Genomic DNA, 72,089 nt, shown 5'->3' with positions numbered 1-72,089 from the left:
ATACTGTGTAAGGGACCCTCACAATGTGATGAATGACCCCCCAGTGGCCCCCTCACATACCTATCATTGCAGGGGAGCTGGTGGTCCTGTCATTCACTAACCGCAGCTCCCTGCGCTCCTTCTCTCCTCCGGCCCGCTGCAGCAGTGAGCCAGGCCTGGAGGAGAGAAGGAGATGTGCAGTGATGGAGCTAGAACTGACTGGGCCCCACAGCAAAATTTAGTACGCCCCCCTCCCCCCCAATGTGTGTTCACATTACGTTTTTCCTATCGGTTTGATGTATACACATGTGCAGCACTCCACGTTTTTGTATCCTGCAGAGTCAAGTAAAAAATGCATACGTTAACGTATATGTTTTTTTACCATGTAACTGTATGGTGAACGGACGCCACTGTACGGCATCAGTCTGAGGCATCTGTCAATGCATACATTTTCAGTATGCATTAAATGGATGGCAAAAATGTGATGTGAACCCAGCCCTAGTGTCAGAATAAGCCCCAGTACACAGCGGAGCAGCATGGAGGAGAGGGGAGGACGCCATGTACTGACAGAGCGCTACCTGGTCCTGGTGGTCGGGGATGAGGACTGTGCTTCCCAAGGATCATTTTCTACTGGAAAATACAGGGCACAGTATAGTACACTAGAATCTATATAATATAAAGATATTAGCCCCACCCCCCGAATAATCATACGATTAGGGGGTCATTTATTATATAGAAATACGTCTATATTAGGCGTATTTCTGACACAGATGTGGCGCAAAGGTCCTTAACACCGCAATCTGTATCTTTTCCCGCTCATGCCAGGTCTAAAAAAAGTGGTGTGGGCAGAAAGGGATACAGTTATGGCCATCCAGTTATTGGATACCACCGCCATATAGTGATAACACCGCCATATAGTGATAACACCGCCATATAGTGATAACACCGCCATACAAAGATAAAACCACCATACAGTGACCGGATAAAAGGGTATAAGAGGGCATAGTACAGGGAATGACTATGGGCACTGCACAGAGTGTGGTAAGAGGGCACAATGCAGGGTATAAAGGGGCACAGTACGGGGTGGGGGGCACAGTCACATGACCCTGTGATGTTAGAAGGTCCTTATGGTGAATGCGGTTCAGATGCCACCATAATGAGAGGCAGAGGAGTGAGACAGGGGCCCGGGGCCCTGGATGGACAGGAGGGGTGGACACAGCAAGTAGGTTGAAGGGGCTCTGAGGGGGATTCATACAAGTAGTGGCAGGAGGTCTGTGCAGGGCAGCAATAGGAGACAGGAGGGTGGGACAGGAGCTCTGGATACATGAGGGAGGAAAGGAGACAGCAGGGGCTACATGAGGGTGATATAGGACAGGATATGGGGGGGGGGGGGGCAGGTGTCATGGAGACAATCAGCTTAACCACCTCCGGACCGCCTAACGCAGGATCGCGTTCCGGAGGTGGCAGCCCTGCGCAGAGTCACGCATATATGCGTCATCTCGCGATGGGCGAGATTTCCTGTGAAAGCGCGCACACAGGCGCGCGCGCTCACAGGAACGGAAGGTAAGAGAGTTGATCTCCAGCCTGCCAGCGGCGATCGTTCGCTGGCAGGCTGGAGATGTGTTTTTTTTAACCCCTAACAGGTATATTAGACGCTGTTTTGATAACAGCGTCTAATATACCTGCTACCTGGTCCTCTGGTGGTCCCATTTGTTTGGATCGACCACCAGAGGACACAGGTAGCTCAGTAAAGTCCCACCAAGCACCACTACACTACACTACACCCCCCCCCCCCGTCACTTATTACCCCTTATTAGCCCCTGATCACCCCTGATCACCCCATATAGACTCCCTGATCACCCCCCTGTCATTGATCACCCCCCTGTCATTGATTACCCCCCTGCAAAGCTCCATTCAGATGTCCGCATGATTTTTACGGATCCACTGATAGATGGATCGGATCCGCAAAACGCATCCGGACGTCTGAATGAAGCCTTACAGGGGCGTGATCAATGACTGTGGTTATCACCCCATATAGACTCCCTGATCACCCCCCCTGTCATTGATTACACCCCTGTCATTGATCAACCCCCTGTAAAGCTCCATTCAGACGTCCGCATGATTTTTACGGATGCACTGATAGATGGATCCGATCCGCAAAACGCATCCGGACGTCTGAATGAAGCCTTACAGGGGCATGATCAATGACTGTGGTGATCACCCCATATAGACTCCCTGATCACCCCCCTGTAAAGCTCCATTCAGATGTCCGCATGATTTTTACGGATGCACTGATAGATGGATCCGATCCGCAAAACGCATCCGGACGTCTGAATGAAGCCTTACAGGGGCATGATCAATGACTGTGGTGATCACCCCATATAGACTCCCTGATCACCCCCCTGTCATTGATTACCCCCCTGTAAAGCTCCATTCAGATGTCCGCATGATTTTTACGGATGCACTGATAGATGGATCGGATCCGCAAAACGCATCCGGACGTCTGAATGAAGCCTTACAGGGGAGTGATCAATGACTGTGGTGATCACCCCATATAGACTCCCTGATCACCCCCCTGTCATTGATTACCCCCCTGTAAAGCTCCATTCAGATGTCCGCATGATTTTTACGGATGCACTGATAGATGGATCGGATCCGCAAAACGCATCCGGACGTCTGAATGAAGCCTTACAGGGGCGTGATCAATGACTGTGGTGATCACCCCATATAGACTCCCTGATCACCCCCCTGTCATTGATCAACCCCCTGTCATTGATTACCCCCCTGTAAAGCTCCATTCAGACGTCCGCATGATTTTTACGGATCCACTGATAGATGGATCGGATCCGCAAAACGCATCCGGACGTCTGAATGAAGCCTTACAGGGGCGTGATCAATGACTGTGGTGATCACCCCATATAGACTCCCTGATCACCCCCCCTGTCATTGATCAACCCCCTGTCATTGATCAACCCCCCTGTCATTGATCAACCCCCCTGTCATTGATCACCCCCCTGTCATTGATCACCCCTCTGTAAGGCTCCATTCAGATATTTTTTTGGCCCAAGTTAGCAGAATTTTTTTTTTTTTTTCTTACAAAGTCTCATATTCCACTAACTTGTGTCAAAAAATAAAATCTCACATGAACTCACCATACCCCTCACGGAATCCAAATGCGTAAAATTTTTTAGACATTTATATTCCAGACTTCTTCTCACGCTTTAGGGCCCCTAGAATGCCAGGGCAGTATAAATACCCCACATGTGACCCCATTTCGGAAAGAAGACACCCCCAGGTATTCCGTGAGGGGCATATTGAGTCCATGAAAGATTGAAATTTTTGTCCCAAGTTAGCGGAACGGGAGACTTTGTGAGAAAAAAATTAAAAATATCAATTTCCGCTAACTTGTGCCAAAAAATAATAATTTCTATGAACTCGCCATGCCCCTCATTGAATACCTTGGGGTGTCTTCTTTCCAAAATGGGGTCACATGTGGGGTATTTATACTGCCCTGGCATTCTAGGGGCCCCAAAGCGTGAGAAGAAGTCTGGTATCCAAATGTCTAAAAATGCCCTCCTAAAAGGAATTTGGGCACCTTTGCGCATCTAGGCTGCAAAAAAGTGTCACACATCTGGTATCGCCGTACTCAGGAGAAGTTGGGGAATGTGTTTTGGGGTGTCATTTTACATATACCCATGCTGGGTGAGAGAAATATCTTGGTCAAATGCCAACTTTGTATAAAAAAAGGGAAAAGTTGTCTTTTGCCAAGATATTTCTCTCACCCAGCATGGGTATATGTAAAATGACACCCCAAAACACATTCCCCAACTTCTCCTGAATACGGCGATACCACATGTGTGACACTTTTTTGCAGCCTAGGTGGGCAAAGGGGCCCATATTCCAAAGAGCACCTTTAGGATTTCACAGGTCATTTACCTACTTACCACACATTAGGGCCCCTGGAAAATGCCAGGGCAGTATAACTACCCCACAAGTGACCCCATTTTGGAAAGAAGACACCCCAAGGTATTCCGTGAGGGGCATGGCGAGTTCCTAGAATTTTTTATTTTTTGTCACAAGTTAGTGGAAAATGCTTTTTTTTTTTTTTTTTTTTGTTTTTTTCATACAAAGTCTCATATTCCACTAACTTGTGACAAAAAATAAAAAGTTCCATAAACTCACTATGCCCATCAGCGAATACCTTGGGGTCTCTTCTTTCCAAAATGGGGTCACTTGTGGGGTAGTTATACTGCCCTGGCATTCTAGGGGCCCAAATGTGTGGTAAGGAGTTTGAAATCAAATTCTGTAAAAAATGGCTGGTGAAATCCGAAAGGTGCTCTTTGGAATGTGGGCCCCTTTGCCCACCTAGGCTGCAAAATAGTGTCACACATGTGGTATCTCCGTATTCAGGAGAAGTTGGGGAATGTGTTTTGGGGTGTCATTTTACATATACCCATGCTGGGTGAGAGAAATATCTTGGCAAAAGACAACTTTGTATAAAAAAATGGTAAAAGTTGTCTTTTGCCAAGATATTTCTCTCACCCAGCATGGGAATATGTAAAATGACACCCCAAAACACATTCCCCAACTTCTCCTGAATACGGAGATACCACATGTGTGACACTTTTTTGCAGCCTAGGTCGGCAAAGGGGCCCATATTCCAAAGAGCACCTTTCGGATTTCACTGGTAATTTTTTTCAGAATTTAATTTCAAACTCCTTACCACACATTTGGGCCCCTAAAATGCCAGGGCAGTATAACTACCCCACAAGTGACCCCATTTTGGAAAGAAGACACCCCAAGGTATTCGCTGATGGGCATAGTGAGTTCATGGAAGTTTTTTTTTTTGTCACAAGTTAGTGGAATATGAGACTTTGTATGAAAAAAAAAAAAAAAATCATCATTTTCCACTAACTTGTGACAAAAAATAAAAACTTCCATGAACTCACTATGCCCATCAGCGAATACCTTGGGATGTCTTCTTTCCAAAATGGGGTCACTTGTGGGGTAGTTATACTGCCCTGGCATTCTAGGGGCCCAAATGTGTGGTAAGGAGTTTGAAATCAAATTCTGTAAAAAATGGCTAGTGAAATCCGAAAGGTGCTCTTTGGAATATGGGCCCCTTTGCCCACCTAGGCTGCAAAAAAGTGTCACACATGTGGTATCTCCGTATTCAGGAGAAGTTGGGGAATGTGTTTTGGGGTGTCATTTCACATATACCCATGCTGGATGAGAGAAATATCTTGGCAAAAGACAACTTTGTATAAAAAAAATGGTAAAAGTTGTCTTTTGCCAAGATATTTCTCTCACCCAGCATGGGTATATGTAAAATGACACCCCAAAACACATTCCCCAACTTCTCCTGAATACGGAGATACCAGATGTGTGACACTTTTTTGCAGCCTAGGTGGGCAAAGGAAGTTTTTATTTTTTGTCACAAGTTTGTGGAATATGAGACTTTGTATGAAAAAAAAAATAAAAAAAAAAATCATCATTTTCCACTAACTTGTGACAAAAAATAAAAAATTCTAGGAACTCGCCATGCCCCTCACGGAATACCTTGGGGTGTCTTCTTTCCAAAATGGGGTCACTTGTGGGGTAGTTATACTGCCCTGGTATTCTAGGGGCCCAAATGTGTGGTAAGGAGTTTGAAATCAAATTCAGGAAAAAATGAGGAGTGAAATCCGAAAGGTGCTCTTTGGAATATGGGCCCCTTTGCCCACCTAGGCTGCAAAAAAGTGTCACACATCTGGTATCCCCGTACTCAGGAGAAGTTGAGGAATGTGTTTTGGGGTGTCTTTTTACATATACCCATGCTGGGTGAGATAAATATCTTGGTCAAATGACAACTTTGTATAAAAAAATGGGAAAAGTTGTCTTTTGCCAAGATATTTCTCTCACCCTGCATGGGTATATATAAAATGACACCCCAAAACACATTCCCCACCTTCTCCTGAGTACGGAGATACCAGATGTTTGACACTTTTTTGCAGCCTAGGTGGGCAAAGGGGCCCATATTCCAAAGAGCACCTTTCGGATTTCACAGGTCATTTTTTACAGAATTTGATTTCAAACTCCTTACCACACATTTGGGCCCCTAGAATGCCAGGGCAGTATAACTACCCCACAAGTGACCCCATTTTGGAAAGAAGAGACCCCAAGGTATTCGCTGATGGGCATAGTGAGTTCATAGAACTTTTTATTTTTTGTCACAAGTTAGTGGAATATGAGACTTTGTAAGAAAAAAAAAAAAAAAAATCATAATTTTCCGCTAACTTGTGACAAAAAATAAAAAGTTCTATGAACTCACTATGCCCATCAGCGAATACCTTAGGGTGTGTACTTTCAGAAATGGGGTCATTTGTGGGGTGTTTGTACTGTCTGGGCATTGTAGAACCTCAGGAAACATGACAGGTGCTCAGAAAGTCAGAGCTGCTTCAAAAAGTGGAAATTCACATTTTTGTACCATAGTTTGTAAACGCTATAACTTTTACCCAAACCATTTTTTTTTTACCCAAACATTTTTTTTTTATCAAAGACATGTAGAACTATAAATTTAGAGCAAAATTTCTATATGGATGTCGTTTTTTTTGCAAAATTTTACAACTGAAAGTGAAAAATGTCATTTTTTTGCAAAAAAATCGTTAAATTTCGATTAATAACAAAAAAAGTAAAAATGTCAGCAGCAATGAAATACCACCAAATGAAAGCTCTATTAGTGAGAAGAAAAGGAGGTAAAATTCATTTGGGTGGTAAGTTGCATGACCGAGCAATAAACGGTGAAAGTAGTGTAGGTCAGAAGTGTAAAAAGTGGCCTGGTCTTTCAGGGTGTTTAAGCACTGGGGGCTGAAGTGGTTAATAAAACAGTAACACAACTAAATAGAATGAAGCAGCAGTGTCCCCCCCTTTCCTTCTGTCCCACAGAGAAGAGACAGTCACAGTGCAGACTCACTCACAGACTGTGTTCACACTTCTCTGCTCCAGCTCCAGCCGTGCGGTCTCTCTCCAGTCTCCTCAGGCAGCGTGTGTCCTGTGTAGAGGGGGCGTGTCCTGTGTAGAGGGGGCGTGTCCTGAGTCTCTGCAGCTCAGAGGGCCCACCAGAGGGGTACTGCGTATGTGAAATGACAGCAGTGAGAGCTCCCATCTGTATTGATGGAAGTGCTCATAGCAGCTCAGTGGGCCCCCCCAGGAGCATTGGGCCCCGGCACTTGCCCGGGGATGCCGGTTATGACGCCGGCCCTGCCCATAATGTGCCAGTATAAAATACCCCTATATAGTGCCCCCCGTAAATGCCCCATAGTGCTCCTCTCCCCCTTCCTCCTAGTGCCCCCCATAATGTACCAGTATAAAATGCCCCAATAGATGCCCTCAGTGTCCCCCATAATTTGCAAGTATAAAATACCCCTTCATAGTGCCCCCTGTAGATGACCCCATAGTACTCCTCTCCCCCCTTCCCCATAGTACCCACCATTATGTGTCCCAGTATAAAATGCTACTGTACAGAGCTCCCCATATAAAATACCCCTTCTTTGTGGTCTCAGTAGATGCCCCTTTAGTGCCCACCAATAATGTGATAATGTGCCAGTAAGAAGTGCCCCCAATCATGTGCCAGTAAAATGTGCCTCCATAGATGTCCCCCAATCATGTGCCAGTAATAAGAGCCCCCCATCATGTGCCAGTAATAAGAGCCCCCCCATCATGTGCCAGTAATAAGCACCCCCCCATCATGTGCCAGTAATAAGAGCCCCCCCATCATGTGCCAGTAATAAGAGCACCCCATCATGTACCAGTAATAAGAGCCCCCCCATCATGTGCCAACAACAAGAGGCCCCAATAAAAAGAGCCCCCATCATGTGCCAGTAATAAAATCCCCCATCATGTGCCAGTAATAAAGGCCCCCCATCATGTGCCAGTAATAAGCACCCCCCCATCATGTGCCAGTAATAAGAGCCCCCCCATTATGTGCCAGTAATAAGAGCCCCCCATCATGTGCCAGTAATAAGAGCCCCCCATCATGTGCCAGTAATAAGAGCCCCCCATCATGTGCCAGTAATAAGCACCCCCATCATGTGCCAGTAAAAAGAGCCCCCATCATGTGCCAGAAATAAAAGCCCCCATCATGTGCCAGTAATAAGCATCCCCCCATCATGTGCCAGTAATAAGCACCCACCCATCATGTACCAGTAATAAGCAGCCCCTCAATGTGCCAGTAACAAGAGCTGCCCCCCCCAATGTGCCAGTAACAAGATCCGACCCCCCTAATGTTCCAGTAACAAAAGCCGCCCCCCCAATGTGCCAGTAACAAGAGGCCCCCCATGTGCCAGTAACAAGAGGCCCCCCCCAATGTGCCAGTAACAAGAATTCCCCCCAATGTGCCAGTAACAAGAGGCCCCCCCAATGTTCCAGTAACAAGAGGCCCCCCCAATGTGCCAGTAAAACTATTGTACATATAAAAAAAAAAATAAACACTTATACTTACCTCCTTGGCAGCGATGCAGGCCTCTTCCGGCCTGTGTCCCGCGCTGTACGGCTCAGGCGGCGTGATGACATCATCGCGCCGCCCTCTGATAGGCTACCGGCCTAGTGCCTGCAGCCGATCAGAGGAAGGGGAAGGGACACGCCTCTCCCTCCCCTGCCCCACAGCACAGGCATCTGTATCACTGTCCTGAGGACGGCGATACAGATGACTATGGAGATGACCGCTTCCACAATGGAAGCGTTCATCTCCCTGTGCCCCGCCGCCGCCTCCCACTTCTGAGCAATTTCCCCGTTGCCCCCCCTGGATCCGCCATTGCCCACACCGGACCTCCCAACATGGTCAACTATGTTCATAACTCTCCGTGTGTTTCCGATTATTTGTCTACCGTTGATAAATCCAGATTGGTCACAATCTATTAACGAAGGTAGAATGGGTGCCAGGCGAGCAGCTAGGGCTTTGGCGTAGATTTTTAGGTCAATATTTAATAGCGAAATGGGCCTAAAGTTCTGCGAGTGTCTGGTGATTTCCCTGTTTTCTGAATGGTGACTATGACTGCTGAGAGCATCTCCGATGGGAAGGAGCCGCTAGAAACAGAGAAACCTTTCTGTAATGCTTCCTGCCTAAAGGGAAGGAGGATATCTGAAAAGGTCTTATAATAACTATTAGAAAGACCATCAGGTCCCGGGGCTTTCTGGTTGGGGAGGTATTTTATAATTTTCTGGAGCTCATTAGTAGAGAGGATTGCTTAACAGGTCTAATTGTTCAGCTGAGATATGAGGTAGGTTAAGGTCTTTCAGGAATGCCAAAAGATGCATCTTGAGAGGAGTTTAGGTTATAAAGGGAGGAATAGTATTCCATAAAGCTCTCCGCAATACCTTGGGGGTCTATGATCAATGAGTTGTCTTTAGAGGAACGTAAGTAGGGAATCCTGGATTTAATCCTCTGAGCTTTTATCCTCTGAGCCAATAATCTCCCTACTTTGTTATTTTGGGAATAATATTTAGCTTTAACCTTTTGTAGGTTGTGTTCAAACCTGTACAGGAGACAATCTTTAGGTTGAAGTTTGAGGTCTTTCAAATGATCTGAGAGCCCAGGTTAAGCTTTATTCTTGGTCTCCGCTTCCTTTATAGAGGTTAGTAGCTCAGAAATTCTTTTATCTCTGACTTTCTTAGCAGTGTGGCTCAGTTTAATAAAATTCCCTCTAATGAACGCCTTATGGGCGTTCCACAATGATAATGGGCATGATACTGATCCTACATTATGTTGGAAAAATTCCCGTAGGGCAGTCTCGAAGTCAGCTTTATATGTCAGGTGAGATAAAAGAAAAGTATTACAGCGCCAAAGGGAAGGGGGCGTGGAGTCGCATAAGATTCTTGTACTGTCAGCGTATTGGCTGCATGGTCAGACCACTTGATTAGTCCTATGGTGGATTCTGAGGCAATTAGGATTAGTGATCTGGAAATCAAAAACAGGTCAATACAGGAATAAGAATGGTGCGCATTGGAAAAATATGTATAGTCCCTTTCCTGTGGAAGGTGAATGCGGCAGATATCAAACAATTCTTCTGAATGTGCCCATTGCTGAAGGGTAGTGTTCTTATATCTAGAAGAGTGGGAGGTGTCGAGTTCTGAAATAGGAGGCAAGTTTTAATCCCCACATAGAATCAAATGGCCTTGTTTAACTTTATCTACTTTTCTATAGGAGTTTTTACAGAAAGCTGACTTGAAGCGTATTGGGAGCATATAACGCTACAATAGTATAGTGGACATTATTGATGAGGCAGACTAGAATAATAAATCGACCCGCTTCGTCAATGATGCACTTAATTTGAGTGACCGCAACGGTATCCCTGAAGGCCAAAAGTACTCCCCTTTGTTTTTTAACATAATGTGATTGAATAATAACCGGAAACTTGGGCACATAAAACATCCCCTTTAAGCTCTAATGCCTCCTGCCATAGAAATGCTCTTTTTGGAGGGTTATTAAGACCTTTAACATTCAAAGAAATAAACCTAAGAACCATTGGAAAGATTAAGAAAGCTTAACCTGATACATTTCAGTGTCACATTAGGGATGATTTGGGCCTTCCAAGGAAAGGAGATGTTTTCACAATATCTTTGGATTGGTTCATGCAGCTGAGAGTGAAGAACGTCAAACTGAAAAACAAAATGATAAAGGCAAAGAAAAAACAAATAACAATTATAACTAAGCAGCGCAAGTAGCTTCTGCAGAATTTTGGGTAAAGGCTACAATAAATTGTCAAGGCACGAATTTCTGATCATCAGAGATATAATGCTATAAACACCCAACCGTCCGAGTGAAATATCACACAGCCCTGAGTGCTTGGTGCCTCTTCCAGATTCCACCACCTGCCAATCCTGAGGAACATGTTGGGGGTTCTTGGGGGCCCCATTCAGAAAGTTTGCTATGTCAATGTTCCATGATGATAAGAGGGCTTTCCCCGACTCTACAGAGCTGATGACAATGAGGGATCCATCTTTGTTTATCAGAAGCTTGACTGGGAATCCCCAGTGGCAAGAGATTTTATGATCCCGCAGGGCTAGGGTAACTGGGGCCACCTGACGGCGTTGTTTTAATGTGATAGCAGATAAATCAGCATATAACTTGATAGACTGATATGGAGTCGGGAGAGTTCCCTTCTTCCTGGAAGCTTCTAGAACTTGTTATTTTACGTGAAAGAAGTGAATCCTTGAAAGGACCTCCGTAGGTACTGTAGTGGGAAGATGATTTGGACGCGGCACTCTATGAGCCCTATAAATAATCAACTCTTGAGCTGAAAGAGAAGGCAGGAGAGCCTGGAGGAGTGCACAAAGATATTGTTTGAGTTCCGTATTGGTGATATCCTCTGAGATACCCCGGAATTTGATATTATTCCTACGGGATCTGTCTTCCAAGTCATTAATTTTGGCTTTAATTCTCTCTAAATTCTCCAATAGATCATTGTGGGCATCCACTAGGTTGTTATGGGAGGACGCAAATTCCCCCATCTTGTTTTCTATATGGGAGACTCTGGGGATCAGACCCTGTATGGTAGATTTGATTGGGCTTGGCCATGACTGTAAGTCTGCATGAAGCGATTTGCTCACCTCCAGGAACCTATCTTTAATTAAAGTGCCTGAGGCAGGTTGGTTGGAGGCCTGGAATTGATCCAGATTAGGGGCTGAATACATGGGTTCTGAGGGAGTGTAGTGTTCACTCACCAACTGAGGGTACACAGAGGGCTTCTGGAGTCACGGTTTCTGTTTCTCAGGACTACCTGTGGAGGGCGAAGATGGCGTCTGCCACGTGGGTGAGCACTCTGCATGGCTGAGATCTTGTCTGTCCGCTTGCTGCTTGTCATGTTCAAGAGGCTTCTGCTTCCTCTTTACTGTAGCTGGCAGAGGTGAGGGCACTTCAGGGCTCCATTCTGTGTCTGGGTCTGCTGTAGGAGACACCGCTCCGCCTGGTAAGTTGTTCGGAGGTGAGAACGAGCCGTGGGAGCTTTGCAGGGATGCCGGGGAAGAAGGAGCAGATTCCTCTATCTGCCGATCCGGTCAAGATAGAAATCAATTTTGCCCTGCTGTTGTCTAAGTCGCTTCCCTCTGGTCATCATGTGGATCGGAGGTAATGCAGCCCGTTTAAGATTACTTATGTGCAGGCTGTGAGAGATTTGAAGTCGCTGGGTGCAGGAGCTCTGGGATCAAGCGGCCATTAACCTTGGCTGCTTAGCCACGCCCCCTTTTAACATATCTTTACCATTGCCAAATCGGATCCGTCATTAACTCCATTGATAGTCAATGGGGGACGGATCTGTTTTCTATTGTGGCAGAGAAAACGGATCCGTCCCCATTGACTTGCATTGTGGGTAATGCCGGATCTGTCTTGCTGCGCATCCCAGGACGGAAAGCAAACTACAACATGTTGGAGTTTGCTCTCCGGTCTGTGAACGCAACTAAATGGAGAGGAATGCATTTTGGAGTATTCCGTTTTGTTCAGTTTTTGTCCCCATTGACAATAAATGGGGACAAAACGGAAGCGTTTTTTTTCCGGTATTGAGCCCCTATGACGAAACTCAATACCGGAAAACTTAAGCGCTAGTGTGAAAGTACCCTAACACTCTACTACAAAATTCAATTGTATTACCTAAGTCTATTTACTAAAAGGGCTTGCATAATTATTAGCTATTACATTTGTCTGTTAGATTGCTATTAGGAATGGTGTGTCCAACATTTGTTTTGATTGCCTCTTGTTAGCGATCAGACCGAGAATCGGCCTGTGTAAAGGGCCCTTAAATCTGTCCAGGAACTTCTAGCCAGCCCCCCACAATGTTGTACAATGTCCTTCTCTTCAGTCTGATGAGCCAGTCTCACTGCTTCATCTGTACACACACAATCCACTTCCACTCTGTACTATACAGTGGGGAAAAAAAACACAGCATTGGTTGTGGAAGTCATTTTTTCCCCTTTTTTAATACTCTGGATGGATTTTTTGTGTTTATAGGCACTATTTTGTGGTGCATATAATGTACTGATTGATTTTAAGTAATTATTTATGGAGGATATGAGGAAAAAACTATTCTGATACCTTTTACTTTAAAATTAATTGTATTAATTTTCCATTAACAAAGTTTAATCGAAGAGAATAAAAGGACAACCATAAAAAAGCTTTAAGGGGTTCTCCAGGAATTAAGAAAATAAAAATACTTCAATATTACTTTATTATAAATATATTCTCAAATACCTTTCATTATTTATAATTGCTCGTTTTGTCTGGGGAGCAATCAACGCTGTCCCTTTAGTTCACACAAAACCTGTCCTGATCACACATGAGGACAAGTTACTTTACAACACTGAGGTAAAGAGCAGCCTCCTCCTCTCTACTTGTAAGGGATTATGATCCTGAATACAGATGAAAAGAACTTTAGCTGAATCTCTGGGGAATTTAGTTAATGAGGAGACATGAAGTACACAGAGGACAGACAGGAAAGACTATAGTAATGTGGGGCTGTGGTAATGGAGACTACATACAAGTGCTGCTGCTCATTAACCACACCTCACCCTCCTCTCATGTCTCCTCATCATATCCATTCCCACAGAGATTTACCTGTATTCAGGATCAAAATTCCTGACAAGCAGAGCAGAGAGGAGGATGAGGCAGCACTATGGCTCATTGTGGGGAATTTGTCCTCCTGTGTGATTAGGACAGGTTATGTGTGTACTGATAGGACGGTGGCCATTTTATTTCTCCTAATGATTGCTCCCTAGACAAAGCAAGCCATTTTAAGTAATGAAAGATATTTGTGAATATATTTATTATAAAATAATATTTATTTTCATTTTTTTTTATTCCTGGAGAACCCCTTTAAAGGGGTTATCTGACTCTTTTAAACTGATGACCTATTTTTTAGATAGAAACAAAAGTGCAGGAGCAGCACTCAACGGTCCGTCCTTGTAGGGAGTTGCAACAGCCCCGCACCAGCCGCGGATCCAATCAGCCAGAAAATACGTAAAAAACAAACAGCGGTGGCAGCATCTCCCATCATTCCATCTTTATTAGAGCTTCACAGCATACAAAAAATCAGCAACGTTTCGGCTGTACAACAGCCTTTGTCAAGCATATTTTTTAGATAGGTCATTGGTGAGGGAATGACACCTGGGGCCCCTGCCAATAAGCTGTTTTAGAAGGCCCCTTCCCTATTGTGAGCACTGCAGCCTTCTTGCAGCTTACCCTAGGCCAGTGACATCACAACCGCCGGTCAGTCATTAGTTTCAAGGAGTCGGATAACCCCTTTAAAAATAGTAAGGCTACATTCACACTAACGTATTTTGTTTCCACGTCCGTTCCAATTTTTTTGCGGATTGGATGAGGACCCATTCATTTCAATGCGTCCGCAAAAAATGCGGACAGCACACCTTGTGCTGTCCGCATTCGCATGTCTGTTCCGTAGCCCTGCAAAAATAATAGAGCATGTCCATCCGTATTTTTTGTGAATCAGTGTTTTGTGGACCACAAAACACATACGGTAGTGTGAATGTGGATATACAGCAAACCTTTACATGCCACAGTGTTTAATTCTACCTCTGTAGTAAGAGCACAATGTATGGTGTTTGTGGAGAGCAAAAAGAGGAAGATGAAGGAGAAATTACTGTACGCAGATCCTGAAGTGTAATACTCTTGGGTAGGTCCACTAGACACTGTCATCATTTGAAGCACATCCTGAAATGCAATGTGATGGAAGGCCATGAACTACATAAGCGATATTTGAGGGGATTATACATATCAACGCATGAGAACCTTGTAGGCAGATTCCACTGAGATTGTGTTTATGGAGCAACATTCCATGACCCATCTGATGCTGCCCTGTCCTCATGCCAGTCCTTTACATTTGTTAACATAACCATAAGTAGTGTTGTGGGCAACATTGTGAGAAGGTGGAGGCATATGATTGATTCATTCATAACATGTAAGAGGAAGGATCCAAGTGTCTTTAACCCATTCCCAACATCTGGTGTACGTGTACGTCAGATGATTAATTTTAAAGATGGCCACTGCCAGTGTCTGTGATCAGAGAGAACTCCAATCACTGACTTTTAACCCCTTAGATTCCATGGTCAATTGCGATCATAGCATCCGAATGGTCATTTTCTCTGTGAAGGCTCCTAAGTTTGCCATAGTAAGGTTCTTATTAAGTCAATAGACTACAGTGGTAAGCCATTGCAGTTTATGCTAGAAACATGTTCAAATAAAGAAAAAAAAGTTGTAAAAAAAATTCAAATCAACCCCTTTTTTCCAATTAAACAAAAATATAGAACTGGTAACAACAGGGCTAAAAATGTCCAAATTATTAATATATAAAAGTATCCCATAAAGTGAATGCTATTTTTTGGTTGCTTTGCATCCCACAAATATTGAATAAAAGTGATCCACAAGTCATAGATACATACACCAAAATAGTATCAGTATAAACTATAGTTTTATAGTTTGGTGAGCAAAAAAAGAGCTCCGTAGAAGGGAAAATGATAATCTTCCTAGATACTTTGTAAATCCCACCATTGTAAGGAGTGACACTATTTATGTTACTTCTGTAGTGCTGACATTCCGCAGAGATGGATAAAGTTTTTATATCAGTCCCTGTGATAAGGAAAATATCTTGAAAACAAAATTGTCTCACAGTGGACGTTTGTTTATAAGTGTGTTACTGTAAAAATAAAAATCTTTCTGAATTATAAAAAAAAAAAAGTTTTATTGTTGTTGGAGGGGGTGAGCAGGTAATGGAAGCATCAATACAAGTTTAGACAGCATAACAAAGCAAGATCTAAGACATCATGTTCATGTCAGATGAGTAAGTGATACATGAATCCCATTCTATTATTACATGTCCAAAAAGGACATTTAAAAGTAACAGTTCACACACACACTCGAAATGACAGGTATGGAACCAGGGACCTAATGTCATAAAAAGACAGAACTAATAGAACTAAAAGTGTGTAAAAACGCAGTGCATGCTGTCATTGATTATGGTGTGGTTGAAAGGGCTCTGATAATAATCCTACATAGGGATCAGAAAGAGGGTAGTTAAAGGGGTATTCCGGTTATATGAAGTTATCCCCTAGCCACAAGATAGGGCATAACTATTCTCCTATGGTTGGGACCTCCGCTGATCACGAGAATGGGGACCCCGTACCACATGGAGCCCTGGAAATGAATGGAGCAGCCGGTTGGGCATGTGCGAAACAGAGCTGCACCATTCATTTCTATGGGAGTTCTGGAGATAGCCGAGTATAGTGCGCATGCGTGCAGCCACTCCATTCATTTCTATGGGAGTTCTGGAGATAGCCGAGTATAGTGCGCATGCGTGCAGCCACTCCATTCATTTCTATGGGAGTTCTGGAGATAGCTGAGCATTGACTGGGTATTGTGGATGTGCTAGTGACCATCTAGCAACCCATGTCCTCAGCTCTATACCCAAATTCCCAGTGACAGGTTGCCGTTAACACCTCAGATGCCGAGTTCAATAGTGCTCATGGCATCTGTGGAGTTAAGCAGATGTAGAAGGCTCCCTCTGCCTTCCAATTAGAGCCCCCGCAGTGAAATCACAGGGCTTTGATCGTTTACCATGACAGCCTGGCGCTGTCACGGTGGGGAGTGGGGGAAACCCCCCACCGTACAATGTAAGACGGATAACTGATAGAAACTAGGCCAGGAAGCAAGGAAAAGGGAAGCAGGTCACCTCCTATTGCGTCCCTAATCCTCTCCCTAACTCCTAACCGTATGAGCGAACCCTGATGGTGGGACGGCTCATACCCTGGATACCTAATATCCTGAGTCACCCTGGAAATCCCTCACATAGGAGCAGGGGAAAGGAGAGACCATTCACACCAAGAGGATCGGCAGGTAAGAACAACAAGACAACCCACACAGGAATCCAGCGTAGCAACTCTGCCAGAGCCAACCATGCTCACACAGTGCATGGCAGCCACAAGCAGCACTGCATACAGGCATCAACATAAGGGCAAACGTCAAACATACATGTAGGGACAAACACCAACAACAGCCCAGACATGTAACAACCATGAAGACGTACAACACACCCTGAACATAAACCCACACCTAACAAATAACAAGAGAGGTAGGGAATCAGGAGCAAACATAAGGAAAGACAATTTATGTCCAATAAGGTGGCCCTCAAGGACTGGGCAGAATCACCCAGGCAAGGAGCAGAGCTCCATCACCAAACAAGGCTGTAGAACAACTGCCCCCAGCCTGCAAGCCACAGGTATATATAACAAGCTTGTGGCCACATCCAGGACACACCATAATCCCCACTAGCTAGAAGATTAACCCCTAGCACACCAAACAGCAGGGAGGCACCCCTTAGGGACCGGGCTCATTTTCACCTTAAAGACCAGGCCATTTTTTGCAAATCTGACCAGTGTCACTTTATGTGGTGATAACTTTAAAACGCTTTGACTTGTCCAGGTCATTCTGAGATAGTTTTTTCGTCACATATTGCACTTCATGACACTGGTAAAATTCATTTTTATTTATAAAAAAATACCAAATTTACAAAAAATTTGAAAAAATTTGCTAATTTTTACGTTTCAATTTCTCTACTTCTATAATATATAGTAATACCTCCAAAAATAGTTATTACTTTACATTCCCCATATGTCTACTTCATGTTTGGATCATTTTGGGAATGATATAAAATTTTTGGGGGATGTTACAAAGCTTAGAAGTTTAGAGACAAATCTTGAAATTTTCAGAAATTTTCAAAAACCCACTTTTTACGCTGGGTTCACACCAGAGCATACTGAACGTACTCCCTGTATGCGAGATTGTACGGGCGTTTACAATCGCGCCGCGGAGACAAGCAAATGCCCATTGTCGCGCGTTCCCGGAAGTCTATGTACGCGAACGCGCGACACTAAGCCCCAAAGAAGCTCCTGAACTTCTTGGGGCGTCGGGCGTTTTACAGCGCGATCATACGCGCTGTAAAACGCCCAGGTGAGAACCATGCCGATAGGGAAGCATTGGTTTCTCCTTGTTGAGCGTTTTACAGTGCGTAGGAACGCACTGTAAAACGCTTAGGTCTGAACCGGTTCTGAAGGACCAGTTCAGGTCTGAAGTCACTTTGTGAGACTTACATAATAGAAACCACCCAAAAATGACCCCATTCTAGAAACTACACCCCTCAAGGTATTCAAAACTGAGTTTACAAACTTTGTTAACCCTTAATGGAAAATAGAGATACAATTTCAAAATTTCACTTTTTTGGCAGATTTTCCTTTTTAATATTTTTTTTCCAGTTACAAAGCAAGGGTTAACAGCCAAACAAAACTCAATATTTATGGCCCTGATTCTGTAGTTTACAGAAACACACCATATGTGGTCGTAAACTGCTGTACGGGCACACGGCAGGGCGCAGAAGGAAAGGAATGCCATACGGTTTTTGGAAGGCAGATTTTGCTGGACTGTTTTTTTGACACCATGTCCCATTTGAAGCCACCCTGATGCACCCCTAGAGTAGAAACTCCTAAAAAGTGACCCCATTTAAGAAACTACGGGATAGGGTGGCAGTTTCGTTGGTTCTAGTTTAGGTTTACATATGATTTTTGGTTGCTCTATATTACACTTTTTGTAAGGCAAGGTAACAAGAAATAGCTGTTTTGGCACCGTTTTTTTTTTTTGTTATTTACAACATTCATCTGACAGGTTAGATCATGTGGTATTTTTATAGAGCAGGTTGTCACGGACGTGGCGATACCTAATATGTATACTATTTTTTTATTTATGTAAGTTTTACACAATGATTTCCTTTTTGAAACAAAAAAAAAATCATGTTTTAGTGTCTCCATAGTCTGAGAGCCATAGTTTTTTCAGTTTTTCGGCGATTATCTTGGGTAGGGTATGATTTTTGCGGGATCAGATGACGGTTTGATTGGCATTATTTTGGGGTGCGTATGACTTTTTGATCGCTTGCTATTACACTTTTTGTGATGTAAGGTCTCAAAAAATAACTTTTTTTCACTTTATTTTTTGTCCCACTTTGGGACTTCAACTTTTGGGGTCTGATCCCCTTTACAATGCATTCCAATACTTCCAACAACAATATGACCGTGACAGGGGCCTTCTGAAGGTTTCCACGCCTTTCATGGTAAACTGTCTGCAAAGCCATGTACGAGGTACGCCTCAGGAGGCAGAGTGGCAGAATCCTATAAAAGATAGTTCTCTATTATACAGGTGAAACTCGAAATATTTGAATATTGGGCAAAGTTCATTTATTTCAGTAATGCAACTTAAAAGGTGAAACTAACATATGAGATAGACTCATTACATGCAAAGTGAGATATTTCCAGCCTTTATTTGTTATAATTTGGATGATTATGGCTTACAGCTTATGAAACCCCAAAGTCACAATTTTGAGGTACCCTTTGCTCAGGTGGTATGGATTAATTAGCTGACTAGAGTGTGACACTTTGAGCCTAGAATATTGAACCTTTTCACAAAATTATAATTTGAACCTGCATTAATGCAATTCCTTTTAATTTGCATTACTGAAATAAATGGACTTTTGCACGATATTCTAATTTTTCGAGTTTCTCCTGTAGTATATGGGACAAGAGATTACAAACTCCCAGGTTCTAGTCCCCTAATGGGGTTAAAAGTTAATATATGAAAAGTAACAAAAAAGTTTTAAAAAAACTAAAATCATCCCCTTTCCAAATTTTACATATAAAAATAAACAATAAAAAATGTCGATGCAAAGAAAATTTTGATTTTTTTTCCATAGATTTTTTCCATTTCTTTAAAAGTATTAAAACAAAATAAAAACGATACAAATCTGGTATTGCCGTAATCGGATTGACCTGCAGAATAAGGAAGTCATGTCATTTTTAGAGCACAGTGAACACTGTAATATCAATAGAATCACAGAAATATAGTGGCCAATATGGGGGAACTGCTCAGACCCCAAACACTGTAGAGTGTTTCTCATTGGGGGAGCAGTCCCACCGCATGTGGACCGCAGCAAACGACCATCCCCAGCAAAAAATGCGTACAATGGAGGATGTCGGCGCGGTCCACATGTACCACAAAGGCATCCTACACAAAACGGAGCATTGTGCGGATGAAAACTAAGATTTAGTCTTACCAGTAAATGGTTTTCCAGGAGTCCAACATGACAGCACCCACTGGAGGATGTCCTATTGGATCTCTGCAGGGACAGGAAGCGAGAGAGGTTAAAAGGCCCCTCCCCACCCCTCCTACCAGTGTTTTTCCAAATTACTACACCAGATAGGATCCAAATTTTTATTTGAACTTCCATGTTAACAACACATCGGAATCTATAACCGGATCCAAAACAATAACAGCAAATAGGAAGGGGGGGGGGGGTATTTACGGGTGCTGTCATGTCGGACTCCTGGAAAACCATTTACCGGTAAGACTAAATCTTAGTTTCCAGGACGTCCCTCCATGACAGCACCCACTGGAGAACTACCAGCTTAATACCTAGGGGGGGACCACTGCCTGGAGGACCAAACTTTACTCATTTATTATTACAGCACTGCAAAAGCTAAATGGTTACATCCAGCCAACTTGCTACAAAAGTACTAAATGGTCAATTCACAGGAACAACTCAGCATCCCAAGTGTGCACAACAGGTCCAAAGCAAAACCAAGGTGCGTGGAGGTCCAAACACTTCATTCAGGTGATAAGCCAATTAACTAACCCATCAATCTTTTTCCAACTCACTGTTCAAAGAACTGTTCAAAAAATCCATTTAATATATGGTCCCCAGATAGGGGACGTTTCAGATATTAAACTGATAAGAAAAGATTTATTTATTTATTTTTCTTTATTTTATACAAAACTCAGAAAACACCTCCCATGTTAAGTGATAAAGTCACAAATGTCCAACAAGAGTAAATGTGGTAAGAAGGAGCTGAGAGATTCCAAGTCCAGCTGTCGTTCCTCCACACGGCCCGTCTCATAAAACCGGCCGGGGCTGCTGGGTGAGCAGGAGACCAAATCTCTTCTTGATGGAGAAGCGATGTCGGGAATACTTTTATACAAAACTCAGAAAACACCTCCCATGTTAAGTGATACAGTCACAAATATCCAACAAGAGTGAATGTGGTAAGAAGGAGCTGAGAGATTCCAAGTCCAGCTGTCGTTCCTCCGCACGGCCCGCCTCATAAAACCGGCCGGGGCTGCTGGGTGAGCAGGAGACCAAATCTCTTCTTGATGGAGAAGCGATGTCGGGAATACTTGTCATCGGGAGAGAAGCGGGCTGGATGGGCTGAAGAGGTCAGCTGTCCACTGGGAGCCACTTTCTTCATGGTGTACACCCGATCTCCCTGCTCATCCAGGTAATACTGCAGGAACATGTCTGCCGCGTACAGTATAAGAACAGATACTACACTTGATCTTAGCCAAAAGGGGCCTCGACAACGGGGCCGCTTATCGCCATTGCAAAGCACTTCTCAAGGCAACAGCCTACGGGCCCCAGCCCCAGACACAGTCCGGGAGGCTTCCTTCTCTCACAAACCAGGGAAAACGTGCGTCCTACGCTCAGAAGTCACCAGCATGCTCCTCTTTGTGTTCGCCATCTGCATAGCTCCACCCCCACCCGCCACTTTTGCACACGCCTTTTCTTCGCACGCAATTCCTGGTGCTATAGCATGCCAAGCAGAAAAACGTATAGGAGTGAATGGAGAAGTAGTAGTGAGAAGAAAAAAAAAAAAGGAAGTATGCATTGTTGATTGTGATGTCACGGCCCCATTGTTGAGTGTTCCATCAGGGCCCTTGTGATGTCATCCAATGACCTGACCTTACTTGACCTCTTTGACCTCTTGACTTGACAAGGCTCTTGTGACACATGCAGTGTTCCGTCCATTGTGCAGACAAGGTAGGTCCAGCTGCATAGGAAGTGCTGGACTACTTTTTAGCCTCCAAGTAATCCAGTTCAAAGGATCCACAAGAGGGAGACACAGGCAAACTTTACTCATTTATTATTACAGCACTGGAAAAGCTAAATGGTTACATCCAGCCAACTTGCTACAAAAGTACTAAATGGTCAATTCACAGGAACAACTCAGCATCCCAAGTGTGCACAACAGGCCCAAAGCAAAACCAAGGTGCGTGGAGGTCCAAACACTTCATTCAGGTGATAAGCCAATCAACTAACCCATCAGTCTTTTTCAAACTCCCTGTTCAAAGAACTGTTCAAAAAATCCATTTAATATATGGTCCCCAGATAGGGGACGTATCAGATATTAAACTGATAAGAAAAGATTTATTTATTTATTTATTTATTTAATACAAAACTCAAAAAACACCTCCCATGTTAAGTGATAAAGTCACAAATGTCCAACAAGAGTGAATGTGGTAAGAAGGAGCTGAGAGATTCCAAGTCCAGCTGTTGTTCCTCCGCACGGCCAGCCTCATAAAACCGGCCGGGGCTGCTGGGTGAGCAGGAGACCAAATCTCTTCTTGATGGAGAAGCGATGTCGGGAATACTTGTCATCGGGAGAGAAGCGGGCTGGATGGGCTGAAGAGGTCAGCTATCCACTGGGAGCCACTTTCTTCATGGTGTACACCCGATCTCCCTGCTCATCCAGGTAATTTTTTATATTTTTTTTAAACCGCTCAGGGTTAAATATCAGCAATACAGTATGCAAGATCAAAGTAACTTCATACTCTTCCCTGCTGTTATCAAACTCATCATCGCAGTTATTCTTTATTTTCAAAAAAGAGTATTAGCTCAAACCCTCACCAGAAAACGCCATTTTAAGTGCTTCCAAACACCCTCTGCATCCATACCCTTTTTCTGGCACTCCCATAAATAAATCACGTAAAGCCTGGACAAAACAATCTTCACACATTCACGAAACGATACCTTTTCCCTTTTGAAAACAAGCAAATTACGAACGTCCCATAAACTTTCCATTACACATAACATAATAAACCACAACATTCTTGTTCTTAATTTTCCACATGCACCCATTCCAAACAAAGCGCATCTTAAATTCATTTGTGCGACCCCAGTCAAATCCTTTATCAAACCTCCAAGTTTCTCCCATACCTCTTGTGCATACCCACATTCCCACATTAAATGCGTAACTGATTCGCACTCACCACACCCTTCCCGTGGGCATACATCCGATCTAACTAAGTCTCTTTTTTTTTGTACCTCACGCACCGATAAAATATTGTGAAAACACATCCACGCGATATCTTTCTGTCGATTTGTTATACCCTTTATAGCAAATTTCTTCCACACACTTTCAGCTTCATTTGAACCTAAACTTAAAATATCACACACTATCTCCTTCTGCCTAATTTTCTTCATCACCAACTTCCTATTTTTAAAATCATTCATACCAACTGATAACAAATCATTCTCCTTAATAAACTTCTCTATCATAACATACCATACAGGACACCTAAAAGCAACAGGCACTCTAGCATCACGCACACACCATCTCAAACCATAAAACATCCAACCTGCCATGTACCGTACCATACAAGCACTTTTCCTTTCCTTACCAACCAAAACCACTACTAACTTAATATAACTTACCCCTAAAAAAAGATAAAGATTAACAAGCCCCTATCCACCATTCTCAACCTGCTTATACACATGCTCTCTCTTCAATCTTTCCATCCTTGTCCCCCATAAAAAAGTAAAAATCATTTTTTCTATTTTTTTCACATTTTTAACACATACCGGATAAATAGAAAAAACAAAAAGAATAATTGGCAGTATCACTGCCTTAATAATTAACACTTTACCTCCCAAAGAAAGATTACGCAACCTCCAAAAATTCAATTTCCTTTCAATTTTCTTTCCGCACTCATTCCAACTTTCATACCCCTTCAAATCATCATTGAACCAGATTCCTAATATTTTGACAGCACCTTCTTCATTCCTTACCGACTCCAGTTTAATACTATTATCCCAAAAACACTTAAAAGTACATTTCTCCCAGTTTACCTTGAAACCTGATATTCCACAAAATAAATCTAAACACAATCTTCCTCTCCTAATTGCAGCCATATTATCATTCAAGATCACAACATCATCCATATAACTTAACACATTCACAGACTTACCCATACTCCCAGGGATCAACATTCCACGCATAACCTTGTCCCTCCTCATTAAGCATAACAAAACCTCAATCACACAAATAAACAACATTGGTGACATTGGGCACCCCTGTCTTACTCCAGATTTAATCCAAATCACCTCACTCAGCCATCCATTAACCAAAAATCTACTCTTTGCATTCCTATACAAACCTTTTATACAATTCAGAAATTTATTCGGAAAACCCATTCTCTTCAAGACAGTAAACAAAAACTCATGCGCAACCCTATCGAAAGCTTTCTCGAAATCAATCATTAGAAGCATACATTTCTGTTTCCTACTTGCACAATCTCCAAGCACATCACGTAACAAAAGTAAATTGTCTGACATACATCTTCCAGGAACAGCATATACTTGATCTTCATCCACAACACTCCTAATCACTTTTTTCATCCTATTTGCCAATAACTTACTGAAAATTTTGTAATCGACGCTTAACAAAGAAATGGGTCTCCAATTTTTCAATTCTTTCTTATCACCTTTTTTGTGAATTAATACAACTACACTCTCCTCCATAGATTTACTTAACTTCCCATGCATCCACATAAATTTACAAATTTCCACCACATCCTCACCAATCCAATCCCAAGTCTTTATGTAAAATTCAATTGGTATCCCATCCAAACCAGGAGTTTTATTTTTCTTTGTCTCCATAACCACCTTTCTGACTTCATCCGCAGAGATCTCCTCATACAGTCCCCTACATTCATCACCTTTAAGCCTCATCTCCATATTTTCCAACACATCCCCCATAAGACTTTTGTCAATCCATTTGCCATCAAACAATTTTTTATAGAAATTTTCAACCACACTCATCACCTCTTTCCCTTTTAGACATTCCCCATTTTTATTCATCACTTCATCCATATCCGTTTTATTACCACATACTTTCTTAAAAAAGAACCTAGTGCATTTTTTGTTTTTTTTCCAGATGCTCAACCTTGGATCTATATATAATTTCTTTTCCCTTCCTCTCAATAAATGCATTTGTTTTCTTGTCTCATCCAACAGATCATTCACATCTACACCTAATGATCTAAGTTTTAGTAACCAATCATACCTTACACACCACTCTTTGCATTCATTCCTCAATTTTTTTGCTTTTTTATATCCACTTTTACGAAAAAACATTTTCGTTTTAGTTTTGACCCAATCCCACCACTCTAAAACATCCCTATATTCATCTTTTCTTTTTCTCCACATCTCATATTCAAAATGAAAAGTAACCATAACACTTTCATCCTCTACCAAATTTACATTTAATTTCCATACCCCACTCCCATGCTTTTTTCCCACCATACATTCCATACGACAAAGTAGAGCCCTATGATCAGAAAAGGAAGCCATCTTTAATGTGAAATCCCTACACTCTAATCCCTTATTAAAGAAATAAAATCTATCCTAGAGCTGATGTTACCTCTATCTGAAATATACGTGTCTGAAGAAGACATTCCCAAACACACGGCAGCATCAAAGAAAGAGAAATCAGTTAGAATTTGGTTTAGCTTGTTCCCAGTAATATCTATCTTTTCCCCCATAATCTCACAATTAAAGTCCCCCATCATTATTGTTGGCATTCTTCCTGTCAGATACACTTTTAATTTCTCAAACAAGTCCAGTCTTTCTTCTTTACGCACAGATCCATAAACATTCACTATCCTCATCTTCCATACACCATACTTCACCACAGCAATTATACATCTTCCTATATCCACCACCATATAACTATCAAAACTAAGTTTTTTGTTATTAAGTAGGATCCCCACACCATCATTCCTATTAGATAGTGAACCGGACCAAACCGATGCACCATTTGTCCAGTCATTTTCACATGAGTGGTCACTGATGCCACATTCTTGAAGGGCTATGATGTCTGCCCCCTGTTTTTTGAGGAAGTCAAAAACACCTATCCGTCTTGCTTTTGATCTTAATAATCTTACATTTAAGGATAGCGCATTAAATGAAGTTTTGGCTTCCATATGTTAATTTTTTGTAATACATAATTACAGGAACCCCAGATCTTTCTCATCCTACATCTCCTTGAAGGTGGTAACTTGATGTGAAGATCCCTACCCCTATTGGGTCTAAAAAAGGAGCATGATCCGGAATTTGGGATGTTACATACACACCCGATCTAATGGGACTTGCTTCTTCTCCGCCTAACGGAGGAATCAATCTCTGTCGTTTCGGAGTTCCGCCACTTTCATCTTCCGCCTCTCTTGAATGGGATGAGGAAAAGTCCCCCTGACCTACTCCTTCTTCAGATTCTCCTCCCCCTCCAGTACAAATAACCGGGGTTCCAGGAGATCCAGCGAGGGAAACTTCCCCCTCACCTTCAACCACTCCCGATAGACCAGCCATGATCTCGGATATTTCCGGAAGGATGTCATCAGTTGAAGCGACCTCCATCCCGCCTTGCTCCACTGCAGGTACCTCTGTCTCAGGCTCTTCTACTTCAGGCTCTTCCACTTCAGGTACGAGGTTCACAGCCCCCGCCCCGGTGGGTCCAACTGGATCCCTCCTCAGGACATCCGCATATGAACGACCCCCGGACTTTGAAGGGCAATTACGAAAGACATGGCCTTCTCCACCACAAACATTACACACCGGTAAGTTTTTGCAAGAAGCAGCCAGGTGTCCTTTCCTGCCACTCTTGTTACACAGTAGGGAAGTTGAGGTACATCCCTCCTGGGTATGACCATACTGTCTGCAGCGCCGACAATACTTTGGTGCACCAGTAAAAAAGAGGAGACCGGCGTCTCTTCCGATTGCAAACCTTTGGGGGGGGGGGTAACGCATACCGCCCGGCCCATCTGCATCCTCGGCAAAACGCACATAGAATTTGTATTTGCCTGTCCACAAACCTTCTGAGTTTTTTATTTGGTGAGAAAATTTTACGTATGAGCAATATTTACGCAAGAACATTTCAATATATTTTCTCCTCACATGCGGGTTATACATTAATACAACCAAGTGTATGTCATCCTCATTATATAGGACAAAAAAGGTTAGTCCATCCAATTTTGGATTATTCACATTGGCTTTTAAGAGCAAGTAGAAATTTTGACATGCAGCAGGAGTAGTCAGGACCAAAACTTGCTTACCTCCTCTAGGATCTTGAAGGCATAAGATATCCTCTCTCTTTAAATCCAAGGTCTTGAAAAGAACTTCATGCACCAAATACTGCGTCGTGAAGATATTCTTCTTGTCCTCATCAATAGCGATGTCGAAGCCATACTTGACCCGGTCTCGGCGTACCTGATCCTCATGGTCGCGTTCACAGGTAAACTTGGGACTAAGCCGCATCCCCTATAGCAGCAGGGAGGTAAGACACTGGCAATGAACCAGTGCCCCCCTCCCAGGCCGAGGAGTCGGGTACCCTCGCAAACCACCCTTGACAAGACACACGGTCCTGCCAAAAGGCCGAGAAGCAATCACAGGCAAGAACAAGGAGTACAGTATAAGAACAGATACTACACTTGATCTTAGCCAAAAGGGGCCTCGACAACGGGGCCGCTTATCGCCATTGCAAAGCACTTCTCAAGGCAACAGCCTACGGGCCCCAGCCCCAGACACAGTCCGGGAGGCTTCCTTCTCCTCTCTCACAAACCAGGGAAAACGTGCGTCCTACGCTCAGAAGTCACCAGCATTATGCTCCTCTTTGTGTTCGCCATCTGCATAGCTCCACCCCCACCCGCCACTTTTGCACACGCCTTTTTTATTCGCACGCAATTCCTGGTGCCATAGCACGCCAAGCAGAAAAACGTATAGGAGTGAATGGAGAAGTGTGATATATAGACCACCTGGTCAAGTTAAAGAACTAGATGATCTACTAGTTGAAGAAATAGCTAAAATGACAATGAAAGGAGAAGTTATCATTATGGGAGATTTCAATCTTCCAGATATAAACTGGAAAACCAAAATAGCAAGTTCTACCAGGAGTACAGATATTCTAAATTCCCTACTGGGGTTATCTCTACAACAAGTGGTTGAGGAGCCAACCCGGAGGGAGGCCATTTTGGATTTGGTATTCACAAATGGGGATTCGGTATATGATGTCATTGTAGACGAAACCTTGGGATCTAGTGATCACCAGTCAGTGTGGTTTAATATAAGAACTGTGAAAGAGTCCCACCACACAAAAACAAAAGTTTTAGATTTTTGAAAAACAGACTTTTCAAAAATGAAATTAGTCATAAATGAGTCCTTATCAGACTGGAACGGATTACATGGAGTCCAGGAGAAATGGGACTACTTAAAAGGTGCATTATTGAAGGCAACAGAAAATTGCATTAGACTTGTCAGTAAAAGCAAAAAAAAGGAAGAGACCACTTTGGTACTCAGCAGAAGTGGCCCAAATCATTAAAAATAAAAAGCTAGCATTATGTAATTATAAAAAAACCCAGAGCAATGAAGATAAGGAAATCTACAAGATTAGGCAGAGAGAGGCCAAGCAAGTTATAAGAACTTCTAAAGCGCAGGCAGAAGAAAAACTAGCTTAGTCTATGAAAAAAGGGTATAAGACATTCTTCAGATATATAAATGAAATTGGCAAATGTCGTGCCGATTCACAAGAAAGGTAGTAGGGAGGAATCGAGCAACTATAGACCAGTGAGTCTGACATCAATAGTAGGCAAATTAATGGAAACCCTATTAAAGGATAGGATTGTGGAACATCTAAAATCCCATGGATTGCAAGATGAAAAACAACATGGGTTTACTTCAGGGAGATCATGTCAAACAAATCTTATAGATTTTTTTGACTGGGTGACTAAAATAATAGACCGTGGAGGTGCAGTAGACATCGCATATCTAGATTTTAGTAAGGCTTTTGACACTGTCCCACATAGAAGACTTATCAATAAACTGCAGTCATTGAGCATGGACTCCCATATTGTTGAGTGGATTAGGCAGTGGCTGAGTGACAGACAACAGAGGGTTGTAGTCAATGGAGAACATTCAAAACAAGGTCATGTTACCAGTGGGGTTCCACAGGGATCTGTACTGGGACCAATTTTGTTTAATATCTTCATAAGTGATATTGCAAAAGGCCTCGATGGGAAGGTGTGTCTTTTTGCTGATGACACAAAGATATGTAACAGGGTTGATGTTCCTGGAGGGAAACGCCAAATGGAAAAGGATTTAGGAAAACTAGAAGAATGGTCAGAACTCTGGCAACTGAAATTTAATGTGGATAAGTGCAAGATAATGCACCTAGGGCGTAAAAACCCAAGGGCAGAATATAGAATATTTGACACAGTCCTGACCTCAGTATCTGAGGAAAGGGATTTAGGAGTAATTATTTCAGAAGACTTAAAGGTGGGAAGACAATGTAATAGGGCAGCACGAAATGCCAGCAGAATGCTTGGATGTATAGGGAGAGGTATAAGCAGTAGAAAGAGTGAAGTGCTTATGCCGCTATACAGAACACTGGTGAGACCTCACTTGGAGTATTGTGCGCAGTACTGGAGGCCATATCTCCAGAAGGATATAGATACTCTAGAGAGAGTTCAGAGAAGAGCTACTAAACTAGTACATGGATTGCAGGATAAAACTTACCAGGAAAGGTTAAAGGACCTTAATATGTATAGCTTGGAAGAAAGAAGAGACAGAGGGGATATGATAGAAACTTTTAAATACATAAAGGGAATCAACTCGGTAAAGGAGGAGAGCATATTTAAAAGAAGAAAAACTACCACAAGAGGACACAGTTTTAAATTAGAGGGGCAAAGGTTTAAAAGTAATATAAGGAAGTATTACTTTACTGAGAGAGTAGTGGATGCATGGAATAGCCTTCCTGCAGAAGTGGTAGCTGCAAATAGAGTGAAGGGGTTTAAGCGTGCATGGGATAGGCATATGGCTATCCTTCATATAAGATAGGGCCAGGGGCTATCCATAGTATTCAGATATATTGGGCAGACTAGATGGGCCAAATGGTTCTTATCTGCCGACACATTCTATGTTTCTATGTTTCTATAAGTAGTAGTAAGAAAAAAAAAGGAAGTATGCATTGTTGATTGTGATGTCACGGCCCCATTGTTGAGTGTTCCATCAGGGCCCTTGTGATGTCATCCAATGACCTGACCTTACTTGACCTCTTTGACCTCTTGACCTGACAAGGCTCTTGTGACACGTGCAGTGTTCCGTCCATTGTCCAGACAAGGCAGGTGCTGATACATAGGAAGTGCTGGACTACTTGTTAACCTCCAAGTAATCCAGTTCAAAGGATCCACAAGAGGGAGACATGGGCAAACTTTACTCATTTATTATTACAGCACTGGAAAAGCTAAATGGTTACATCCAGCCAACTTGCTACAAAAGTACTAAATGGTCAATTCACAGGAACAACTCAGCATCCCAAGTGTGCACAACTGGCCCAAAGCAAAACCAAGATGCGTGGAGGTCCAAACACTTCATTCAGGTGATAAGCCAATTAACTAACCCATCAGTCTTTTTCCAACTCCCTGTTCAAAAAATCCATTTAATATATGTTTCCCAGATAGGGGACGTATCAGATATTAAACTGTGAAGAACAGATTTATTTATTTTATTTATTTATTTATTTTTCTTTATTTCATACAAAACTCAGAAAACACCTCCCATGTTAAGTGATAAAGTCACAAATGTCCAACAAGAGTGAATGTGGTAAGAAGGAGCTGAGAGATTCCAAGTCCAGCTGTCGTTCCTCCGCACGGCCCGCCTCATAAAATCGTCCGGGGCTGCTGGGTGAGCAGGAGACCAAATCTCTTCTTGATGGAGAAGCGATGTCGGGAATACTTCTCATCGGGAGAGAAGCGGGCTGGATGGGCTGAAGTAGACACCCTAAGGTATTCGCTGATGGGCATAGTGAGTTCATAGAACTTTTTATTTTTTGTCACAAGTTAGCGGAAAATGATGATTTTCTTTTCTTACAAAGTCTCATATTCCACTAACTTCTGACAAAAAATAAAAGCTTCCATGAACTCACTATGCCCATCAGCGAATACCTTGGGATGTCTTCTTTCCAAAATGGGGTCACTTGTGGGGTAGTTATACTGCCCTGGCATTCTAGGGGCCCAAATGTGTGGTAAGGAGTTTGAAATCAAATTCTGTAAAAAATGGCTGGTGAAATCCAAAAGGTGCTCTTTGGAATGTGGGCCCCTTTGCCCACCTAGGCTGCAAAAAAGTGTCACACATGTGGTATCTCCGTATTCAGGAGAAGTTGGGGAATGTGTTTTGGGGTGTCATTTTACATATACCCATGCTGGGTGAGAGAAATATCTTGGCAAAAGACAACTTTGTATAAAAAAAATGGTAAAAGTTGTCTTTTGCCAAGATATTTCTCTCACCCAGCATGGGTATATGTAAAATGACACCCCAAAACACATTCCCCAACTTCTCCTGAATACGGAGATACCAGATGTATGACACTTTTTTGCAGCCTAGGTGGGCAAAGGGGCCCATATTCCAAAGAGCACCTTTCGGATTTCACTGGTCATTTTTTACAGAATTTGATTTCAAACTCCTTACCACACATTTGGGCCCCTAGAATGCCAGGGCAGTATAACTACCCCACAAGTGACCCCATTTTGGAAAGAAGACACCCCAAGGTATTCGCTGATGGGCATAGTGAGTTCGTGGAAGTTTTTATTTTTTGTCACAAGTTAGTGGAATATGAGACTTTGTAAGAAAAAAAAAAAAAAATCATAATTTTCCACTAACTTGTGACAAAAAAAAAAAAATTCTAGGAACTCGCCATGCCCCTCACAGAATACCTTGGGGTGTCTTCTTTCCAAAATGGGGTCACTTGTGGGGTAGTTATACTGCCCTGGCATTTTCCAGGGGCCCTAATGTGTGGTAAGTAGGTAAATGACCTGTGAAATCCTAAAGGTGCTCTTTGGAATATGGGCCCCTTTGCCCACCTAGGCTGCAAAAAAGTGTCACACATGTGGTATCGCCGTATTCAAGAGAAGTTGGGGAATGTGTTTTGGGGGGTCATTTTACATATACCCATGCTGGGTGAGAGAAATATCTTGGCAAAAGACAACTTTTCCCATTTTTTTTATACAGAGTTGGCATTTGACCAAGAATTTTCTCTCACCCAGCATGGGTATATGTAAAATGACACCCCAAAACACATTCCCCAACTTCTCCTGAGTACGGCGATACCAGATGTGTGACACTTTTTTTGCAGCCTAGATGCGCAAAGGTGCCCAAATTCCTTTTAGGAGGGCATTTTTAGACATTTGGATACCAGACTTCTTCTCACGCTTTGGGGCCCCTAGAATGCCAGGGCAGTATAAATACCCCACATTTGACCACATTTTGGAAAGAAGACACCCCAAGGTATTCAATGAGGGGCATGGCGAGTTCATAGAATTTTTTTTTTTTTGGCACAAGTTAGCGGAAATTGATATTTTTTATTTTTTTCTCACAAAGTCTCCCGTTCCGCTAACTTGGGACAAAAATTTCAATCTTTCATGGACTCAATATGCCCCTCACGGAATACCTGGGGGTGTCTTCTTTCCGAAATGGGGTCACATGTGGGGTATTTATACTGCCCTGGCATTCTAGGGGCCCTAAAGCGTGAGAAGAAGTCTGGAATATAAATGTCTAAAAAATTTTACGCATTTGGATTCCGTGAGGGGTATGGTGAGTTCATGTGAGATTTAATTTTTTGACACAAGTTAGTGGAATATGAGACTTTGTAAGAAAAAAATAATAATTTCCGCTAACTTGGGCCAAAAAAATGTCTGAATGGAGCCTGACAGGGGGGTTATCAATGACAGGGGGGTGATCAATGACAGGGGGGTGATCAATGACAGGGGGGGTGATCAATGACAGGGGGGTGATCAGGGAGTCTATATGGGGTGATCACCCCCCTGTCATTGATCACCCCCCTATAAGGCTCCATTCAGATGTCCGTATGTGTTTTGCGGATCCGATCCATCTATCAATGGATCCGTAAAAATCATGCGGACGTCTGAATGGAGCTTTACAGGGGTGTGATCAATGACAGGGGGGTGATGAGGGAGTCTATATGGGGTGATCACCACAATCATTGATCACGCCCCTGTAAGGCTCCATTCAGACGTCCGTATGCGTTTTGCGGATCCGATCCATCTATGAGTGGATCCGTAAAAATCATGCGGACGTCTGAATGGAGCTTTACAGGGGTGTGATCAATGACAGGGGGGTAATCAATGACGGGGGGTGATCAGGGAGTCTATATGGGGTGATCACCACAGTCATTGATCACGCCCCTGTAAGGCTCCATTCAGACGTCCGTGTGCATTTTGCGGATCCGATCCATCTATCAGTGGATCCGTAAAAATCATGCGGACGTCTGAATGGAGCTTTACAGGGGTGTGATCAATGACAGGGGGGTGATGAGGGAGTCTATATGGGGTGATCACCACAGTCATTGATCACGCCCCTGTAAGGCTCCATTCAGACGTCCGTATGCGTTTTGCGGATCCGATCCATCTATCAGTGGATCCGTAAAAATCATGCGGACGTCTGAATGGAGCTTTACAGGGGTGTAATCAATGACAGGGGGGTAATCAATGACAGGGGGGTGATCAGGGAGTCTATATGGGGTGATCACCACAGTCATTGATCACGCCCCTGTAAGGCTCCATTCAGACGTCCGTGTGCGTTTTGCGGATCCGATCCATCTATCAGTGGATCCGTAAAAATCATGCGGACGTCTGAATGGAACTTTACAGGGGTGTGATCAATGACAGGGGGGTGATGAGGGAGTCTATATGGGGTGATCACCACAGTCATTAATCACGCCCCTGTAAGGCTCCATTCAGACGTCCGTGTGCGTTTTGCGGATCCGATCCATCTATCAGTGGATCCGTAAAAATCATGCGGACGTCTGAATGGAGCTTTACAGCGGTGTGATCAATGACAGGGGGGTAATCAATGACAGGGGGTGATCAGGGAGTCTATATGGGGTGATCAGGGGTGATCAGGGGCTAATAAGTGGTTAATAAGTGACGGGGGGGGGGGGGGGTAGTGTAGTGTAGTGGTGCTTGGTGCTACTTTACTGAGCTACCTGTGTCCTCTGGTGGTCGATCCAAACAAAGGGGACCACCAGAGGACCAGGTAGCAGGTATATTAGACGCTGTTATCAAAACAGCGTCTAATATACCTGTTAGGGGTTAAAAAAAACACATCTCCAGCCTGCCAGCGAACGATCGCCGCTGGCAGGCTGGAGATCAACTCTCTTACCTTCCGTTCCTGTGAGCGCGCGCGCCTGCGTGCGCGCGTTCACAGGAAATCTCGGCTCACGCGAGATGACGCCTATTGGCGTTAGCGTAGCCTGGGGGAGCCGCCGCAACGACGCCTTTCGGCGTTTGCGTGGCGGCAAGCGGTTAAAGAGAGATCTCTCAGCTTCCAAAAATTTAACTTTTTTTCCATCTTCACAATACACTCGTCCCAACTCTCATTTCCTTCTAAATCCTCATTAAACCATACACCCAAGATTTTTACCGCACCCTCCTCATTCTTCACATCCTCCATTCTTGTGCTCCGATCACCAAAACATTTGAAAACACACTTATTTCAATTCACCTTGAATCCAGATGCCCCACAGAAAAAATCCAAACATAACCTTCCTCTCCTAATCGCAGCCATATTATCATTTATGATCACTACATCATCCATATAACCTAGAACATTCACCGTCTTACCCATACTTCCCGGAATCAACAACCCACTCATAACTTTCTCTTTCCTCATCAAACACAACAAGCTTTCAATGACACAAATAAATAACATGGGTGACATGGGACATCCCTGTCTTACCCCAGATTGTATTTCAACTTTCTCACTTAAATTTCCATTCACCAGAAATTCACTTGTAGCCTCTTTATATAAACATTTTACCCCATTCAAAAAACACCCAGAAAAACCCATTCTTTTCAATACAACAAACATAAACTCATGCGCTACTCTGTCAAAAGCTTTTTCAAAATCCACCATAAAAAGCATACATTTCCTCTGACGACAAATACAATCACCAATGATATCACGAATTAAAACTAAATTATCAAACATACTCCTACCTGGTACCGCACATACTTGATCGCTCTCTATTACACTTCCAATAACACATCTCATTCTACCAGCTAAAACACTACTGAAAATCTTGTAATCTGCATTCAATAAAGAAATTGGCCTCCAATTTCCCAAATATCTCTTGTCACCTTTTTTTTATATATCAAGACAACTACACCCTCACTCATACTTTTAGATAACACACCATACTCCCACATAAATTTAAAAATTTGCACCAAATCATCACCCATCCAATCCCATGCTTTTATATACAAATCCACTGGTATTCCATCTTTCCCTGGAGTCTTATACTTCTTACTCTTCATAATTGCATTCTTTATTTCCTCCTGTGTAATCTCACCATCCAAAAACATCTCATCATCTTTATTAAGTCTTCCATCCATCTTCCCCAACACTTCTCGCATTAGATTTTCATCTATCCACTTTTTTTGCAAAAAGATTTTGATAAAATCCTTCAACCTCTTTTATCACATCCTTACCAGAAACACACTCTCCATTACTGTTCAGAATCACATCCATATTGTCTTTCTTGCTACACACTTTTTTGAAAAAAAAACCTCGTACACTTTTCATTCATATCAAGATATTCAATTTTTGACCTATAGATTATTTCTTTCCCTTTAGATTCCACAACTTTTTTCCTTTGTATCCTTGCTTCTTCCAACAAATCATTTACCTCCACACCAAAGGACCTTAATTTTAAAAGCCACCCATACCTAGCAATCAAATCTTTATATTCATTCCTTTTCATTCTTGCTTTTCTATAGCCCCATTTTTTGAAAAACGATTTAATCCTCCCCTTCACCCACTCCCACCATTCTAAAACATTGTTAAACTCCTTTTTCTTACTTTTCCAAAAACCATATTTAGTTTTAAAGTCAACCATCACCGATTCATCCTCTAACAGGGATGTATTTAGTTTCCAAACACCTCGGCCATACTTTCTCTTACAGTCACACTCTATACCACACCGTAACAGCATGTGATCTGAAAAACAAGTATCCCTTTGCACAAAATTTTTGCATTTTAGCCCATTACTTAGAAAAACGAAATCAATACGTGAAGTGATGCTACCCCTATCTGACTTATAAGTTGACATTGGTGGCTTACACATACTTTTACCTACATCTATAAATGAAAAATCATTTATTATCTTGCACACACGATCACCAGATGTATCTTTCTTGTCCCCCTCAATCACACAATTAAAGTCACCAAGCAATATTGTATCCATTTTTCCAGGCAAAAAAACATTCAATTTTTCCAATAATTCCAATCTTTCCTCCTTTCTCACAGAGTTGTACACATTCACAATCCTCACTTTACAATTTCTGAAATTTACAATCGCAATCACACACCTACCCACCTCCACTACTGTGTAACTATCAAAGCTAAACTCTTTACTACTTAGCAAAATCCCTACTCCATCATTTTTGTTCGTAGTTGACCCAGACCAGATGGAAGCACCATCTGGCCAATCTTTTTCTGCAGAAGAATCTGATATTCCGCATTCCTGTAAGGCGATTATATCTGCCCCTTGACTTTTGAGGAAGTCCAAAACCGCTATCCTTTTAGGTCTTGATTTATAGACACGGACATTTAGGGATACGACATTAAATGCAGTTTTGGCATCCATACTTGGACTTTTTTCCAAACATAGTTTTCAATTCCCCATATTTTCCTCATCCTAGTCCGTCTGGGTGTTGGAAGCCTGAGACCAAAGCTCCAGTTCTGTGCTCTTCTTAAAAAGCTCTAGTATTTGGGCTTTGGGATGTAGGATACATACCTTCCCTGATTGGGCTTGAATCGTCATACCCTTCTGAAATCAACAATCTTTGTCTCTTTGGGGTCGCACCTCCTTCCTCCTCAGATGGTCTTGTTGGCGCATTAGAAAAATCCCCTTGTCCAGCCGGTATGTCCTGGGAGACTTCAGATCCAGTATGTTCAATAATTGAAGGTCTGGAAGGTACAATCCCCTCCACCCCTTCCTCCTCGCCATCTCCCTGTAACCCAGTTTGAGCATCAGGGAGTTGACTGATCTCCTCCTCCACTGGGGAAATATCCATGCCACCTCCTTCATTTTCCTGCTCACCCTCCGCATTAATTCCAGTCTGTGGTGCGTGGCTGTCAGGGTTCTCAGCCCCATCATCAGAAGGCCCTGCGACATCACCTCTTACAACCTCAGTGTATGTCCTTTCACCAGCCCTTAAAGGACAGTTCCGAAAAACATGTCCTCCCTGGCCACACACATTACAAACGAGTGGGTTTGTGCACGATCCAGCCAGATGCCCATTTTGACCACATCGGTTACACCTCTGGTTAGTCTCATCACAATTTTCCACCTTGTGACCGTAGACCCTACACCTGCGACAAAAGGAAGGCATACCGGGAAAGAAAAGAACACCTGCGTCTCTTCCTATGGCAAAATTCTGAGGGGGGAACCGAAAACCACCCTCTTTACTCAGGTCCTCAAGAAAACGGACAAAGAACTTTAATTTCCCAGTCCAAAGACCCTGTGAGTTCTTAATTTGATGCGAGAATTTTATATATTAGCAATAATTTTGCAAGAAAAGCTCAATGTTCTCTCTCCTTACATAAAGATTAAACATCAAGACCAGCAACTGAACATCGTCATTGTATAATAGAATGAAAGTTAAGCCATCCATTTCAGGGTTCTTTTCATTAGATTTTAAATACATAAGGAGATTATGGCTTGCTCCAGGCGAAGCCATTACAAGAGTGTACATACCCCGTCTAGGATCTTGCAGGCAAAAGATGTCTTCCCGTCTAACGTGTAGGGTCTTGAAAAGGACTTCTTGCACGATGCATACCAAAGTAAAGATGTTCTTCTTATCCTCATCCACCGCAATTCCATATCCGTTTTGAATCCTGGCATGACGAATCCGCACTCCCATGATCGCAACTCTCAAAAGAAGCCACCCACCTACCCCCAAAAGCAGCAGGCAGCTTAAGCCTACTAGAGGCGATGCTGCAAGGCCAAGGGCATGGTCTGGACTTCCTTCTGGCAAGAAAAATCTTGCCAAAAGGCCGAGAAGCGATCCTGGCAAGACCAAGACGTGCAGTATAAGAACAGATACTACACTCGATCTTAGCCAAAAGGGGCCTCGACAACGGGGCCGCTTATCGCCATTGCAAAGCACTTCTCAAGGCAACAGCCTACGGGCCCCAGCCCCAGACACAGTCCGGGAGGCTTCCTTCTCCTCTCTCACAAACCAGGGAAAACGTGCGTCCTACGCTCAGAAGTCACCAGCATTATGCTCCTCTTTGTGTTCGCCATCTGCATAGCTCCACCCCCACCCGCCACTTTTGCACACGCCTTTTTTATTTGCACGCAATTCCTGGTGCCATAGCACGCCAAGCAGAAAAAACGTATAGGAGTGAATGGAGAAGTAGTAGTGAGAAAAAAAGGAAGTATGCATTGTTGATTGTGATGTCACGGCCCCATTGTTGAGTGTTCCATCAGGGCCCTTGTGATGTCATCCAATGACCTGACCTTACTTGACCTCTTTGACCTCTTGACCTGACAAGGCTCTTGTGACACGTGCAGTGTTCCGTCCATTGTCCAGACAAGGCAGGTGCTGATACATAGGAAGTGCTGGACTACTTGTTAAACTCCAAGTAATCCAGTTCAAAGGATCCACAAGAGGGAGACATGGGCAAACTTTACTCATTTATTATTACAGCACTGGAAAAGCTAAATGGTTACATCCAGCCAACTTGCTACAAAAGTACTAAATGGTCAATTCACAGGAACAACTCAGCATCCCAAGTGTGCACAACTGGCCCAAAGCAAAACCAAGGTGCGTGGAGGTCCAAACACTTCATTCAGGTGATAAGCCAATTAACTAACCCATCAGTCTTTTTCCAACTCCCTGTTCAAAAAATCCATTTAATATATGGTCCCCAGATAGGGGACGTATCAGATATTAAACTGATAAGAACAGATTTATTTATTTATTTATTTAATTTATTTATTTATTTTTCTTTATTTCATACAAAACTCAGAAAACACCTCCCATGTTAAGTGATAAAGTCACAAATGTCCAACAAGAGTGAATGTGGTAAGAAGGAGCTGAGAGATTCCAAGTCCAGCTGTCGTTCCTCCGCACGGCCCGCCTCATAAAACCGGCCGGGGCTGCTGGGTGAGCAGGAGACCAAATCTCTTCTTGATGGAGAAGCTGAAAGGGCCCCTGGTTTGTCTGTGGGTGAACCTCCGGCCGGGCAACCACTAAAGACCAATACACGTTGATAGGTTTAAAATGGTTGTTTCTTTATTTTGACATCGCAGACAATTTATAGATACAAACCACAAGATTACCATATACCTCCCCTAAGCTTAATCCAATCAGGTAACGAATTTATCAATGTCACCTTTATACAACCTTAGTAAAAAAGTCATGATAATTTCCAAGAAACAAGGTACATGTGATGTATTTATAATTCTTGGAATTAAGATATCTAACCATAATCTTTGTTGACTTTAGCTTTGTTCAGATATTTCACGGAATTATCTTCGTTTATTTTGTACCGACATTTACCTGATAAAAAATGTCCTTCACTTATCTAAACCAAAGGTGAACGTCAAGATACAAAAATGCTTATATATATAACCCGTATTAATGTAAAATATATATCTAATGCATATGTTAGATATATGTGTAAAAGGTATATATGTGCATATATATATGTTTCTGCAGCTATGATGCCATGCATTCCTCTATCATAAATGTGGTCTCTTTTGCTAAAGCATGCATATCTCTTTCTAGCCATGCGGTTTTAAGCTTCAGACAGCCATTTCCTCTTAGCTTGTGTTGCGAGACCTCATTTCCTGTTTAGCTTGTGTTACTAGACCTTGCTGTCATAAGAGTATAAAATATTTCCTTTAAAGAAGAACTCTGCATATTTAATACAAGCATATAAAGCTGAATTAATATATATATATGAACGTGTGTGGATACAGACATAATTTCCTTACAATCCCCTCTTTGATCATATGGAATTCCCATTCCATATGATCACTCCTTATACCACACACCAATTCTCGGTATCTTTCTCAGGGTACTTCCCTTTTTAAGGGTGACATATTCACAGTTTCATTCTCTGAATCATCTGCTTACTAAACGGTTCAGGAAAGTTTTGATCTTTCAAGTCATCAGTTTCTAATTCATTGGTATACTCCCTGAACATAAATTCTTCCTCATACAAGTCCAGCATAGTCTTTGGATCCTTTGGACTAAGTGGTTTTGGATAGCCTCTTAGCCATCGCTCATATCTACTTTGCAGGCTCGGGGGTATGATCAAAGCCATTTCCTTTGTAGGCATCTTGTCCGGAAGACTCATGTTTGTCCGGGGAATTTCTTGAGGACTCCTTCTGGCGTCTTCTTGAGCCGGCTGGCGTGTATCCACTGTGGACTCTGGTCAGTAAGGACAGCCGTTCGAGCCACTCTTAGAACCTCAAATGGACCTTGGTAAATTGGACCAGTCTTGTGGCGGGCAGCTAGTTGTTTCACTAGAACTTTGTCTCCGGGCAAGAATGGATGAGTTGGGTCTGTGGAAAGAGGAGGAAAGGTGACAGCAACCTTATCATAATTTTCCGAGAGTATACCTACCAAGTGTTTCACGTACTGTTCCTGCAAGGCAAAAATGTTACTGTCAGTATCCGATTCCTCACGGGTATTAGGGGGTCGACCGAATAACACTTCATAAGGTGACAACCCTGTTTGTTTATTTGGTGTCGTTCTTATTTGGTAGAGAATGGCGGGTAGAAATTTCAGCCAATCTTTCAATGTTCCTGAAGTAGCCTTTTTTAACCTATCCTTAATGGTGCTGTTCATTCTTTCCACTACTCCAGCGCTTTGGGGATGGTAGACTATATTGAGTTTCCACTGGAAACCCAAAATCTTTGTCAGTTCTTGTATTAGTTTGGACTGGAAAGCAGGTCCCTGATCTGAATGAATTACCCGAGGGAGTCCATACAGTGAAATCCATTGATTTATCAATGCCCTAGCTGTCACACCAGCTGTTTCTCCTGAAGTAGGTATGGCTACACACCATCCGGAGAACCTACAGACTATGACAAGCAGATATCTTATATTCCCGGGTTGCTTTGGCATGTGTGTGTAATCTATCTGCAAATCTTGCAGAGGGCCTGTAGGGGGTGGTAGATTCCCATGTCTTCCGTGTGCTTTTCCTTGAACATTATTCTGTGCACAAGTCATGCATGAGTCGACCAGATCGTCTATCAATCTCTGCAATTGGTGTGTACAGAACAGTGACTTGTAATGTTCTGATATGTACTGTTTTCCTAAATGTCCAGGACCATGAAGATAAGATATTAGGAGCGGTGCTGATGCAGTAGGAACCCCCAATATCCGATCTTCTGTCCACATACCTGTACCTGTCGTCTGCAGTCCCTGAGATTTCCAGTACTTGATGTCCTCACTGGTAGACTGTTTCTGAAGTTGATATACTACTGACTCCCAGTTTTCACTTTCAAAGTCTGTCATGTATAATAACTTATTTTCCCTTCTCGTGTCTCTCTTGGCTGCCATTTTTACTGCTCTGTCTGCTAGGTTGTTTCCCATAGCTTGATAATCTCCTTTTGCAGAGTGTCCTTTCACTTTTATCACACTTATAGCTTCTGGCAATTGAATTGCATGTAGCAAGTGATCTATGTATTTCTGATTCGCTACCTTCTTCCCGTCTGCTGAGATATACCCCCTATTTTTCCATATTAATGCATAATCATGCACTGTTCCAAATGCATAGCTACTATCAGTATAAATATTCACTTTGTGTCCTGCGAATATTTCACAGGCTCTTGTGAGCGCTACCAACTCAGCTTGTTGTGCTGAAGTTGTGACAATTGGTTCAGCTTCTATCACTTGATTTGGGAGCATGACTACTGCGTAACCTGTTTGGTATGTCCTGTCATCTGGTCTTGTGCATGATCCATCCACAAAAACATCTATACTGCCAGTCTGTGGTGTGTCCTTTAAATCCTCCCTAGGTGTTGTGCATGACAAGATTATTTCATCACATCTGTGTTCAGGTATTGGGTCTACTTGTTCGTCAGAACCTTCACGCTTAAGTCTCAAAAGTGTATGCAAAAATCTTATCACTGGTGAGGTGTCTGGACATGTCTTTATCAACAGGTTTGCCGTACTGAGTAATATGGTCTCATATCCGGACAGTCTCTGAGCTGTCATGTGTTGTGTGGTCATGTTTTGAAGGAGGGACAAGACTGTATGAGTGGTGAAAAGTTCCATTGTATTTCCATGGACTATCTTAGTAGCATCCTTTACTGACATAGCCGCGGCTGCTAATGCTTGGAGACAGTGAGGCATTCCAAGAACCACAGGAGGTAATTTTTTCGATAAGTATAAAACTGGCCTGTTTCTCCCCCCATGTGTCTGTGTCAAAACCGCTGCATAGGTTTCTCCAGATACCACGCAGTATAATTGGAATGGCTTTCCATAATCTGCCAGGGCCAAGGCTGGGGCTTGGGTCAGGGACCGAATCAATCTCTCAAAGGCTTCTACTCTGTCCTCTGTCCACTCCACTACCTTTGGTGCTTCTGTGAGTGTAGTTTTTCTTAGGATTGAATCCCAATGGGAGCAATCGGGAATCCACTGCCTACAATACACTATTGACCCTAGAAAGGACAGCATTGTAGCTTTGTCCCTCGGCCTGCTTAGGGAGGTCACTGCCTTGACTCTAGCGGGTGAGATCTTTCTCTCTCCTGCCTCTATTATGCACCCCAGATACTCTACCTGGGTACTTGCATATTGGATTTTCTTCTTCGAGGCCAGGTGTCCTTTGCTTGCCAAGTGGTCTAATAAACTCTGTGAATCTATTTCGCAGGCTTCTAACTCCGAATTGGAGAGTAAAAGGTCGTCTGTGTACTGTATTAAGGTGGATCCCCTCTTTGGTTCCCAATCTTCCAATGTAGCCTTTAATACAATAGAAAAGGCTGCTGGGCTATCCCCAAAACCTTGAGGGAGACGGGTCCAAGTCACCTGACCATTATCAGCCCACTGAAAAGCAAAAAGATTTTGTGCATCCCAAGCCACTGGTATGGAAAAGAACGCATTACTGAGGTCAACTACAGTGTAATATCTGGATCCCGCAGGAATGGCCCCAAACACAGCTGTAAGATCTGCCACCAAGGGGGGAAGTGGGATAATTGCCTTGTTTACCTTCCTTAGATACTGTACCAGCCGCCATGTGCCATTAGCCTTTTTTACAGGATTTATCGGGGAATTCCAGGGACTGACAATTTTCCTAAGAATTCCCATCTGCAAGTTTTTCTCAATTTGTGGCTTTATACCCTCTAACTTTTCCTCACTCAATGGGTATTGTTCTTGAAAGGTTGGCATAACCCCCTCCTTCAAACAGGGCCGGTAGGGCTCACAGTTAATCCTTCCTACTGAGTCTTTACATTTTGCCCAAATTGGATGATTTTCCAGGGACATTGGTATGCTTAAAAAGAACCCATTCATGTCACGTCTCTTTGGGTTTGTCAGGTCACATTTCATTGAGGTTGCTGTAAGTCTTCCTTTTCTGTCAAAGACTAATGAAATCTGTAATGCTGCCATTAAATCCCTTCCTAATAGGCAAACGGGGCATTCTAGTAAGACTGCAAAAGACATGTGCGTCACTAGTTCCCCCGTGAGAGTACAAACCGGGAGCGGTGCTGTCACCTTATGTATCACTGTCGTCCCATTTATACCCATAGAACTTCCTTCGGTGCATTTATCATTAATGAAGTCTATTTTGTTTACACTTGAAGTCGTTGCTCCGGTGTCAAGCAATAAATTAACTTTAATACCATCAATTTGCAGTATTACTTGTGGTAAGACTTGCCAATCAGTTGGAACAAAATGCATGATGAAGGATGGGACTTGTTCTGGGCACCCCTAGTAGTAATTGTTCCCCCGAGGGGACGGGTACTGTTCATGCTCAGACCACCTCTGTAAGTCTGATTGCAAATTGGGTTGTCTACTCCCCCCATCCTGTGCTGGCCAGTGTATGTTAATACGATCTCCCTGGGGTTGTCTTCTTGTCATATCTTGCTGTCTTTCCTGTTGTCTGGGCCCCCCTCGGTAGTCAGAGGCGCCTCTCCCTCTGTATTCTCTCCTATCTTCATCTCTCACCTTTGGACATTCCCGCCTCCAGTGACCTAGACTCCCACAAATGAAGCAACCCTGTCTCTGATTTCTTTCTACTCTTCCCTGGTAATCTGCCTGGCCCCTACTTCTCGGATCTCTTCTATTATTCCTTCCCCGGGAGAAACCTGACATCATCATGTAATTGCTTTCCCCACCTGACAATATAGACTCCTGTTGTATGTCCTGCTGCACTAACAATGGAAATACTCCTCCCTTTTGATTGAAAACACCAGAAGCCGAGCGTTTTGCTATGTCATCCATAAATTCTGTCACTCGTTATTCACTAATTTTATTAGCTGTGTCGTCTTAGGGTCCCCATTTGTCATACATGTAGTCTTGAACAATTCGGGTGAATTCATTCCTGTACTACTGTAGAGGTCCAACAGTCTCTTACAGAAACTATAAAAATCCTCTTTCGGCTCTTGTTTTGTATTTAGCATTGTGTGTAAACCTGAATCCCCTTTGTATCTTTTCATCCATTCTACTCCTATCTTATCCCAAAACTTCTTCCAAACCTTGGGGCTATCTCTCTCTCCTGCATCCCTAACTTCTTTTTCTGATGCCCTCATTATCTTTTCTGGATCGATTTGAGAGCCAGTGTCTGGGTCTATGGCTGAGAGTATTATCTGAATATCCTCCAAAGTTAAATGGCTCCCTGCGGTATATTTCTGCAGAAACATAGCTGCTGCTCTAGGGTCCTTTTTTGGATTGGGGCACATATCTTTCAGTTCCTTCATTAATCCTAGAGGAAGAGGGATATGGACTTCAGTGCTACCCACAGTAATCATGGGAAGCCGCAGTTGTGTGCCTTCCCTATCCCCTTCCTCAGGTATTAGAGTAAGTTTGGAAAATTCATCTGTTAGGGGTTGGATTACTCCAGGTATTCTAGGACTGGAGGTTGCCAGGGGAATTTCATGTTCTAAACTGTCCGCTTCTATCTGTGTTTCAATTCCTGTTGTCCTCCTACCATACTCTTCCTGAGCCCTGGTTTCCCAGTCCTTCTTCACCCTCCAGTACTCCTGTCTTAGTTTTCCTATCTCGGTCAGCAGCTGGTTTTTTTTGTTAGTTGCAGCTCTGGTTCTGCCACACTCTCCTCCCAAAATGCCCTTTAATTCATCTATCTGTTCCTCACTAGGAAGGTCTGTATCATCTGGGTCCTCGTGATCATATATGACGGGAAAGACATCCTGAAGGGGAAGCTGTTTAATGTAGACTATGTCTGTCCTTAGTTTATCCCTCAGTTGAATCAGCTCATGTACATAAATGTCCATGCTTTCTCTATATTCAATTCTTTTTTCCTTAGCTTGTTTGACTTGTGGAGTCACATCTGCTTGTTCCATAAGTGCTGCTGCCACTATAACTGCAGTACTCAAAAGGGAATCTCTATCCCCCAAATCCGGGTACAGTCCGGTTCTCTTTTGATTCTCACCGGAAAATAATAATAATTCTGGTGCGGTTGCTTGTTCTGGACAGGGGACCTTATCATAAGGGACTTGTAGCATGCCTTCTGTAGAGACAGCTGGGAGTATTGCCTTTTGTGGTTCTAATACCGTTACATCATATGCCGGTGGCTTTTCTGGCAAGGCGGGCAGAATTTCTGACCATGGGACTTCTTCCTTTTTACTCATTGTCCCCCTATCCTGTTTTAGGTATATGTGATGGGTTGGTGGAAATCTCTTTCTGTACTCTTTTAATGCCTTCTCCCATTTCTTAAAACATGTTTTCATATAATCTTCATCCCAGGCACCAACGGGATAGTTATATTTTGGGTGCAGCCCCACCATTTTTTTAACCTCTTCCCAGTCACCTTCATTGCGAGGACCCACATCGCTGATCTGCGTAATACACAGTTGCTGACTGCGGTCACAGATATTTACCCAAAATGGATCAGTTACACTAATCCCACAGGTGCCTGATACAAAATGTAGCGGTGTGGGTCTGGTCTCTGGCTCACCATCCAGATCCTTTCCCACGCCGTTACCCATAATGTATAATGAAATCGACAATAAACTCTATACATATATTTTCAAGCAGCAAACAATGAAGCGGAAATAGCAGCAAATAGCAGAAAGTAATTGTGTTAGTATTGTTATGTTGAGAATCAATTAAGCCAGCACAATCAGATTTTCCACTAGCACAATATTCTTATAACACGTGTAAAATATCTTATATGGGCAACACTATTTACGAACTTAATAGACTGCAGTATTCAATGTCACTTTCCAAGTTTTAACTGTACAGTTATGTTCAATAAACAATTCACTCCACAGACAATCCTAGTGAGTTAGAAACCTACATCTGCATTCAGATGTATGCGTTTCCCTCACCTCTTTTTTTTTCCATATGTATTCCTTTTCCTTATACATATATTCCGGGTACCTTGTTTCACATAAATCCAGAGTTATCCTTTAACTCAATCACATAAATCCAGAGTTATCCTTTAACTCAATAAACCGTCAAATGAGAGACTAATCCCATTTGAAAAATCCCTGCCAACGTTCGAAGAGACTAGTTCTGCATTCGAAAAATTCCCTGCCATCAATATGATGTATGTTCCTGGAACAACATCCCCTGCCAACCACTGTGCCTATAGGAGACGCCGCTCCTATCAGGATACGCAGAACACTGAGTGCTGCCTCGTGTCTGTCCCACAGTCCTAAGAACACTAAACTAACCTGCCACTAACCTGCCATCCAGTATACATCAGATATTCACCGTATCCAGGAGAGAAACATTCCAACCAACATAAATAGTGGCAGAAATTATTTACTCACCTGGATAGTCAGTGAACCATCCTCTGCTACCAATTGAAAGGGCCCCTGGTTTGTCTGTGGGTGAACCTCCGGCCGGGCAACCACTAAAGACCAATACATGTTGATAGGTTTAAAATGGTTGTTTCTTTATTTTGACATCGCAGACAATTTATAGATACAAACCACAAGATTACCATATACCTCCCCTAAGCTTAATCCAATCAGGTAACGAATTTATCAATGTCACCTTTATACAACCTTAGTAAAAAAGTCATGATAATTTCCAAGAAACAAGGTACATATGTGATGTATTTATAATTCTTGGAATTAAGATATTTAACCATAATCTTTGTTGACTTTAGCTTTGTTCAGATATTTCACGGAATTATCTTCGTTTATTTTGTACCGACATTTACCTGATAAAAAATGTCCTTCACTTATCTAAACCAAAGGTGAATGTCAAGATACAAAAATGCTTATATATATAACCCGTATTAATGTAAAATATATATCTAATGCATATGTTAGATATATGTGTAAAAGGTATATATGTGCATATATATATGTTTCTGCAGCTATGATGCCATGCATTCCTCTATCATAAATGTGGTCTCTTTTGCTAAAGCATGCATATCTCTTTCTAGCCATGCGGTTTTAAGCTTCAGACAGCCATTTCCTCTTAGCTTGTGTTGCGAGACCTCATTTCCTGTTTAGCTTGTGTTACTAGACCTTGCTGTCATAAGAGTATAAAATATTTCCTTTAAAGAAGAACTCTGCATATTTAATACAAGCATATAAAGCTGAATTAATATATATATATGAACGTGTGTGGATACAGACATAATTTCCATACAGAAGCGATGTCATCGGGAGAGAAGCGGGCTGGATGGGCTGAAGAGGTCAGCTGTCCACTGGGAGCCACTTTCTTCATGGTGTACACCCGATCTCCCTGCTCATCCAGGTAATTTTTTTTTTTAAACCCTTCAGGGTTAAATATAAAGTACATCTTCAAAAGACATGTAATATCTTCTGTCCTCAACATTTCATAAATAACTCATCATTAGGGTTATTCTTTATTATTTTATTCCAATTAAATTTTCACTAAGAATCTCCATTTTTTGTGTTTCCAAATCCCTTCTGAATCACAAACATTCTTGTTGCGTTCCCATAAGTAAATCACATACAGTCTTGATAAGATTATACTCACACATTCACTGACTGGCACTTCTTTTCGCTTAAAAACTAACAAATTCCGTACATCCCATAAAGTTTCCATCACACACATCATAATAAACCACATCATCCTTATTTTTAGTGCACCACACGCACCCATCCCAAATCTAGCAGTCTTTACATCAACTTGAGCCACATCCGTCAATTCTTTAATAAGACCCCCTAGAGCCGTCCATACTTCCTTAGCATAATCACATCCCCATAGCAAGTGCTCAACTGACTCATTCGCACCACATTTTTCCCTTGGACACATTTCGGATCTAACCAAATCTCTCCTCTTTTGGAATTCACGAACAGGCAAAATGTTGTGACAACACATCCATGCAATGTCTTTTTGTCTATTTGACACGCCTTTAATAAAAAACTTCCCCCACACCTTCTCTGCCGCATTCTGTCTCAAACACAAAATATCACATGCAATCTCATTCTGTTTAAGTTTATTTCTCACAACCTGTTTGTTTTTAAAACCACTCATACCAATAGACACCAAATCATTCTTTAGAATAAATTTTTCAATCATCACATACCACTTTGGACATCTGAACGCCACAGGCACTCTAGCATCACGCTCAGACCATTTTAGACCATATAGCATCCATCCAGCCATATAGCGTACCATGCATGAACTCTTTCCTTTCTTTTCCAACAAAATGACAATTGATTTAATGTAAATAATGCCTAAAAACACTTGCAGACTCATTAATCCTTATCCACCATTCTCAACTGATTTACATACATACTCTCTCTTCAACTTTTCCATACGGCTTCCCCATAAAAAGGAGAAAATCATTTTTTCAACTTTCATGGTTTTCCCCATATTCACCGGATAAATTAGAAATACAAACAAAACAATAGGCAATACCACAGCTTTTATAATAAGGACTTTGCCTATTAAAGAGAGATCTCTCAGCTTCCAAAAATTGAACTTTTTTTCCATCTTCACAATACACTCGTCCCAACTCTCATTTCCTTCTAAATCCTCATTAAACCATACACCCAAGATTTTTACCGCACCCTCCTCATTCTTCACATCCTCCATTCTTGTGCTCCGATCACCAAAACATATGAAAACACACTTATTCCAATTCGCCTTGAATCCAGATGCCCCACAGAAAAAATCCAAACATAACCTTCCTCTCCTAATCGCAGCCATATTATCATTTATGATCACTATATCATCCATATAACCTAGAACATTCACCGTCTTACCCATACTTCCCGGAATCAACAACCCACTCATAACTTTCTCTTTCCTCATCAAACACAACAAGCTTTCAATGACACAAATAAATAACATGGGTGACATGGGACATCCCTGTCTTACCCCAGATTGTATCTCAACTTTCTCACTTAAATTTCCATTCACCAGAAATTCACTTGTAGCCTCTTTATATAAACATTTTACCCCATTCAAAAAACACCCAGAAAAACACATTCTTTTCAATACAACAAACATAAACTCATGCGCTACTCTGTCAAAAGCTTTTTCAAAATCCACCATAAAAAGCATACATTTTCTCTGACGACACATACAATCACCAATAATATCACAAATTAAAACTAAATTATCAAACATACTTCTACCTGGTACCGCACATACTTGATCGCTCTCTATTACACTTCCAATAACACATCTCATTCTACCAGCTAAAACACTACTGAAAATCTTGTAATCTGCATTCAATAAAGAAATTGGCCTCCAATTTCCCAAATATCTCTTGTCACCTTTTTTATATATCAAGACAACTACACCCTCACTCATACTTTTAGATAACACACCATTCTCCCACATAAATTTAAAAATTTGCACCAAATCATCACCCATCCAATCCCATGCTTTCATATACAAATCCACTGGTATTCCATCTTTCCCTGGAGTCTTATACTTCTTAGGGTCCATTCACACGTCCGTTTTTTCTTTCCTGATCTGTTCCGTTTTTTCAGGAACAGATCAGGACCAGATCTGGACCCATTCATTTTCAATGGGTCCTGGAAAAAATCGGACAGCACAATGTGTGCTGTCCGTTTCCGTTGTTCCGTTCCGCATGTCCGTTTAAATATAAAACATGTCCTATTCTTGTCCTGAAAAATCGGATCCTGGACCAATACAAAGTCAATGGATCCGCAAAAAACGGAAGACATTCGTATGTCATTACGTATGTCATCCGTTTTATGCGGATTCCGTTATTGGAAATTAGGCTTCCTCCCCAGTATTAAATGTGCCCCCCTCCCTCTATATTCATTGGTGGCCAGTGCGGCAGTGCGGATTCCCAGTAAGTTTTCTACAGATCTGATTTTTCACTTCGTGAAAAACTCAGATCCGACAGTATATTCTAACACAGAGGCGTTCCCATGGTGATGGGGACGCTTCTAGTTAGAATATACTGAGAACGGTGTACATGACTGCCCCCTGCTGCCTGGCAGCACCCGATCTCTTACAGGGGGCTGTGATCTGCACAATTAACCCCTCAGGTGCTGCGCCTGAGGGGTTAATTGTGCATATCATAGCCCCCTATAAGAGATCAGGGGCTGCCAGGCAGCAGGGGGCAAACCCCCCTCCCTCCCCAGTATTAAATGTGCCCAGTGGGGCCTCACCTCTCCCCCCCCCCATCATCGGTGGCAGTGCGGATTCCCAGTATTAATAAATGTGCCCAGTGCGGTCTCACCTCTCCCCCCCCCCCCATCATCGGTGGCAGTGCGGATTCCCAGTAATAATAAATGTGCCCAGTGCGGTCTCACCTCTTCCCCCCCCCCATCATTGGTGGCAGCGGAGAGTACCGATCGGAGTCCCAGTTTAAATCGCTGGGGCTCCGATCGGTTACCATGGCAGCAAAGACGCTATTGCAGTCTTGGCTGCCATGGTTACTTAGCAATAAATACAAGCATTATACTTACCTGCGACTGCGAGCTGCGATGTGTGTCCGGCCGGGAGCTCCTCCTACTTGTAAGTGAAAGGTCTGTGCGGCGCATTGCCTATAGACCTGTCACTTACCAGTAGGAGGAGCTCCCGGCCGGACACACATCGCAGCTCGCAGTCGCAGGTAAGTATAATGCTTGTATTTATTGCTAAGTAACCATGGCAGCCAAGACTGCAATAGCGTCTTTGCTGCCATGGTAACCGATCGGAGCCCCAGCGATTTAAACTGGGACTCCGATCGGTACTCTCCGCTGCCACCAATGATGAGGGGGGGGGGAAGAGGTGAGACCGCACTGGGCACATTTATTAATACTGGGAATCCGCACTGCCACCGATGATGGGGGGGGGAGAGGTGAGACCACACTGGGCACATTTATTAATACTAGGAATCCGCACTGGCCACCGATGATGGGGGGGGGGGGAGGTGAGGCCGCACTGGGCACATTTAATACTGGGGAGGGAGGGGGGTCTGCCCCCTCCTGCCTGGCAGCACCTGATCTCTCACAGGGGGCTATGATTCGCACAATAATTGTGCGGATCACAGCCCCTTGTAAGAGATCGGGTGCTGCCAGGCAGCAGGGGGCAGTCATGGACACCGTTCTCAGTATATTCTAACTAGAAGCGTCCCCATCACCATGGGAACGCCTCTGTGTTAGAATATACTGTCGGATTTGAGCTTTCACATGTTTCCGTTTTTTGCGGATCCGCAAAAAACGGATGACATACGGAAACATTTTCAGGAACAACGGATCCGCAAAAAACGGACCGAAAATCGGGATGTAGAAAAAAACGGACGTGTGAATGTAGCCTTACTCTTCATAATTGCATTCTTTATTTCCTCCTGTGTAATCTCACCATCCAAAAACATCTCATCATCTTTATTAAGTCTTCCATCCATCTTCCCCAACACTTCTCGCATTAGATTTTCATCTATCCACTTTTTTGCAAAAAGATTTTGATAAAATCCTTCAACCTCTTTTATCACATCCTTACCAGAAACACACTCTCCATTACTGTTCAGAATCACATCCATATTGTCTTTCTTGCTACACACTTTTTTGAAAAAAAACCTCGTACACTTTTCATTCATATCAAGATATTCAATTTTTGACCTATAGATTATTTCTTTCCCTTTAGATTCCACAACTTTTTTCCTTTGTATCCTTGCTTCTTCCAACAAATCATTTACCTCCACACCAAAGGACCTTAATTTTAAAAGCCACTCATACCTAGCAATGAAATCTTTATATTCATTCCTTTTCATTCTTGCTTTTCTATAGCCCCATTTTTTGAAAAACGATTTAATCCTCCCCTTCACCCACTCCCACCATTCTAAAACATTGTTAAACTCCTTTTTCTTACTTTTCCAAAAACCATATTTCGTTTTAAAGTCAACCATCACCGATTCATCCTCTAACAGGGATGTATTTAGTTTCCAAACACCTCGGCCATACTTTCTCTTACAGTCACACTCTATACCACACCGTAACAGCATGTGATCTGAAAAACAAGTATCCCTTTGCACAAAATTTTTGAATTTTAGCCCATTACTTAGAAAAACGAAATCAATACGTGAAGTGATGCTACCCCTATCTGACTTATAAGTTGACATTGGTGGCTTACACATACTTTTACCTACATCTATAAATGAAAAATCATTTATTATCTTGCACACACGATCACCAGATGTATCTTTCTTGTCCCCCTCAATCACACAATTAAAGTCACCAAGCAATATTGTATCCATTTTTCCAGGCAAAAAAACATTCAATTTTTCCAATAATTCCAATCTTTCCTCCTTTCTCACAGAGTTGTACACATTCACAATCCTCACTTTACAATTTCTGAAATTTACAATCGCAATCACACACCTACCCACCTCCACTACTGTGTAACTATCAAAGCTAAACTCTTTACTACTTAGCAAAATCCCTACTCCATCATTTTTGTTCATAGTTGACCCAGACCAGATGGAAGCACCATCTGGCCAATCTTTTTCTGCAGAAGAATCTGATATTCCGCATTCCTGTAAGGCGATTATATCCGCCCCTTGACTTTTGAGGAAGTCCAAAACCGCTATCCTTTTAGGTCTTGATTTAAAGACACGGACATTTAGGGATACGACATTAAATGCAGTTTTGGCATCCATACTTGGACTTTTTTCCAAACATAGTTTTCAATTCCCCATATTTTCCTCACCCTAGTCCGTCTGGGTGTTGGAAGCCTGAGACCAAGGCTCCAGTTCTGTGCTCTTCTAAAAAAGCTCTAGTATTTGGGCTTTGGGATGTAGGATACATACCTTCCCTGATTGGGCTTGAATCGTCATACCCTTCTGAAATCAACAATCTTTGTCTCTTTGGGGTCGCACCTCCTTCCTCCTCAGATGGTCTTGTTGGCGCATTAGAAAAATCCCCTTGTCCAGCCGGTATGTCCTGGGAGACTTCAGATCCAGTATGTTCAATAATTGAAGGTCTGGAAGGTACAATCCCCTCCACCCCTTCCTCCTTGCCATCTCCCTGTAACCCAGTTTGAGCATCAGGGAGTTGACTGATCTCCTCCTCCACTGGGGAAATATCCATGCCACCTCCTTCATTTTCCTGCTCACCCTCCGCATTAATTCCAGTCTGTGGTGCGTGGCTGTCAGGGTTCTCAGCCCTATCATCAGAAGGCCCTGCGACATCGCCTCTTACAACCTCAGTGTATGTCCTTTTACCAGCCCTTAAAGGACAGTTCCGAAAAACATGTCCTCCCTGGCCACACACATTACAAACGAGTGGGTTTGTGCACGATCCAGCCAGATGCCCATTTTGACCACATCGGTTACACCTCTGGTTAGTCTCATCACAATTTTCCACCTTGTGACCGTAGACCCTACACCTGCGACAAAAGGAAGGCATACCGGGAAAGAAAAGAACACCTGCGTCTCTTCCTATGGCAATATTCTGAGGGGTGAACCGAAAACCACCCTCTTTACTCAGGTCCTCAAGAAAACGGACAAAGAACTTTAATTTCCCAGTCCAAAGACCCTGTGAGTTCTTAATTTGATGCGAGAATTTTATATATGAGCAATAATTTTGCAAGAAAAGCTCAATGTTCTCTCTCCTTACATAAGGATTAAACATCAAGACCACCAACTGAACATCGTCATTGTATAATAGAATAAAAGTTAAGCCATCCATTTCAGGGTTCTTTTCATTAGATTTTAAATACATAAGGAGATTATGGCTTGCTCCAGGCGAAGCCATTACAAGAGTGTACATACCCCGTCTAGGATCTTGCAGGCAAAAGATGTCTTCCCGTCTAACGTGTAGGATCTTGAAAAGGACTTCTTGCACGATGCATTCCAAAGTAAAGATGTTCTTCTTATCCTCATCCACCGCGATTCCATATCCGTTTTGAACCCGGGGTTCCCCGGTCCTGGCATGACGAATCAGCACTCCCATGATCGCAACTCTCAAAAGAAGCCACCCACCTACCCCCAAAAGCAGCAGGCAGCTTAAGCCTACTAGAGGCAATGCTGCAAGGCCAAGGGCATGGTCTGGACTTCCTTCTGGCAAGGAAAATCTTACTAAAAGGCCGAGAAGCGATCCTGGCAAGACCAAGACGTGCAGTATAAGAACAGATACTACACTTGATCTTAGCCAAAAGGGGCCTCGACAACGGGGCCGCTTATCGCCATTGCAAAGCACTTCTCAAGGCAACAGCCTACGGGCCCCAGCCCCAGACACAGTCCGGGAGGCTTCCTTCTCCTCTCTCACAAACCAGGGAAAACGTGCGTCCTACGCTCAGAAGTCACCAGCATTATGCTCCTCTTTGTGTTTGCCATCTGCATAGCTCCACCCCCACCCGCCACTTTTGCACACGCCTTTTTTATTTGCACGCAATTCCTGGTGCCATAGCACGCCAAGCAGAAAAACGTATAGGAGTGAATGGAGAAGTAGTAGTGAGAAAAAAAAAGGAAGTATGCATTGTTGATTGTGATGTCACAGCCCCATTGTTGAGTGTTCCATCAGGGCCCTTGTGATGTCATCCAATGACCTGACCTTACTTGACCTCTTTGACCTGACAAGGCTCTTGTGACACGTGCAGTGTTCCGTCCATTGTCCAGACAAGGCAGGTGCTGATACATAGGAAGTGCTGGACTACTTGTTAACCTCCAAGTAATCCAGTTCAAAGGATCCACAAGAGGGAGACATGGGCAAACTTTACTCATTTATTATTACAGCACTGGAAAAGCTAAGGTGCGTGGAGGTCCAAACACTTCATTCAGGTGATAAGCCAATTAACTAACCCATCAGTCTTTTTCCAACTCCCTGTTCAAGAAATTCATTTAATATATGGTCCCCAGATAGGGGACGTATCAGATATTAAACTGATAAGAACAGATTTATTTAATTTATTTATTTATTTTTCTTTATTTCATACAAAACTCAGAAAACACCTCCCATGTTAAGTGATAAAGTCACAAATGTCCAACAAGAGTGAATGTGGTAAGAAGGAGCTGAGAGATTCCAAGTCCAGCTGTCGTTCCTCCGCACGGCCTGCCTCATAAAAGCGGCCGGGGCTGCTGGGTGAGCAGGAGACCAAATCTCTTCTTGATGGAGAAGCGATGTCGGGAATACTTGTCATCGGGAGAGAAGCGGGCTGGATGGGCTGAAGAGGTCAGCTGTCCACTGGGAGCCACTTTCTTCATGGTGTACACCCGATCTCCCTGCTCATCCAGGTAATACTGCAGGAACATGTCTTTTTTTTTTTTAAACCCTTCAGGGTTAAATATAAAGTATATCGTCGAAAGACATGTAATATCTTCTGTCCTCAACATTTCATAAATAACTCATCATTAGGGTTATTCTTTATTATTTTATTCCAATTAAATTTTCACCAAGAATCTCCATTTTTTGTGTTTCCAAATCCCTTCTGAATCACAAACATTCTTGTTGCGTTCCTATAAGTAAATCACATACAGTTTTGATAAAATTATACTCACACATTCACTGACTGGCACTTCTTTTCGCTTAAAAACTAACAAATTCCGTACATCCCATAAAGTTTCCATCACACACATCATAATAAACCACATCATCCTTATTTTTAGTGCACCACACGCACCCATCCCAAATTTAGCAGTCTTTACATCAACTTGAGCACACAGGCGCGCGCGCTCACAGGAACGGAAGGTAAGAGAGTTGATCTCCAGCCTGCCAGCGGCGATCGTTCGCTGGCAGGCTGAAGATGTGGTTTTTTTTAACCCCTAACAGGTATATTAGACGCTGTTTTGATAACAGCGTCTAATATACCTGCTACCTGGTCCTCTGGTGGTCCCCTTTGTTTGGATCGACCACCAGAGGACACAGGTAGCTCAGTAAAGTAGCACCAAGCACCACTACACTACACCCCCCTCCCGTCACTTATTAACCCCTTATTAGCCCCTGATCACCCCATATAGACTCCCTGATCACCCCCCTGTCATTGATTACCCCCCTGTCATTGATCACACCGCTGTAAAGCTCCATTCAGACGTCCGCATGATTTTTACGGATCCACTGATAGATGGATCGGATCCGCAAAACGCACACGGACGTCTGAATGGAGCCTTACAGGGGCGTGATCAATGACTGTGGTGATCACCCCATATAGACTCCCTCATCACCCCCCTGTCATTGATCACACCCCTGTAAAGTTCCATTCAGACGTCCGCATGATTTTTACGGATCCACTGATAGATGGATCGGATCTGCAAAACGCACACGGACGTCTGAATGGAGCCTTACAGGGGCGTGATCAATGATTGTGGTGATCACCCCATATAGACTCCCTCATCACCCCCCTGTCATTGATTACCCCCCTGTCATTGATCACACCCCTGTAAAGCTCCATTCAGACGTCCGCATGATTTTTACGGATCCACTGATAGATGGATCGGATCCGCAAAACGCATACGGACGTCTGAATGGAGCCTTACAGGGGCGTGATCAATGATTGTGGTGATCACCCCATATAGACTCCCTCATCACCCCCCTGTCATTGATTACACCCCTGTAAAGCTCCATTCAGACGTCCGCATGATTTTTACGGATCCACTGATAGATGGATCGGATCCGCAAAACACATACGGACATCTGAATGGAGCCTTATAGGGGGGTGATCAATGACAGGGGGGTTATTACCCCATATAGACTCCCTGATCACCCCCCTGTCATTGATCACCCCCCTGTCATTAATCACCCCCCCTGTCATTGATCACCCCCCTGTCATTGATCACACCCCTGTAAAGCTCCATTCAGACGTCCGCATGATTTTTACGGATCCACTGATAGATGGATCGGATCCGCAAAACGCATACGGACGTCTGAATGGAGCCTTACAGGGGCGTGATCAATGACTGTGGTGATCACCCCATATAGACTCCCTGATCACCCCCCTGTCATTGATTACCCCCCTGTCATTGATCACCCCCCCTGTCAGGCTGCATTCAGATGTCCGTATGATTTTTACGGATCCACGGATACATGGATCGGATCCACAAAACACATACGGACATCTGAATGGAGCCTTATAGGGGGGTGATCAATGACAGGGGGGTGATCACCCCATATAGACTCCCTGATCACCCCCCCTGTCATTGATCACCCCCCCTGTCATTGATCACCCCCCTGTCAGGCTCCATTCAGACATTTTTTTGGCCCAAGTTAGCGGAAATTATTATTTTTTTCTTACAAAGTCTCATATTCCACTAACTTGTGTCAAAAAATTAAATCTCACATGAACTCACCATACCCCTCACGGAATCCAAATGCGTAAAAATTTTTTGACATTTATATTCCAGACTTCTTCTCACGCTTTAGGGCCCCTAGAATGCCAGGGCAGTATAAATACCCCACATGTGACCCCATTTCGGAAAGAAGACACCCCCAGGTATTCCGTGAGGGGCATATTGAGTCCATGAAAGATTTAAATTTTTGTCCCAAGTTAGCGGAAAGGGAGACTTTGTGAGAAAAAAATAAAAAATATAAATTTCCGCTAACTTGTGCCAAAAAAAAAAAATTTCTATGAACTCGCCATGCCCCTCATTGAATACCTTGGGGTGTCTTCTTTCCAAAATGGGGTCACATGTGGGGTATTTATACTGCCCTGGCATTCTAGGGGCCCCAAAGCGTGAGAAGAAGTCTGGTATCCAAATGTCTAAAAATGCCCTCCTAAAAGGAATTTGGGCACCTTTGCGCATCTAGGCTGCAAAAAAAGTGTCACACATCTGGTATCGCCGTACTCAGGAGAAGTTGGGGAATGTGTTTTGGGGTGTCATTTTACATATACCCATGCTGGGTGAGAGAAATATCTTGGTCAAATGCCAACTTTGTATAAAAAAATGGGAAAAGTTGTCTTTTGCCAAGATATTTCTCTCACCCAGCATGGGTATATGTAAAATGACACCCCAAAACACATTGCCCAACTTCTCCTGAATACGGAGATACCACATGTGTGACACTTTTTTGCAGCCTAGGTGGGCAAAGGGGCCCACATTCCAAAGAGCACCTTTAGGATTTCACAGGTCATTTACCTACTTACCACACATTAGGGCCCCTGGAAAATGCCAGGGCAGTATAACTACCCCACAAGTGACCCCATTTTGGAAAGAAGACACCCCAAGGTATTCCGTGAGTGCATGGCGAGTTCCTAGAATTTTTTATTTTTTGTCACAAGTTAGTGGAAAATGATGATTTTTTTTGTTTGTTTTTTTTTCTTACAAAGTCTCATATTCCACTAACTTGTGACAAAAAATAAAAACTTCCACGAACTCACTATGCCCATCAGCGAATACCTTGGGGTGTCTTCTTTCCAAAATGGGGTCACTTGTGGGGTAGTTATACTGCCCTGGCATTCTAGGGGCCCAAATGTGTGGTAAGGAGTTTGAAATCAAATTCTGTAAAAAATGACCAGTGAAATCCGAAAGGTGCTCTTTGGAATATGGGCCCCTTTGCCCACCTAGGCTGCAAAAAAGTGTCACACATCTGGTATCTCCGTATTCAGGAGAAGTTGGGGAATGTGTTTTGGGGTGTCATTTTACATATACCCATGCTGGGTGAGAGAAATATCTTGGCAAAAGACAACTTTTACCATTTTTTTTATACAAAGTTGTCTTTTGCCAAGATATTTCTCTCATCCAGCATGGGTATATGTGAAATGACACCCCAAAACACATTCCCCAACTTCTCCTGAATACGGAGATACCACATGTGTGACACTTTTTTGCAGCCTAGGTGGGCAAAGGGGCCCATATTCCAAAGAGCACCTTTCGGATTTCACTAGCCATTTTTTACAGAATTTGATTTCAAACTCCTTACCACACATTTGGGCCCCTAGAATGCCAGGGCAGTATAACTACCCCACAAGTGACCCCATTTTGGAAAGAAGACATCCCAAGGTATTCGCTGATGGGCATAGTGAGTTCATGGAAGTTTTTATTTTTTGTCACAAGTTAGTGGAAAATGATGATTTTTTTTTTTTTTTTTTTACAAAGTCTCATATTCCACTAACTTGTGACAAAAAAAAAAACTTCCATGAACTCACTATGCCCATCAGCGAATACCTTGGGGTGTCTTCTTTCCAAAATGGGGTCACTTGTGGGGTAGTTATACTGCCCTGGCATTTTAGGGGCCCAAATGTGTGGTAAGGAGTTTGAAATTAAATTCTGAAAAAAATTACCAGTGAAATCCGAAAGGTGCTCTTTGGAATATGGGCCCCTTTGCCGACCTAGGCTGCAAAAAAGTGTCACACATGTGGTATCTCCGTATTCAGGAGAAGTTGGGGAATGTGTTTTGGGGTGTCATTTTACATATTCCCATGCTGGGTGAGAGAAATATCTTGGCAAAAGACAACTTTTACCATTTTTTTATACAAAGTTGTCTTTTGCCAAGATATTTCTCTCACCCAGCATGGGTATATGTAAAATGACACCCCAAAACACATTCCCCAACTTCTCCTGAATACGGAGATACCACATGTGTGACACTATTTTGCAGCCTAGGTGGGCAAAGGGGCCCACATTCCAAAGAGCACCTTTCGGATTTCACCAGCCATTTTTTACAGAATTTGATTTCAAACTCCTTACCACACATTTGGGCCCCTAGAATGCCAGGGCAGTATAACTACCCCACAAGTGACCCCATTTTGGAAAGAAGACATCCCAAGGTATTCGCTGAGGGGCATAGTGAGTTCATGGAAGCTTTTATTTTTTGTCAGAAGTTAGTGGAATATGAGAATTTGTAAGAAAAAAAAATAAAAATCATCATTTTCCGCTAACTTGTGACAAAAAATAAAAAGTTCTATGAACTCACTATGCCCATCAGCGAATACCTTAGGGTGTCTACTTTCCGAAATGCGGTCATTTGTGGGGTGTTTGTACTGTCTGGGCATTGTAGAACCTCAGGAAACATGACAGGTGCTCAGAAAGTCAGAGCTGCTTCAAAAAGCGGAAATTCACATTTTTGTACCATTGTTTGTAAACGCTATAACTTTTACCCAAACATTTTTTTTTTATCAAAGACATGTAGAACAATAAATTTAGAGCAAAATTTATATATGGATATCGTTTTTTTTGCAAAATTTTACAACTGAAAGTGAAAAATGTCATTTTTTTGCAAAAAAAACGTTAAATTTCGATTAATAACAAAAAATGTAAAAATGTCAGCAGCAATGAAATACCACCAAATGAAACCTCTATTAGTGAGAAGAAAAGGAGGTAAAATTCATTTGGGTGGTAAGTTGCATGACCGAGCAATAAACCGCTAAAGTTGTGGAGTGCCGATTTGTAAAAAAGGGCCTGGTCTTTAGGGGGGTATAAACCTGTGGTCCTTAAGTGGTTAATGCCTAAAAACACTTGCAGACTCATTAATCCTAATCCACCATTCTCAACTGATTTACATACATACTCTCTCTTCAACTTTTCCATACGGCTTCCCCATAAAAAGGAAAAAATCTTTTTTTCAACTTTCATGGTTTTCCCCATATTCACCGGATAAATTAGAAATACAAACAAAACAATAGGCAATACCACAGCTTTTATAATAAGGACTTTGCCTATTAAAGAGAGATCTCTCAGCTTCCAAAAATTGAACTTTTTTTCCATCTTTACAATACACTCGTCCCAACTCTCATTTCCTTCTAAATCCTCATTAAACCATACACCCAAGATTTTTACCGCACCCTCCTCATTCTTCACATCCTCCATTCTTGTGCTCCGATCACCAAAACATTTGAAAACACATTTATTCCAATTCACCTTGAATCCAGATGCCCCACAGAAAAAATCCAAACATAACCTTCCTCTCCTAATCGCAGCCATATTATCATTTATGATCACTATATCATCCATGTAACCTAGAACATTCACCGTCTTACCCATACTTCCCGAAATCAACAACCCACTCATAACTTTCTCTTTCCTCAACAAACACAACAAGCTTTCAATGACACAAATAAATAACATGGGTGACATGGGACATCCCTGTCTTACCCCAGATTGTATTTCAACTTTCTCACTTAAATTTCCATTCACCAGAAATTCACTTGTAGCCTCTTTATATAAACATTTTACCCCATTCAAAAAACACCCAGAAAAACCCATTCTTTTCAATACAACAAACATAAACTCATGCGCTACTCTGTCAAAAGCTTTTTCAAAATCCACCATAAAAAGCATACATTTCCTCTGACGACACATACAATCACCAATGATATCACGAATTAAAACTAAATTATCAAACATACTTCTACCTGGTACCGCACATACTTGATCGCTCTCTATTACACTTCCAATAACACATCTCATTCTACCAGCTAAGACACTACTGAAAATCTTGTAATCTACATTCAATAAAGAAATTGGCCTCCAATTTCCCAAATATCTCTTGTCACCTTTTTTATATATCAAGACAACTACACCCTCACTCATACTTTTAGATAACACACCATTCTCCCACATAAATTTAAAAATTTGCACCAAATCATCACCCATCAAATCCCATGCTTTCATATACAAATCCACTGGTATTCCATCTTTCCCTGGAGTCTTATACTTCTTACTCTTCATAATTGCATTCTTTATTTCCTCCTGTGTAATCTCACCATCCAAAAACATCTCATCATCTTTATTAAGTCTTCCATCCATCTTCCCCAACACTTCTCGCATTAGATTTTCATCTATCCACTTTTTTGCAAAAAGATTTTGATAAAATCCTTCAACCTCTTTTATCACATCCTTACCAGAAACACACTCTCCATTACTGTTCAGAATCACATCCATATTGTCTTTCTTGCTACACACTTTTTTGAAAAAAAAACTTCGTACACTTTTTATTCATATCAAGATATTCAATTTTTGACCTATAGATTATTTCTTTCCCTTTAGATTCCACAACTTTTTTCCTTTGTATCCTTGCTTCTTCCAACAAATCATTTACCTCCACACCAAAGGACCTTAATTTTAAAAGCCACTCATACCTAGCAATCAAATCTTTATATTCATTCCTTTTCATTCTTGCTTTTCTATAGCCCCATTTTTTGAAAAACGATTTAATCCTCCCCTTCACCCACTCCCACCATTCTAAAACATTGTTAAACTCCTTTTTCTTACTTTTCCAAAAACCATATTTCGTTTTAAAGTCAACCATCACCGATTCATCCTCTAACAGGGATGTATTTAGTTTCCAAACACCTCGGCCATACTTTCTCTTACAGTCACACTCTATACCACACCGTAACAGCATGTGATCTGAAAAACAAGTATCCCTTTGCACAAAATTTTTGCATTTTAGCCCATTACTTAGAAAAACGAAATCAATACGTGAAGTGATGCTACCCCTATCTGACTTATAAGTTGACATTGGTGGCTTACACATACTTTTACCTACATCTATAAATGAAAAATCATTTATTATCTTGCACACACGATCACCAGATGTATCTTTCTTGTCCCCCTCAATCACACAATTAAAGTCACCAAGCAATATTGTATCCATTTTTCCAGGCAAAAAAACATTCAATTTTTCCAATAATTCCAATCTTTCCTCCTTTCTCACAGATTTGTACACATTCACAATCCTCACTTTACAATTGCTGAAATTTACAATCGCAATCACACACCTACCCACCTCCACTACTGTGTAACTATCAAAGCTAAACTCTTTACTACTTAGCAAAATCCCTACTCCATCATTTTTGTTCATAGTTGACCCAGACCAGATGGAAGCACCATCTGGCCAATCTTTTTCTGCAGAAGAATCTGATATTCCGCATTCCTGTAAGGCGATTATATCCGCCCCTTGACTTTTGAGGAAGTCCAAAACCGCTATCCTTTTAGGTCTTGATTTAAAGACACTGACATTTAGGGATACGACATTAAATGCAGTTTTGGCATCCATACTTGGACTTTTTTCCAAACATAGTTTTCAATTCCCCATATTTTCCTCATCCTAGTCCGTCTGGGTGTTGGAAGCCTGAGACCAAAGCTCCAGTTCTGTGCTCTTCTAAAAAAGCTCTAGTATTTGGGCTTTGGGATGTAGGATACATACCTTCCCTGATTGGGCTTGAATCGTCATACCCTTCTGAAATCAACAATCTTTGTCTCTTTGGGGTCGCACCTCCTTCCTCCTCAGATGGTCTTGTTGGCGCATTAGAAAAATCCCCTTGTCCAGCCGGTATGTCCTGGGAGACTTCAGATCCAGTATGTTCAATAATTGAAGGTCTGGAAGGTACAATCCCCTCCACCCCTTCCTCCTCGCCATCTCCCTGTAACCCAGTTTGAGCATCAGGGAGTTGACTGATCTCCTCCTCCACTGGGGAAATATCCATGCCACCTCCTTCATTTTCCTGCTCACCCTCCGCATTAATTCCAGTCTGTGGTGCGTGGCTGTCATGGTTCTCAGCCCCATCATCAGAAGGCCCTGCGACATCGCCTCTTACAACCTCAGTGTATGTCCTTTTACCAGCCCTTAAAGGACAGTTCCGAAAAACATGTCCTCCCTGGCCACACACATTACAAACGAGTGGGTTTGTGCACGATCCAGCCAGATGCCCATTTTGACCACATCGGTTACACCTCTGGTTAGTCTCATCACAATTTTCCACCTTGTGACCGTAGACCCTACACCTGCGACAAAAGGAAGGCATACCGGGAAAGAAAAGAACACCTGCGTCTCTTCCTATGGCAAAATTCTGAGGGGGGAACCGAAAACCACCCTCTTTACTCAGGTCCTCAAGAAAACGGACAAAGAACTTTAATTTCCCAGTCCAAAGACCCTGTGAGTTCTTAATTTGATGCGAGAATTTTATATATGAGCAATAATTTTGCAAGAAAAGCTCAATGTTCTCTCTCCTTACATAAGGATTAAACATCAAGACCACCAACTGAACATCGTCATTGTATAATAGAATGAAAGTTAAGCCATCCATTTCAGGGTTCTTTTCATTAGATTTTAAATACATAAGGAGATTATGGCTTGCTCCAGGCGAAGCCATTACAAGAGTGTACATACACCGTCTAGGATCTTGCAGGCAAAAGATGTCTTCCCGTCTAACGTGTAGGGTCTTGAAAAGGACTTTTTGCACGATGCATTCCAAAGTAAAGATTTTCTTCTTATCCTCATCCACCGCGATTCCATATCCGTTTTGAACCCGGGGTTCCCCGGTCCTGGCATGACGAATCCGCACTCCCATGATCGCAACTCTCAAAAGAAGCCACCCACCTACCCCCAAAAGCAGCAGGCAGATTAAGCCTACTAGAGGCGATGCTGCAAGGCCAAAGGCATGGTCTGGACTTCCTTCTGGCAAGAAAAATCTTACCAAAAGGCCGAGAAGCATTCCTGGCAAGACCAAGACGTGCAGTATAAGAACAGATACTACACTTGATCTTAGCCAAAAGGGGCCTCGACAACGGGGCCGCTTATCGCCATTGCAAAGCACTTCTCAAGGCAACAGCCTACGGGCCCCAGCCCCAGACACAGTCCGGGAGGCTTCCTTCTCCTCTCTCACAAACCAGGGAAAACGTGCGTCCTACGCTCAGAAGTCACCAGCATTATGCTCCTCTTTGTGTTCGCCAGCTGCATAGCTCCACCCCCACCCGCCACTTTTGCACACGCCTTTTTTATTCGCACGCAACTCCTGGTGCCATAGCACGCCAAGCAGAAAAACGTATAGGAGTGAATGGAGAAGTAGTAGTGAGAAAAAAAAAGGAAGTATGCATTGTTGATTGTGATGTCACGGCCCCATTGTTGAGTGTTCCATCAGGGCCCTTGTGATGTCATCCAATGACCTGACCTTACTTGACCTCTTTGACCTCTTGACCTGACAAGGCTCTTGTGACACGTGCAGTGTTCCGTCCATTGTCCAGACAAGGCAGGTGCTGATACATAGGAAGTGCTGGACTACTTGTTAACCTCTAAGTAATCCAGTTCAAAGGATCCACAAGAGGGAGACATGGGCAAACTTTACTCATTTATTATTACAGCACTGGAAAAGCTAAATGGTTACATCCAGCCAACTTGCTACAAAAGTACTAAATGGTCAATTCACAGGAACAACTCAGCATCCCAAGTGTGCACAACTGGCCCAAAGCAAAACCAAGGTGCGTGGAGGTCCAAACACTTCATTCAGGTGATAAGCCAATTAACTAACCCATCAGTCTTTTTCCAACTCCCTGTTCAAAAAATCCACTTAATATATGGTCCCCAGATAGGGGACGTATCAGATATTAAACTGATAAGAACAGATTTATTTATTTATTTAATTTATTTATTTATTTTTCTTTATTTCATACAAAACTCAGAAAACACCTCCCATGTTAAGTGATAAAGTCACAAATGTCCAACAAGAGTGAATGTGGTAAGAAGGAGCTGAGAGATTCCAAGTCCAGCTGTCGTTCCTCCGCACGGCCCGCCTCATAAAAGCGGCCGGGGCTGCTGGGTGAGCAGGAGACCAAATCTCTTCTTGATGGAGAAGCGATGTCGGGAATACTTGTCATCGGGAGAGAAGCGGGCTTGGTGGGCTGAAGAGGTCAGCTGTCCACTGGGAGCCACTTTCTTCATGGTGTACACCCGATTTCCCTGCTCATCCAGGTAATACTGCAGGAACATGTCTGCCGCATTCAGTATAAGAACAGATACTACACTTGATCTTAGCCAAAAGGGGCCTCGACAACGGGGCCGCTTATCGCCATTGCAAAGCAGTTCTCAAGGCAACAGCCTACGGGCCCCAGCCCCAGACACAGTCCGGGAGGCTTCCTTCTCCTCTCTCACAAACCAGGGAAAACGTGCGTCCTACGCTCAGAAGTCACCAGCATTATGCTCCTCTTTGTGTTCGCCAGCTGCATAGCTCCACCCCCACCCGCCACTTTTGCACACGCCTTTTTTATTCGCACGCAATTCCTGGTGCCATAGCACGCCAAGCAGAAAAACGTATAGGAGTGAATGGAGAAGTAGTAGTGAGAAAAAAAAGGAAGTATGCATTGTTGATTGTGATGTCACGGCCCCATTGTTGAGTGTTCCATCAGGGCCCTTGTGATGTCATCCAATGACCTGACCTTACTTGACCTCTTTGACCTCTTGACCTGACAAGGCTCTTGTGACACGTGCAGTGTTCCGTCCATTGTCCAGACAAGGCAGGTGCTGATACATAGGAAGTGCTGGACTACTTGTTAACCTCCAAGTAATCCAGTTCAATGGATCCACAAGAGGGAGACATGGGCAAACTTTACTCATTTATTATTACAGCACTGGAAAAGCTAAGGTGCGTGGAGGTCCAAACACTTCATTCAGGTGATAAGCCAATTAACTAACCCATCAGTCTTTTTCCAACTCCCTGTTCAAAAAATCCATTTAATATATGGTCCCCAGATAGGGGACGTATCAGATATTAAACTGATAAGAACAGATTTATTTATTTATTTTATTTATTTATTTTTCTTTATTTCATACAAAACTCAGAAAACACCTCCCATGTTAAGTGATAAAGTCACAAATGTCCAACAAGAGTGAATGTGGTAAGAAGGAGCTGAGAGATTCCAAGTCCAGCTGTCGTTCCTCCGCACGGCCCGCCTCATAAAAGCGGCCGGGGCTGCTGAGTGAGCAGGAGACCAAATCTCTTCTTGATGGAGAAGCGATGTCGGGAATACTTGTCATCGGGAGAGAAGCGGGCTGGATGGGCTGAAGAGGTCAGCTGTCCACTGGGAGCCACTTTCTTCATGGTGTACACCCGATCTCCCTGCTCATCCAGGTAATACTGCAGGAACATGTCTTTTTTTTTTTTTAAACCCTTCAGACATGTAATATCTTCTGTCCTCAACATTTCATAAATAACTCATCATTAGGGTTATTCTTTATTATTTTATTCCAATTAAATTTTCACCAAGAATCTCCATTTTTTGTGTTTCCAAATCCCTTCTGAATCACAAACATTCTTGTTGCGTTCCTATAAGTAAGTCACATACAGTTTTGATAAAATTATACTCACACATTTACTGACTGGCACTTCTTTTCGCTTAAAAACTAACAAATTCCGTACATCCCATAATGTTTCCATCACACACATCATAATAAACCACATCATCCTTATTTTTAGTGCACCACACGCACCCATCCCAAATTTAGCAGTCTTTACATCAACTTGAGCACACAGGCGCGCGCGCTCACAGGAACGGAAGTTAAGAGAGTTGATCTCCAGCCTGCCAGCGGCGATCGTTCGCTGGCAGGCTGGAGATGTGGTTTTTTTAACCCCTAACAGGTATATTAGACGCTGTTTTGATAACAGCGTCTAATATACCTGCTACCTGGTCCTCTGGTGGTCCCCTTTGTTTGGATCGACCACCAGAGGACACAGGTAGCTCAGTAAAGTAGCACCAAGCACCACTACACTACACTCCCCCCCCCCCCCCCGTCACTTATTAACCCCTTATTAGCCCCTGATCACCCCATATAGACTCCCTGATCACCCCCCTGTCATTGATCACACTGCTGTAAAGCTCCATTCAGACGTCCGCATGATTTTTACGGATCCACTGATAGATGGATCGGATCCGCAAAACGCATACGGACGTCTGAATGGAGCCTTACAGGGGCGTGATCAATGACTGTGGTGATCACCCCATATAGACTCCCTGATCACCCCCCTGTCATTGATTACCCCCCTGTCATTGATCACCCCCCCCTGTCAGGCTGCATTCAGATGTCCGTATGATTTTTACGGATCCACGGATACATGGATCGGATCCACAAAACACATACGGACATCTGAATGGAGCCTTATAGGGGGGTGATCAATGACAGGGGGGTGATCACCCCATATAGACTCCCTGATCACCCCCCCTGTCATTGATCACCCCCCCTGTCATTGATCACCCCCCTGTCATTGATCACCCCCCTGTCAGGCTCCATTCAGACATTTTTTTGGCCCAAGTTAGCGGAAATTATTATTTTTTTCTTACAAAGTCTCATATTCCACTAACTTGTGTCAAAAAATTAAATCTCACATGAACTCACCATACCCCTCACGGAATCCAAATGCGTAAAAAATTTTTGACATTTATATTCCAGACTTCTTCTCACGCTTTAGGGCCCCTAGAATGCCAGGGCAGTATAAATACCCCACATGTGACCCCATTTCGGAAAGAAGACACCCCCAGGTATTCCGTGAGGGGCATATTGAATCCATGAAAGATTTAAATTTTTGTCCCAAGTTAGCGGAAAGGGAGACTTTGTGAGAAAAAAATAAAAAATATAAATTTCCGCTAACTTGTGCCAAAAAAAAAAAATTTCTATGAACTCGCCATGCCCCTCATTGAATACCTTGGGGTGTCTTCTTTCCAAAATGGGGTCACATGTGGGGTATTTATACTGCCCTGGCATTCTAGGGGCCCCAAAGCGTGAGAAGAAGTCTGGTATCCAAATGTCTAAAAATGCCCTCCTAAAAGGAATTTGGGCACCTTTGCGCATCTAGGCTGCAAAAAAAGTGTCACACATCTGGTATCGCCGTACTCAGGAGAAGTTGGGGAATGTGTTTTGGGGTGTCATTTTACATATACCCATGCTGGGTGAGAGAAATATCTTGGTCAAATGCCAACTTTGTATAAAAAAATGGGAAAAGTTGTCTTTTGCCAAGATATTTCTCTCTCCCAGCATGGGTATATGTAAAATGACACCCCAAAACACATTGCCCAACTTCTCCTGAATACGGCGATACCACATGTGTGACACTTTTTTGCAGCCTAGGTGGGCAAAGGGGCCCACATTCCAAAGAGCACCTTTAGGATTTCACAGGTCATTTACCTACTTACCACACATTAGGGCCCCTGGAAAATGCCAGGGCAGTATAACTACCCCACAAGTGACCCCATTTTGGAAAGAAGACACCCCAAGGTATTCCGTGAGGGGCATGGCGAGTTCCTAAAATTTTTTATTTTTTGTCACAAGTTAGTGGAAAATGATGATTTTTTTTGTTTGTTTTTTTTCTTACAAAGTCTCATATTCCACTAACTTGTGACAAAAAATAAAAACTTCCACGAACTCACTATGCCCATCAGCGAATACCTTGGGGTGTCTTCTTTCCAAAATGGGGTCACTTGTGGGGTAGTTATACTGCCCTGGCATTCTAGGGGCCCAAATGTGTGGTACGGAGTTTGAAATCAAATTCTGTAAAAAATGACCAATGAAATCCGAAAGGTGCTCTTTGGAATATGGGCCCCTTTGCCCACCTAGGCTGCAAAAAAGTGTCACACATCTGGTATCTCTGTATTCAGGAGAAGTTGGGGAATGTCTTTTGGGGTGTCATTTTACATATACCCATGCTGGGTGAGAGAAATATCTTGGCAAAAGACAACTTTTACCATTTTTTTATACAAAGTTGTCTTTTGCCAAATGAAAGCTCTATTAGTGAGAAGAAAAGGAGGTAAAATTCATTTGGGTGGTAAGTTGCATGACCGAGCAATAAACCGCTAAAGTTGTGGAGTGCCGATTTGTAAAAAAGGGCCTGGTCTTTAGGGGGGTATAAACCTGTGGTCCTTAAGTGGTTAATGCCTAAAAACACTTGCAGACTCATTAATCCTAATCCACCATTCTCAACTGATTTACATACATACTCTCTCTTCAACTTTTCCATACGGCTTCCCCATAAAAAGGAAAAAATCATTTTTTCAACTTATATGGTTTTCCCCATATTCACCGGATAAATTAGAAATACAAACAAAACAATAGGCAATACCACAGCTTTTATAATAAGGCCTTTGCCTATTAAAGAGAGATCTCTCAGCTTCCAAAAATTGAACTTTTTTTCCATCTTTACAATACACTCGTCCCAACTCTCATTTCCTTCTAAATCCTCATTAAACCATACACCCAAGATTTTTACTGCACCCTCCTCATTCTTCACATCCTCCATTCTTGTGCTCCGATCACCAAAACATTTGAAAACACATTTATTCCAATTCATAACCTTCCTCTCCTAATCGCAGCCATATTATCATTTATGATCACTATATCATCCATGTAACCTAGAACATTCACCGTCTTACCCATACTTCCCGAAATCAACAACCCACTCATAACTTTCTCTTTCCTCAACAAACACAACAAGCTTTCAATGACACAAATAAATAACATGGGTGACATGGGACATCCCTGTCTTACCCCAGATTGTATTTCAACTTTCTCACTTAAATTTCCATTCACCAGAAATTCACTTGTAGCCTCTTTATATAAACATTTTACCCCATTCAAAAAACACCCAGAAAAACCCATTCTTTTCAATACAACAAACATAAACTCATGCGCTACTCTGTCAAAAGCTTTTTCAAAATCCACCATAAAAAGCATACATTTCCTCTGACGACACATACAATCACCAATGATATCACGAATTAAAACTAAATTATCAAACATACTTCTACCTGGTACCGCACATACTTGATCGCTCTCTATTACACTTCCAATAACACATCTCATTCTACCAGCTAAGACACTACTGAAAATCTTGTAATCTACATTCAATAAAGAAATTGGCCTCCAATTTCCCAAATATCTCTTGTCACCTTTTTCATATATCAAGACAACTACACCCTCACTCATACTTTTAGATAACACACCATTCTCCCACATAAATTTAAAAATTTGCACCAAATCATCACCCATCCAATCCCATGCTTTCATATACAAATCCACTGGTATTCCATCTTTCCCTGGAGTCTTATACTTCTTACTCTTCATAATTGCATTCTTTATTTCCTCCTGTGTAATCTCACCATCCAAAAACATCTCATCATCTTTATTAAGTCTTCCATCCATCTTCCCCAACACTTCTCGCATTAGATTTTCATCTATCCACTTTTTTGCAAAAAGATTTTGATAAAATCCTTCAACCTCTTTTATCACATCCTTACCAGAAACACACTCTCCATTACTGTTCAGAATCACATCCATATTGTCTTTCTTGCTACACACTTTTTTGAAAAAAAACCTCGTACACTTTTCATTCATATCAAGATATTCAATTTTTGACCTATAGATTATTTCTTTCCCTTTAGATTCCACAACTTTTTTCCTTTGTATCCTTGCTTCTTCCAACAAATCATTTACCTCCACACCAAAGGACCTTAATTTTAAAAGCCACTCATACCTAGCAATGAAATCTTTATATTCATTCCTTTTCATTCTTGCTTTTCTATAGCCCCATTTTTTGAAAAACGATTTAATCCTCCCCTTCACCCACTCCCACCATTCTAAAACATTGTTAAACTCCTTTTTCTTACTTTTCCAAAAAACATATTTCGTTTTAA

At 42.6% G+C, this 72,089-nt stretch overlaps 1 non-coding gene and 3 pseudogenes across 1 annotated transcript; all 4 read right to left on the bottom strand.

Annotated features, from left to right (window-relative positions):
• Positions 1 to 38,968: 38,968 nt before the first annotated feature.
• LOC121006565 lies at positions 38,969 to 39,172 on the bottom strand (annotated as a pseudogene).
• Positions 39,173 to 55,505: 16,333 nt separating this feature from the next.
• LOC121006587 lies at positions 55,506 to 55,674 on the bottom strand (annotated as a pseudogene).
• Positions 55,675 to 65,861: 10,187 nt separating this feature from the next.
• On the bottom strand, positions 65,862 to 66,061 carry LOC121006573. The gene has a single exon (XR_005780339.1). It is a non-coding gene; the product is annotated as a U2 spliceosomal RNA (small nuclear RNA).
• Positions 66,062 to 67,044: 983 nt separating this feature from the next.
• Positions 67,045 to 67,217, bottom strand: LOC121006585 (annotated as a pseudogene).
• Positions 67,218 to 72,089: the final 4,872 nt, after the last annotated feature.

This window comes from Bufo bufo, chromosome 6, assembly GCF_905171765.1.
Source record: "Bufo bufo chromosome 6, aBufBuf1.1, whole genome shotgun sequence".
NCBI lineage: Eukaryota > Metazoa > Chordata > Amphibia > Anura > Bufonidae > Bufo > Bufo bufo.
Note: the sequence above shows the minus strand (reverse complement) of the source record. Positions and strands in the feature narration are given on the sequence as shown.